Consider the following 72089-nt stretch of genomic DNA (forward strand, 5'->3'; position numbering starts at 1 on the left):
CACAACCCTTTGTTTTAAATAATTTTGCACATTTTTAAAATAAAAAAATACTGCATGAAATGAGATGGTCATGTCCTGAATATTGGTTATGTGCTAAATCAGCACATACCAAATTGCACCTGATCCTTTGACCCCGGCTCCAAGGAAGCTGGGAACAGGATTACCACCTAAATAGCAAAATAAACATAAATTCATAATTAAATGCAGGAAAATCTACATTTTGACTCAGTTTTTGAGTTGTAAAATAGAGGCAGCAATCCAAAAGACTTATATTAAGTCCATCTAGATTTACGCCCTTCACTGATGCTTACATCAAAATCTGGCCTTGTGCCTATACACTCCCATAGAGGTTTGAAGAAAAATGCAATATAATATTAAACAAAATAACAGACATAGTATGAGTTATGTCATAAACCACAGAGCAATTCACTGGTGGAAGCTGGTAATTCATGAATATTTCTTCTATGAATTAATTACCAGGCTTCACCAATGACAGCAAAAAGAATGAAGTCACTCCCATGAATCATCAGATTTTTATTCATACTCGTAATACACTGCTTCCTGCAATGATGGTCTGGCAGAAAACCTAGCATCCACTTGGGAAATGGGACTTCCTGCTGAAGTGCTTGGGTCCAATTTCTATTTCCATGTAAGGTAAGATCAAAGTGAAATGGTGTGGCAATTACAAAAGGTTAGCAGAAAATGAAGCAGAGAGAAATGACCCCAGTATTGCTCAATCTTTTCTAATTCCTGAGTAAGATTCACTAAGTGCTATTCCTGCATAATGCCTATTCATTTTAATAAGAAAGGTGAGTGGCCTGAAGTTGAAAGCCCAGAGGAACTCGGTCTGATGAATTGCACGCTGAGAGCTTTCAAACCTAGAACACGTCCACCCGAGTTATAAAATAGTCCACTTTCCTAAAGCTGTTGTTTGACAAATCAAAGCTGAAGATGTCAGTCAAGCACTTCATCAGTACTCTGAAATAACTATTGTGCAGGGCAACCTGATATGCAAAAAAGTGTTTTGAGCTATTCAGTTCCTACTAATACAAATTCCCTTTCAAAAATGGTTTCAAATTTGTGTTTTGAAATGACAACTCTACCATGTGAGTTTTTGATCTAACTCATTAAATTTTCATATTCATCTCAATATATGTGATGCAGAATAGATGACATCCTCTATCTGTTCTCATCACTTGCATGATCAAGCATCTCTGAGAAGTAGATTGAGGCTAGCCAATGTTCAGGTGCTGAATACTTCTGGGAGCTCTAGTTTAAGGGTTCTGTGAATTGTTAGAAGACCATAGTTCCCAGGTTGTTTAACAATCAATTCCAATTCATTGGGAACTCTGGGAACTGTACCTCTGTGAGGGGAATAGGGGCCTCCTAACAACTCTCAGTGCCCCTAAACTACAGTTCCCAGAATTCCTTGGGACGCGGGTGGCGCTGTGGGTAAAACCTCAGGGCCTAGGACTTGCTGATCGTAAGGTCGACGGTTCGAATCTCCGCGGCGGGGTGAGCTCCCATCGTTCGGTCCCAGCTCCTGCCCACCTAGCAGTTCGAAAGCACTCTTAAGTGCAAGTAGATAAATAGGTACCGCTTTATAGCGGGAAGGTAAACGGCGTTTCCGTGTGCGGCGCTGGTGCTGGCTCGCCAGATGCCGCTTAGTCACGCTGGCCATGTGACCCGGAAGTGTCTTCGGTTGGCGCCGGCTCCCGGCCTCTTGAGCGAGATGAGCGCACAACCCTAGAGTCGGACACGACTGGCCCGTACGGGCAGGGGTACCTTTAACAACTCTCAGTGCCCCTAAACTAGTTCCCAGAATTCCTTGGGGGAAGCCTTAACTGTTTAAAGTAGCATCAGACTAGGGTTAATGTTGGGGCTGATGAGAGTTGGAACCCAACACCATGAGGGCCACAGGTTCTCTAGCCCTGTTTTAAGGAAGGCCTTTTGTCTTTTAGGGAATCCTTAGTTCTGCTCATCAAACATATTAGCAACCTCTTTGTTTTGATCTGTCAATATTTCATTTCCAAAGTTATTCCACTGATTTTCTCTGTTCTGCTAGGTTTCTTGATATGCCTCTTGTGCTCTTATAAAAAGTATTAAATACTTAATTTCTCTCAACTAATGTAGCAGGAAATGTAGTAAGTTCTATGAACTTTTTCAGCAAGAGTCTTTTTTTTAGGGAAAGTTTTCTTACCTCTGCTAATAAAATCTATGTGTCATGCTGGGTTTATTTCATAAATCATTCTTTAGCATGTGATAGCTCCATTTTTTATTATTGAAACATATATATTAACTTATTTCTCTCATATCAAGGCTATGGTATTGCCACGGTGAAAAACCTGTTTTCTTTTTTAAAAAAATACTGAGAGCAGGTTGATCAAATATAATGAGAAATGGCAGCCAAGTTGCTGTAAGACCTCCATGGAATGTTTCCAAGGCTATGAAGTACTAAAGGAGCCACTATGATAATGCAAGACAGGAAAAATGCTAGGTGTGATCTCCGGTGTGTCAGTGTTTCTATAATCACTAAATCAAATGATAAAATGCCACCAGTAGAAAATAAGGATGATCTGTTTATTGAAACATGTTATCATAAACTGTGCTTCCTCTGAATCTCAGGAGTGACGTATAGGTTGGGTTTCTTTTATTAAAAAATCAGGATACAAAATATTGTTGGAACTCTTACTGCATTCATTCCACTAACAGTTTGAGATGTAGGTCATTTCACCTTAATGTTCATCTATCAGCATTCAAGAACTCCAGCTGCTATACTGACTCATGTATCATGACCCTCTGATCCGCTTGGCACACAGCATCAACATCCTCCCTGGAGAAAAACCTTAGTTCTAAAATCAATGCATAATAATAGCAGAGGGAAGGCAATTATTCCTCCTCTACCACTTATTCCCTTAACATACTTCTTTATACTGCTGTTGTGGTCAAAATCTTAAGTTCTGCATGGTTGCGTATATTCAACTCCCAAGCATATCTGAGGATTTATTGTGGTTTTAGGGGCTATGTTACAAACTCAGGCCACAATCAATGGAGGAAAGGATACCCATGCATCATGTGAGCACAGCTGTGTTTGTGGATACAGCCGTAAACGGGAGACTCAGAACTACCAAATGACATTGACTTGGCCTAAAACTTTTCTTTGAGAAGCTTATAGGGGCAGTCATATTGTTCATTAAAGTCTGTCTTTAAGGAACGAAAATTTTGTATCTTTCAAAAGTTGATCCAGAACTAAATAGATATTAGTAAATAATACCACCCACCCCTGACTGACCCTAGTTCATAGTACAATGCATACATTTTAGTTTGTGAATACTTCCTGTAATATTTGCCAAAGTAATAATTCCTGTTTTGTTTTTCTTCTGATGTTCAACATACATTTTCCAGCTTTTTCCCCTCTCTCCAATATTCCAGCAAATAAGCACATGTGCATACTTTGGAAACTTCCCTAGTTGCCCATGTGTGAGTTTCTTTTATTTTCCTGTAAAATAACTACAAATACTAATAAGAATTCATACTAAAAGCTTCTTCTGTGTTAATGGTGGATATATAATTTCACATACCTCATGCTTCCCACTTTCCAGGAATAGTTTGTGGTACACAATTAGCAGCTTTTGTTAAAATTTGCTGCAGCTAAGACTTCTTACGACCTTGTAAAGCTTATATGGTTATATCAATTAAAGGAAGGAGCTCCAATAATCTTTGGTATGTTTGCAGTAAATTGTTGGTGTGTGGTTAGTAGACACCATATTTAAATATGATAATAAATAGAAGTGCACCATTTATCTTAAAAGGATGGGCATAGAGCAGGTGTCAGCAAACTCTTTCAGCCGTGGGCCAGTCCACCTTCCCTCAGACCATGTCGTGGGCCGGACTATATTTTGGGGGGGGGGGAATGAACGAATTCCTATGCCCCACAAATAACCCAGAGATGCATTTTAAATAAAAGCACACATTCTACTGATGTAAAAAGAGGCTAATTCCCGGACTGTCCGCGGGTCGGATTGAGAAGGCAACTGAGCCGCATCTGGCCCCCGGGCCTTAGGTTGCCTACCCCTGGCATACAGCATTGGAAGCTATCTTGTATCACATCAGATTATGGTCCAGGTATTGCCTGCTCTGATTAGCAGTGGCTTTCACAAGCCTCAGGCAGACCTCAAGTTTCACATCACCTGCTGCCTGATACTTTTTCACTTGAAGATGCTGGAGTTTGAATCTGGCCTTCTGCAGAAAAACCCTGTGCTCTGTCACTGAACTGTGATTCTTCTTTCACAGCATGGGGTGGATTTATTCATTTTGGAGAAGTAGCACCTTTGTAAAATAATGAAAAGGTTAGTTCCTAATAGAATATAAATACAACTCCAGCAAAAGTTCTACTCAACTCACCCACTGAGAAAGAAAATGAAGTATGATAATGAGCCTATCATTATTTCCGCGTGCAGTGATTCTGGATGCTGTTTTATCACCCTCATGCATAGCATTTATGTAGCGTATTCCCTAAGTCAGCAGTGAAGAATCTCCAGTCCACAGGCTTAATTAGGCCTGCCAGGCCATTTTGGCCAAGCCACGCACATCACACACAGTGATCAGCAAAGGTTTGCACCTAATGCCCTGCCTGGCTTTTTGCAATCAACTGACCATCAGGGCTTCAAAGTATTAACTCTCTGCAAGCACTAGCAGATCAACTGGTGCTTACAGAGAGCAGCGCATATGCTTTGAAGCCCCAACAATCACTGATTGGGTGGACTAACAAATCACTGATTGTTGGGGCTTCAAAGTGTAGTGCACTGAGAAGGGTGAAAATCGGTCGCCTGGCTTCACTGTGATATCAGGTGAGTGGCCATTGGTTCATTGTGGGTGGGGGAAGATAAGGATCCAGCCCAACAACCAGATCCAGTTCCTCACACCTTTGCTAAATGATTAGATTGCTAGTCCCTAAAAGCTTATGCCACTATAAAACTTAAGTTTTCAAGACTTCACAGTTCTCTGCTGTTTTTGCTCCAACAAACTACCGGTAATCCTTACAGCAGCTCTTTCAAAAAGATGGAGGCTAATTATTATCTGTATATGAGAGCCTAGTTGCTTAATCTGAGAGACAGTGACTTGCCTAGAGATAGACAGTAGACATGGCTGACCTCAGATTTCAACCAGAGATTTCCATCTCATAACTCATGCTCTTAACCTCTCCTCTATATGATCAGTTAAGAAGGAAAGGCTGCAGTAAAGAGATTTAAAATATGTGGTGTATAAGATCAATCAGGTCCAATCAAGGCCATTTGATTACATGGAACAGCACTGCAGCTCAACGAAATAGTATTGATGTATGCATACATTTCTAAGAAACCAAGTTGCTAATATTTTAAAGTTACATTTTCCAGGCATATTCTTCAGTGGCACCAGAATGGGAGGCAGCAAATCAAGCCAGTCTGTGGTTGAAAATAGATCCTGTGCTTTCATATTTTCCAGGTTTTGTGGTGGTATTTGAAATACTGCAAACAATATTTTTGCAACGAAATAAACCTCTACAAAGAGATGCTAAAATGGCCTGTCAAGAGACATGGCACCAGCAATGTGTACTAAGTAAACTAAAGAAAAATAACACCATGTTTGTAAGGGCATGGCTATGGAAATAAAATAAAGTGTAACTCTCTGGCTTGGAACATGGGCATGGCCAACTAAATTAAGAATAACGGGGGGGGGGACCTTTTTTAAAATTGGAGACATATGTGGAGCACAATCCTATGCATGTTTCCCTTGGAAATAAGTATATATTTCATAAGTTCGGGTGGGGAAGAAATATAATGCAATTCTCATTTAAAGGTGAAGCTACCTAATTCATGCTTCCCCCAAAAAATAGATGAAGCAAAACACAGCCATCCTTCAAAATTTGCATTTGCCCAAGTTTTGCAATGCAGGTCCCCAGCCAAATAATTTGTACAAAAATGCATATACTAGGGTAAAGTGTGATAAAAATGCATATATTTGTGAAAATGATATACAAAAATGCATTAAATTAGGAACTATTGCTTTACAGAAATGTGTATATTAGGCAAAAATTTATACGAGACTCTGTATATTAGGAGAAAATCATGGATGAATTTTCATGAGGACTTAAAAAAAATCACAAGCTGATGTGGAAATGTGAAGAACTTGAGATTGTAAAAAGGAGAAATAAGAGAAACCAAAATTGACAGATTCGCCCATCCTACTCATAAATCAAGGAAGGGTGATTTCTGAAAACAATGGACAAGAGGTGTTAAAAGGCTTGTAAAATCATGTGAATATCTACATGTAGAAGGGGAAGGGACATCAGTGGTGATTCAGTTGTTTGGAATGTCAGCAGGATGCATTGGATGTAGAGCTATGCAACCATAGAGTCAAAAAATCATCTGAGAACAGCAGAAGCACAAGGAAAGAATGGTGATGAACAAACTGAATGACTCCCTTGGCTTGGGGAGGCAACATGAGATCACCTTAAATCTGATCTTAAACCAGTAGTGGCCAAACTTGGCCCTCCAGCTGTTTTGGGACTACAATTCCCATCTCCCCTGACCACTGGTCCTGTTAGCTAGTTTGGCCACCACTGCCTTAAACCAAAGGTTTTCTTGAGCACTGAATATCTATACTAGGGATGTCCAACAGGTCGGTCGCAATCTACTGGTAGATCCCCACAAGGTTTTAGTAGATCGCGGTCGATCTCTGGCTCCCTTTCCTTAGAGTCGCTAAAACTGACTCCTGCCGCACCCCCTCGCCCCGCCCTACATTATTTTATGGTCTCTGGAAGGGAAAACGGAGCTTTCTATGTGCTGCTGTTTTGATCCATTGCAACCTTTTTGTGAGTGACTTTACCCCTTTGTCCCTTGCCTTTAACGCCCCCCAAAACGGATCTCCCCCCAAGCTTTTTTTAAACCCCCAAAATGGGGCTTTCCTCCCCCTAAAAAAGTTCAGCAACTTTGAGCTGAACCCCCCCCCCAAAAAGGGGGTAGGTCACTGCCAGTTTTTAATTCTGAATCTTGAGAGTTGGCCACCCGTGATCTATACAAAGTGACCCAACCAATACATTGCCTGCACACTTTACAGCATAAGTAAAAAGGTAAAGGACCCTTGGACAGTTAAGTCCAGTCAAGTGTGACTAGGGGGTTGTGGCGGTCAGTTCACTTTCAGGCCGAGGGAGCCGGCGTTTGCCCACAGATAGCTTTCCGGGTCATGTGACCAGCATGATGATACCACTTCTGGCGCAATGGAACATCGTGACAGAAACCAGAGCGCATAGAAACCGCTGCAGCGGTACCTATTTATGTACTTGTACTGGTGTGCTTTCGAACTTCTAGGTTGGCAGGAGCTGGGACAGAGCAACGGGAGCTCACCCCATCATGGGGATTTGAACCACTGACCTTCTGATTGGCAAGCACAAGAGGCTCAGTGTCTTACAAAAATTGAGTTTTACGATCTCACAGCTGAAACAGACATACAGTAAAATGAAATGGGGAAAAAATTGCCGATTTGCGAGTTTGAGACTGTTGTGCAATTAACCTGTAGGATTTTCTTCTACATTTGCCATTTACGGGCGTGAGTGCCTGCAGAATTGTAGCAACTGAATAGCAATTTGCGATTGTACGGTAACTTTTGCGGACTTGCAAGATCAAAGGCTTAAATTGGCTCGGAGTTACAATTCTACCAACCGCAGCGATTTTCAACCTATAACCCAGTTTTAAGGGAGCAGCTTATATTTGGGTATTGACTTTTTTCTTTCCCCCCCTTGAATTTTAAAAGTGTGGCTTATTTGCGGGTGCGGCTTATATTCAGGCCAATACGGTAACTGATACTTTAAAAGCATGCACTGGCTGCCCACATGCTACCAGGTCAGGTTCTCTACAAGGCCCTTAACAACACCTATCCTGAATACCTTAAGGACCACTTGATTCCTTATATTTCTGCCCAATCACTGAAGTCTGGGAGGTGTGGGAATCACTGCTTGTGGTTTCTATGGCTTGGACAGCTGGTATCCACCAGGATGTGTTCAGTTGTGGTCCCAATTCTGTGAAACTCCCTCTTAGCTGAGAGTAGATGGTCTCCTTCCTTATTAAACTTCCAGCACTTAGCGATTTCCTTTATCTTTCAGCAGATGTTATGGTCAATTACAACGGTTTTACCTGACTGTACACTGCTTAGTGAATAGCCCAAGTTTTGGACTTCTGTAAATCTAATCTTTCTTTATTGTGTTTGTTGTTTATGATAGATGCATTCCCATGTGCTATCATTTTATTTTTTGGATTCCTCTAGCTCATCTTATTCTCTCCACCACTAGCACACCCCATAATAAATATGGCTTCCTTTTATTTTGCAGTTTTATATGCTCTCCTACACACAGTCTCCTGCTGTCTTGTGGTTCCATCCCCACTGGTTTAAATGATTGTTTTGCAGCTATTCTTCCAGCGTGCATATGGCATTCCGACATATATCTATTTTTCCCTTCAGGGTGGCCATATGCAAAAAACCCCAGGATTCTTTAAACTTTCAGGACTGAATAAAATAAAGATTTTATCGACTTCTGGAAGGACTCTGTGGAAGCCACACCCTTTATAACCGGATCACGACAGATTCCAGAACTTTATTTCTAGTTCCGGTACTGAATTTTTTCCAGGCCTGCTCAGAAGTGTCCACCTGTGACCTGAAAGTCCTCAGATCCGTCTTGGAAGGAAAGACAGAGACAAGAGGGCGGGGTGCATTCTGTACTTTCTCAGAGGCACCCTTTATTACTTGATACGCTCCAAGGCTGAAGCCTGGGGCTAAAGTCTCCCTTCTCCTAAGCAAGACAGCTGTGGGAACCCGGGAGAGCCCATTCAGCTCGCCCTCCCCTCGGGGCTGGCCCAGTGCCTTCCTCGCCGGTCAATTCCAGCGGGAGGCGCGCGCGCGTGCGCCTGGGCTGAGGCGGGCCGGCGTTTTGTTTGGCTTTGCTCGCCCGGGATGGGTGGGGGCGAGGGAGGCGGCAGGAGGGAAAGGGAGCGGAGCGAGAGTTGCTCGCCGGCGCTCCTGCAGCGAGGGAAGGACGGCGTCCTGTGGGCTCGCCCCTTCGCGCCCACCAGGAAAGCGGGCGCCTTTTTCGGGGAGACGCAGCAGATGGAGCGCCCCGCGCCTCCCTCCCGGCAGCAGCGTTGGCGCCGCCTGTGCCCGCTCGCCTAGACGGGGGCCGTGCCTCTTCTAGGGTTAGGATGGAGTAGCGGGCAGCGGTCGGCGTCGCTGGCTGGAGGCTGCCCGGCCACCTGGGGATGCTTGGAGACGCCTAAGGCTGCCCCGACGGCCGCTCTCTCCCCTCAGAGGGCGCTGCGCTCGACCTCGTCTGTCAGCATGGGCTCGCCCTGCCGCCGCCGCTGCCGCGGAGGGACCCCTTGACGGCTTGCCTCTTCGTGGCCCTTTGCCTCCCCCCGGGAGAGGCGGGGAGGGGGCGTGCAGCTCTTGGCCCGGCTCTGCCGAGGGAAAATGCTAGCCGGGGGTTTGCTGGCCGGTTTCTCCGTGCTCAGCCTGCTCACCTACGGCTATCTGGCTTGGGACGCGGCTGGCGACCCCGAGAGCGCGGGCGCGACGGCCAGGTTGGAAGAAGGACCCGAAGCGGAGCCCGCCCCTTCTCCGCCACACCTCATCTTCATCCTGGCGGACGACCAGGGGTTCAGGGACGTGGGCTACCATGGCTCGGAGATCAGGACGCCCACCTTGGATAAGTTGGCGGCGGAAGGGGTGAAGCTGGAGAACTACTACGTCCAGCCCATGTGCACCCCGTCCAGGAGTCAATTCATCACGGGAAGGTAAGACGTTGGTGCTAGGGGTTTTTTTAGGGGGTGGGTGTCAATTCCAATAACCCTTGAAAACTGAAATTGGTGAGTGTCTGCGCCTGTCTTACCTCGCAAGATGCCTCTTCTAAAATCTCTTGTACAAGTATGGTAAATACAAACGGAGTTATTGTGGCACAAGCTTTTGTGGACTAGGGTGTCTGATGAAATAGGTCTGTTTGCCTTTAAAAGTGCCTGTCTGTCTGCATGTGCTGCTGTAGACTTAGCACAGGTATCCTCCTCTTGGAACATCTGACATTTAACTTTGCTTGGAAGTTTTGTCCTTAGCTGAGGTTTAGGAAAGTAGTGGGTTAATGAGTGAACTAAAATCAGAACTTGTGCTTTGTTAACTAAGCATTTGGCAACTGAGAGCTACCCACTTCATAATATTATGATAACAGCTGATTTGCATGGATATACAGCGCATAAAAGCCTCTTGTCACTCCATTCATGTGGAAGCTACCAGCAACTAGTGAGCATCATTTGAGTTCTGTTTTTATTAACACAGCTTGGGGGAAGGGGGTAGAATCAGGAGCCTTGAGCCAGCAGGAGAGCCTCATGTGGAGAGTCAAACAAGTTCCAAGGGAATGAATGAAAGCTCAAGTTGTCCCAGTTTGTTGTCATATGCAAGTCCCCATTCTTACTGCCAGAGACAATCACTCAGACAGTCATTGGCCAATGCGAAAGATGTCCATTGAAACCTCAGTCCAATGAGAAAGCCAATTTGAGTTTAAAGCCATAGTAAGCACTTTGGCAAGAACATCTTAAAGAACTTAACCACTGCATTGTTACACTGCTCAATATTGCCTGCATCTTCAGCTGTTAATGTTGTCATAGCATGATGTGTCCGAGCGCAAATTTAAAAAGGCTGTTTCTCCCGTTTCATACCATATTAATCCAATTCACAAGCTTGTATTTTAAAAGGCCATATCCTAGGATCAAAAATATGCTAATTGAATCACTTGTTGACATATTGTATTCCCATAGTATAATTCCTCCTAGTAGAAAGTTAGAAATGTGTTTTCAGTATCACCAAAGCAGCTGAAAACAAACTTGTTATTTATGACACTTTAGATGTGCAGTCCATTTCACAATCTTTATCATTCATTCTGATAACTGTGTACACTAGTTTCGCTGTTACTGTAGTTTTATCATTGCCCACTCATCTTGGTTTTAAGCTTAGGGCTTCTAAGATCATGTCTGATATAGCTTCTGCTGAACAACAACGCTGGCCGTCAGCTTCTGCTGCTCATAATTATGTGCAGTGTTAGGATAACTCGCAACAGATAATGTAACATACTTGATCATGAGAAGAGCATGGAGTTCATTTTTGGCCCTAAACTTTTTTTCCTAAGCGCATAGGTCAGGAACCTGAAGTTATGACGATAGCACGTATTCACATCTAAGATGCAAGTTTTCCCCCCTTGTCTGTTACTTTTATTGTGGCTACCATCATTCTACGTATATTACAAAAATTATAAGACACGGGTGTACTCACAGATATGCAGTCTAATAAAACATGACATATGAAGGAACCTTTTCCTGTTGTGGACCATTTCCAAGTAAATTGTTCTCTTATCCATAAATGAAACCTCCCACCTGGTGGCTGCTTCAGTAATTACGTATATTTCAGGGCTGAATCCACACATTTGTGCACTGGGTGTGCAGGCATGTCTGAAGCAGGGTGGGTACCAAAATATTATTCCACTGAAAACGGAAATGATATCTTTGTGTGCCTGTATGTGTGGTGGCGTATGAAGAATCACAAAAGTTAGCATGGAGCATGAATGCGGGCAGTGGGGAAGCACTCTCCTTTCACTCATGTTAGTATCAGCAAGGTTGTTTTAATAAAATGGAAACTGTTTTACTTCTGTTGGAACAGCTGGAAACAAAGTGAGAGCCAGAGTTATGGAGCCACCAGTAAATGCTCTGCAGAAAAGACCTACAGTTCACAGTCTGTTAGGCAGTCTGTTCAGGCTGCACGACAGTCATTTGTTCATCTGGCTATGGAGTGTTTCTGTCCAGGTGATGACCTGTCCCTGTTAAGTATGGAACAACTGGAAGATGACTCAGAACAGAACAAACCAAATCCAAAGGAGCTTGGATTACCAATCTGGATTGCTAACTATAAAACACATACTGTTTAAATTAGGCAAGGAGTGAACTAAAACAAATAGATTGGGAGGAGGCTGAGGCTGCAGTTTTTTAAAGTGAATGTTGTAAAAAAATATTCTTTATTGCTGTATTTTTTGAAGTGGTTTTAGGAAAACTAAGATTTTTTCATGCACTTCCTTCTGATTTTCTTTACAGTCTGCCAGACTGGCATGATGCAAACTTATTTTCTTTGCCATTTTACTTTCAGAGCAAGGGATAGTCTACAACAAAAGTAACAAAAGTAAGAAATAGAGTAAGGGTGTGACTGCAGAAGGGTTTGACCAGAGTGGAATTAAGAGTACATAATAAAGTTATTTCTCCTTTGTATGAATGCCAGAGATGGATTGTTGGAATTCTCCATTTCCTACTTCCGTAATATAAATAAATTCATATTAAAATAGTGTGGGTTTTGCATTATGTGACTATCTGGTCTACAGTAAGTTAAATTCACACATAAAATATTCAGCAAAAACTTGGTAAACTTGTAATACAATTGATCTCAAGTTTAGAGGTTCCAGTTTTTGAGTTCCAGTTTTTGAGTTCCAGTTTTTGAGCTTTGGCCAACATGTCCTTGCTGTTTAAAGATGGCTCATGCATAGTAAACCCAGGATGGTTGTCTCAGTTACCAAGATTATTATGAAAGATGGGGAACAAGGGAACAAGCATGTGGTCTTAAAGGCGGTAAGTATTTTAGAAATTAGAATTGGTGCCTTTAGACTTTGAAGGGATCCAATATTTTTGTAATGTGCTAAGATCCATCTGAACCTCACCAACAGTTAGCTAAGGCCCTGAGGGATAGTTCAGTCAGCAGAGCATGAGACTCCTAATCTAAGAGTTGTGGGTTCAAGCCCCACATTGGGTGAAAGATTCCTGCATTGCAAGGGGTTGGACTAGATGGTCCCTGTGTTCCAGATCTACAGTTCTGTGCAATCATACACCAAACATATTAGTCATCTTGAGGCTACATGTATGGCAGAGGTAAAGTGCAAACCCTGAAAAAGTAGAGTTGCAGCCTTTTCATCAGATGGTGTTGGTGTGCTGTAAACCGTTCCCAGGCCTATATGCAACTTGAAATTCCTGGAACAGCTCTTGGACTCAGGAGCACTATTAAGCTGCAGAACTTTGTCACTGCAGAACTTTGCCATCAGTGACAAGAAACTGATAATAATAATCAGGGATCATAGAATCATAGAGTTGGAAGAGACCACAAGGGCCATCGAGTCCAACCCCCTGCCAAGCAGGAAACACCATCAGAGCACTCCTGACATATGGTTGTCAAGCCTCTGCTTAAAGACTTCCAAAGAAGGAGACTCCACCACACTCCTTGGCAGCAAATTCCACTGTCGAACAGCTCTTACTGTCAGGAAGTTCTTCCTAATGTTTAGGTGGAATCTTCTTTCTTGTAGTTTGGATCCATTGCTCCGTGTCCGCTTCTCTGGAGCAGCAGAAAACAACCTTTCTCCCTCCTCTATGTGACATCCTTTTATATATTTGAACATGGCTATCATATCACCTCTTAACCTCCTCTTCTCCAGGCTAAACATGCCCAGCTCCCTTAGCCGTTCCTCATAAGGCATCGTTTCCAGGCCTTTGACCATTTTGGTTGCCCTCTTCTGGACACGTTCCAGTTTGTCAGTGTCCTTCTTGAACTGTGGTGCCCAGAACTGGACACAGTACTCCAGGTGAGGTCTGACCAGAGCAGAATACAGTGGCACTATTACTTCCCTTGATCTAGATGCTATACTCCTATTGATGCAGCCCAGAATTGCATTGGCTTTTTTAGCTGCCGCGTCACACTGTTGGCTCATGTCAAGTTTGTGGTCAACCAAGACTCCTAGATCCTTTTCACATGTAGTGCTCTCAAGCCAGGTGTCACCCATCTTGTATTTGTGCCTCTCATTTTTTTTGCCCAAGTGCAATACTTTACATTTCTCCCTGTTAAAATTCATCTTGTTTGTTTTGGCCCAGTTCTCTAATCTGTCAAGGTCGTTTTGAAGTGTGATCCTGGGGTGTTAGCCACCCCTCCCAGTTTGGTGTCATCTGCAAATTTGATCAGGATGCCCTTGAGTCCATCATCCAAGTCGTTGATAAAGATGTTGAATAAGACCGGGCCCAAGACAGAACCCTGTGGCACCCTACTAGTCACTCTTCTCCAGGATGAAGAGGAACCATTGATGAGCACCCTTTGGGTTCGGTCAGTCAGCCAGTTACAAAGAGGAAGGTTCCTCTTCCCCAAGTTGTAATTACTTCAGGGATATCCGGATTCAACTTGAATTCACTTGCTCACACAATCATTTTCTGTTCAACACCAGAAGAAATGAATGCTGTGTGAGTCCTGGTTAATGAAAAGGGAAGATAAAATAGCTACTCCACTCCACGTGGTGAATTTCTGTCCTGGGCTGCTGAAGCTCAACTGAGAACATTTGTTTTTCTGAATATTCCAAAATTGCAAGCATGTCCCCCTTTATCTTTTCCACCCTCCAGCTCCAGACCAAACCGATCCAGCTTCTTTAGCCTTCTCTCAAATGATGTTATAGACTCTTTCCCATGGCATGTATGTAATTAAAGCAAATTAAAACAATGTAAAAAAAATGTTTCTGGAATAAAACAAAATGGTTTTGTGTGGCAAAGTTGTCAGAAGGCATTGTGTGCCATGGAAAACAAGCATTTATGAGAGCCATAAAAGATTTAATAAAAAAGCTAACTTCAGTATTTTATATGATCTGTCCCACATGTCTATGCACATGTTTGGAGAGTGATCGTATTTCATATTTTTATTTATTATTATTAATACTAAGTTTCATATAGAACATAAAACTGACTTCTCCTGATTAGTGGTTGGATGTATTTTCAGCTGAGTAAATGGGAACGTTCAGAGACCATAGAACTATGCTTCCTGGATTACATTATTATCATTAATAATGATCATGATAAATTTATTACCTTTCCCTCAACAGCAGGTCCCGGGGTGAATTTAAAATTCAGATTTAAAGACAGTTAAAACAAATTGCAGTCGCAAGTATAGAAATAAGAATACTGAAAATGTTATTATATTTAGAAGAAAAGCATTAATAAAACTAGCCCAGATATATCACTAGATTTCTTGTACGATGTAATGCAGGGGTCAGCAAACTTTTTCAGGAGGGGGCCGGTCCACTGTCCCTCATACCTTGTGGGGGACCGGACCCACCGTCTCCCGAAAGGACCCCCCTCTCCCCAAAGGACCCCCTGCCGCCACTCATGCCGCAGGCACCAACGCCGCCTTGTCCTCAGCAGCGTCATCGGCCTTGGCCAGATGTGCGCAGGGTGCAGAGCCCATGCTGCTGGCCTGGGCGGTGGAGGTAGCCTCCCCGCCACCGTCGCTTCCTCCCGCTCAGCTCTTGGCCATACGCAGCCACCTCAGCAGGAAGGAAGGGGTGTTGCCCAGAGGCATCGGATTGGCTCCAGGAGTTTCCTGCAGCCAATCCAAAGCCGTGCCAGCGTCGCTGCCTGCCCAGAGGTGTCCACAGCTTTGGATTGGCTGTTGGAACACTCTTGTAAAGCTTATAATAATCCTATTGCTAGTGACCCAAGACACTCATTTCAGAGTGGATAATGACTGTTGGTGATCTATTCCATTTGACTTGTGAGCTCTATTCAGATGTTTTAAGAAGATTCCGAACAGCATGGGTTTAGTAGGATGTCATAAACCTGTGCCTTGTTCAAAAGCCCCTCACAAAGCCAGCGTTCCATCAGGGGATAGAAAGGTATTATTGGGCTGAAATTAGGAGCATGCTTTTACCCAGCCACCCATGAGTGGCGTATCTTAAATATCCCTCTTGTTATGCATCTTGGCAGTTGCCTACACTGTAATCTGATATGTGGGACTTCCACCTCCAGCCCTAGTATGTGGAATATATTCCAGTTCCATACTTTGCTTCGAGCTGCACTTGAGTAATGCATTTTGTTATAATTGTTAAAAATTATAGCTGTACACTTCCTTGACATTCCCAAGGAGCTGACTGTTGATTTATTTGGAGGATAATTTTCTTTATTCGGGATGATTTAAATGAACCGCATATCTTTATTTGGCTGCACTGTACTTCTGTATTTACATGTTGACACAATTTGAACTGTATCTCTTCACAGCAAGTGGCTCAGGACTCTCTTCATTTCTTTCAAATGACAAATGTAACATACATGTAAATAGGGGAGACTTTGTAGTTATAATACAGTTGGATAGCTTTTGAGGAAGTCCCAGGCAAAGATACCAGAGGAAAATGGAGTAAGAGGACACATTCTCTGATAGGGAATGTTTTTTGTTTGTTTGTTTTTTAAAGGAAGCAAAATATAGGGATAAATGAACAGGTCTCATAATGGAGATCTGTGCTGGAACTGGTGCTAGTATTTACTGTGTTCATAAATACTTTGAGGTCAAGGTCAGCACTGATGTAGACAAATGGGCAGGTGCCACCTAAGTATTCAGGATGGTGAAATTCAAAGCATAGTGTGAAAAGCTGCAGTACGGTGAGTCAAAACTCTTGGCAAGTGCAGCAAAATGGCAGACAAGGTCCATTGTTAGAAAATGCAAAATGACACACGGACAAAATCAACAAACAGTACCGCCTATAAGCTTATGGGATTCAAATGGTGCCCATGAGGGATATTAGCATCATGATAGGTGGCTTACTACAAACTTTTATGGCAGTAACTAGAACATAGGATGGTGGTAATAGGGGGTAAATCACACTCTTCTCTTGCCCCGGCCTGGTGGGATTTTACAGCATGGCAGGGCCACTGCTACAGCCATAGCTCTGCTACAATGGCAGCTGGGGCCACAGGCAGTGACCAGTAGTTGGCCAACAAAGTCCAGTAGGGCTGGCAGAGGAATACCACTGCCCCATCTAGCGCCTCCCCCCCAATCCCTATGCAAAGGATTGCTCTGCTAGTGTTTTGCAACAGTAAAAGAGGGAAAGAGGCAGATTTAAACATTTTAAAGTAAGAAAGGAAAGTTCACATCCTGTTTAAAAGGACAATTTTGAATTAAGCAAAACAAGAAAAGTTAGTGCTTTGAATAATTAATTTAATAATGTATCCTAAACTTGTGGGGGTTTTGTATCGTATTTGCTGCTAAAAATAAAGTTGTGAATATTGTGTAGGAATACATTAGCCCAAACTCCTTAACAATTATGAAGTAATTAAGTAGGTGTTAGACAAATATGTCATTTTTATGCTGCATAATATTACAATTTAAGGAGATGATAAATATTCCAGATTATATTACTTGGCAGTGTTGCCTTTCTTCTTCCGGATAAAATTTCATTTTATGTCATTTGGCAGAACTCATTTGGTCCCACCAGGACTCCATAAAAGTGCATCAAGAGCTTCGGGTGCTTATTTATTCCAAGTCTGCACCCATAGGACACTGTTCTAAAAAAGCAAATGAATATATTTCCCATTTATTAGCAGAGCTTTTGGCGGTTTGTGACAGTACTCCTCCTGTGTCAAATCAGAGGTCCGTCTAGCTCAGTTATCCTGTCCTAAATCATAGTCTGATTCAGCTTTTCAAGGGCGCCTATAATAACACTTAACACCGTTAGAATTTTTTCCAGATTCTTCTATTTGTCTCTGACAAAGTTTGTAGACTCAATGATACACAAAATATTTAGGAATCTGAAGAATTCTACGTTAGTGTTCTGGCTTGCATGCATTTCTCATAAGCAGGAGTGGAATCCCGTGAGGTCTGGTGGTTAGCATCTTAGCAGCTTTCTTCATTGCCCCTACAACAACACAGAAAGTTCTCCTGGATAACATCAGAAATATCCGCTCATCTGGAGACTCGGGGGCGGTGGCATCTGCTGCATGGTGTGGCCATGGCTGGTCCAGGCGGGGGGACCACCATCTTCCCACATGGCTGGAGAAGAGGAGGGTCATTTGGTACCACCCTCCTCCGGTTGCTCTGGATCACTGGAGTGGGCGGCCACTGGCCTGCAAACAAATTAGGCACAGGGCCGTAGGGTTGGACTGGACCCACCCCTACTGTACTGTATTTAGATGGCTTACCCCTGATTTTTGCTGCTGTTGTTCCACTTGTATTCTGAACTGGCAGGCTTTGGGTTTGAAGTCTGGTTTCCCACACACCCCACTCAACCTTTTCAGTGCCAGGCTGTACAAAAGTAATTCTCCTGTGAAAAGTTACCAAGTTAAAAACAATATTTTCTTATTCCACTAATCTGCTTCCAGTGTTTGATGAGTCATCTCTACTCATCATAGTAACAAAGAAAAGCCCAAAACAAACTAGCTGACTTCTTCCATGGGAATAACATAGCAAAGCAAGAAAAATGATTTGTTTTTCTATATCTGATGGAAACCACTGAATGTAAAGAAGGGGTCAGTCAAATCAGTATTTTATGGTGCTGAAGGTTATAAACTAAAATTGAGCTGAAGGATAATTCACACATTTCCCCACCCCCCTCTAAGATTATGCAGATACAAGAGTCCACTGAAATTTCCAACAACCTTAAAAATCATTCAAAAAGTGAAGCAGCTACACCACAAGACAGAATAATTCAGACATGACACATAACTAGTACTGTAAGGGTGGAAATGCATACTCCCATCACCATGGCAGTACGGATGGAAGTGCACATGTCTTCATTCAAACTCTGGCAGCACAGATGAGGGTTCCATTGGATCCTTTGCATCTGGATGCATGGCTGATTCACATCCAGACATGAATCTGCATCCAATCTGCACAGCTCCCAGTCCACCAAAGGAATCTGCTGATGGAAGTTTGATTGAGTGCAACAGCTGATACAGTATCCATGTGTTATCACTTCATGCAGTACATACTTTTTCCAGGTTAGCAGAAGCACAAAGACCATGCAGATCAGGAAAATAAAGAACCAAATTAGGTAGATGTTTTAGGTAGGATTGGTTTTAGCTGAACATAAAAGCAAAAAGAATAGCTGGTTTGTAAGCAGGTATCAGAAGACAAAGGCCCCATCTGCACTATACATTTAAAGCAGTATCATAGAATCATAGAATTTTGGATTTGGAAGGGACCCCGAATGTCATCCAGTCCAACTCCCTGCAATGCAGGAATCTCAACTAAAGCATCCATGACAGATGGCCACTCAACCTATGCTGAAAACCTTCAAGGAAAGAGAGTTCACCACACTCTGAGGGAGTTTCTTCCATTGTTGAACAGCTCTTACCACCAGGAAGTTCTTCCTGATGTTTAGTCAGAATCTCCTTTCATGTAACTTTAATCCATTGGTTTGAATCCTACTCCCCGGAGCAGGAAGGAACAAGCTTGCTGCATGTGACAGTCCTTTAGCTATTTGAAGATGGCTATTATCTCTCTTCTCAGTCTCCTCTTTTTCAGGCTAAACATAACCAGCTCCCTCAGCTGTTCCTCATAAGGCTTGATTCCAGACCCTTGATCATCTTGGTTGCCTTTCTCTGCGCGTTCTCCAGCTTGTCAATATCCTTCTTAAATTGTGGTGCCCAGAACTGGACATAGTATTCCAGGTGTGGTCTGAGCAAGGTAGAATAGAGTGGTGCTGTTTTTTGATGCTACACCACACTGTTGATATTCTTGCAACACCTAACACAGCCCAACACATCTATATTTATATTCAGGAGTGGCCTGAGATGTTTCGGTAGCTGACACGAAATGCCCTGCTGTTGCCCCTGTGATAGGAGTGCAAACTCCATAGGAAGTCTTACCTGCTGGGAAGTGGATGGGAAGATCCTTTCTGGGTCCTCACACTTGCCAGTGGGGCTTTGCATTAGCTACTCCCTTCAGCAGAATCCAGTGCAAAGTCCCAACACACCATGGGGTGGGAGGAGCAGGGGAGAGCTCTCTCTCGCACCCCACCCCCAGCAGCAAAGCTGGGTGACAGAATACCTCCCCTCTCGATGACTCGGCAGGAGGGGAGGCATTCCCCAGAGCTTTGCCACCAGTCTCTGTCCCTAGAGGTTGGAGAGACTGGCAGCAGAGCTGGGCGGTAGAATGGGCATTCCACCCCTGGGAGGATGCCGCCTGAGGCAGCCACGTCACCCAGCCTCATGAGTGGGCTGGCTCTGTTTATATGGGAATGGAACAAATTGTTCAGAACATGTTGACTTTGTACAATGATGCTCTTCTATAAGTTTCCATTGTTTCTTTCCTCGAAGTTCAGTTAAAAAGGTGGCAGAAAGAAAGGGGCACCTTCTGCTATCTTTAATAAACCTTGAAATATGCAATTACCCCAAAACACCTGGAAAATGTTCAGCGGTATCTAATCAAATAAATATTGAGAGTGGGGATATAAAAATTAATCTGTCTTATGGGGCTGCACTGCCAGATGAGGTTACCCAGTTGGGTTCACCTTTTCTTCAAATCAATCCATGCTTGGCTGATTTACTACAAGTCCTGGAATTCACTTCTTTGGTTACTGCAAGCTTGTCTCCGCCATAAAAGTGTAATCCAGTACCCGTTGCTCTGCAACTTGATATGAGATGAGAATGAGGTGTTTCTAGGGAAGCAGATGTTTGATTCACATGTATAGAATCCTAGATCCAAATCTTTCTAAACAATGGGTAGATTTGTTGAACTTGGCTTGTTCGACATGGCCAGGGTTCCATTAAGCAGGGTGGAACATGTCAATTTGACGGCAAGGTAGCCGTTTGATCATACCATGGAACTCCTTTGTGTAACAATCCCTGCACTTGTGTGTTTGCTGCTGTTAAAAAAACAACAAAAAAACCCCAACACCCTGCAGTATGGAAGAGAAAAAAGTGTGTGTGTTAGGATATGAGCCAACAATACTGAGCCTTTAGCATAAAGTCTTTCTGGAATGTATTACTTTATTTCCATTAGTATTTCACACTTTCCCAAAGGCCCAAGGCAAGCCATAAGATGTGTTAAACACAATTACAGCATACTAATAGAAAACATAAAAACCAATGACTTACAATAACCTGATCCTTGCTTAGCCTGTATAAGTGGTGGCACTGTAGGAAATGGGGGAGGGAAAATATAGGACAAAATAGGTTGTGGGGGTAAGCTCTGTTTTACATGTATTAATAAAGCTCTTGGAGGGGAATACAGTAAACTCATCTGCTTGTTCAGCACCTGCACTTTGAATGCTGTCCAGCTTTTGGTGGATTGTGTGAGTAATTAGGAGGTATGCATTCTCCACGCTTCTTCTGCTACTGTCTTAAGGTACAGGTGAAACACTGTGCTCTAACATAAGAACAGCCATGCTAGATCGCCAAAGGCCTATCTTGTCCCACAGTGGCCAGCCAGATACCTGTGGGAAGCCTATAGGATAGGAGTGCATTAGACCTTTCATTCTGCTCTTCCTCTGCAGCTGGTATTCAGAGACATACTGCCTCTGATCCATTAATTTGTCTAATCAGCTTTGGAATTTACCAGGGTTTGTGGACATTACTACTGTATCTTGTGGTAGTGAATTGTGTGATTTAGCTATGTACTGTGTGAAGAAGCACATCCTTCCCTCCTGAATCTTCCGCTGTTCAGCTTCATTGGATGACCTCCAGTCCTATTATTCTTGAGAGAGGGAGGAAAAGTTCTCACTATCCACTTTTTCCATGTCTTGCATCATTTTATAAATTTCTGTCATGTTTCCCCTTACTTTTCTTTTCCCCCTTAAAATTAAAAATCTCCAAGCATTGTAACCTTCCTTTATGGAGGAGTTGCCCTCTGAAAAAAATTGGAGTTCTAGTTCTCTGACAGTCTTGGTTTGCCTTTTTTTGAGATGTCTAGACCAAAATTGTACACAGTAATGCATGGCGAGTTAATCTTCAAGAATGGGAAAATTCTCAGGACATGAAGGAAGGTGGGACTATGGGCTTGCCATTAAAGATTAGGTGGTTGAGGATTTCTTCTCCAACTCCTTTTAAAATAGAATATCTCTATCATCTCTATTTCTATCTATCTCTAGCTCTATCTGAACTGCCCTCAGCAACCTAGTGACATTCCCTTTTCATTTAGGATAAAATGCCCTATGGAAGCAACACTCCATCGCGATGTAGCATTGCTTCAAGGGCAGTGTTGTTGGGTTTTTTGCAGGGTGGGGTGGGATAGGAAAATAGCTTCCTCCATTTCCCAATGGGTATGTGGATTTCATTACAGACATCCTGGTTTAATATTGTGCATTGAGAAGGGAGAAGGAAAGGTGCAATGGATGAATGTCGTGTACAAGCCATTGGCTGGGACTGGTGGGAACTGGAGTCTGAAGAACATTATGGAGGGCACCATGTTGATTAGTCTCTTAATGATGGTGGATGATTTTGTAGTGGGAGCTCCAGCTCCTTCCCCTTTTATTGCTGCCACTTTTAGACTTGCCCCCTGAATCCACCCTGTTGCTACTGTTTATCTGTCACTTTAGCAAAGAGTCCTAATTTCTTTTGTTGTTTTTGAATGTTGGTATTGCTCCACCTTGGGCAATTTGGTGGAGAGGCAGCATCTAAGATAGACAGGGAGTTTAAAGGCTCCATGTAGCCTAGCACTGCAGATGTAGACATGTTGAATTTAACAAGCTAATTTGATCCTGTTTTCCTTAGGAGCTGTTTAATTTGTGGTCTGCATATTTCTTAATCTGTGGCTATTCCAGAGGAAAAATTGCAACTATTACTGCACTGCAAAGCTATCTGTGACAGTTGGCGCTGATATAATACCAGCCAGGGAACAGTGGAATTAAAGTATTTCAAATATGCCTAGTGCTGTTTGCTTATCAGCTGCTAATACCAGGCATAAAATTATGTAGGTTATGTTGAGCCAAACTAAAATGATTTCCTTATATAAACTGTTTTTTATTACCAAATTAATCTTTTGGGCACTTTCAACTTATAAAATCCAACTTTTAAGTCTCCTCACATTACTGGAAAGCCATAGAGGCAGACATTTTGTTGCCCAGGGCAAGGTGCATGATACCCTTTACCAGCCACATTTTGGGGGCATCTGAGAAAGAAAACCCCACAAGCTCTTCTTTCCCCTCTCCTCCCTGGTAGTAAAAATACTACAACAATAAATTAAACAGCTAACCATTTTTTGCCCTTTCATGACACCCAAATTATCTGCTTGAGGTGGCCTTCCACTCTACCTAATAGTAGTGCTGGCACTGCTGGGGGGCAAATATGCTCACAGTTACACCAAGTGTGATCACAAATCACTTTCTGCCAAATAGTTACAGAGCGATCCTGTAGATCGTGGGAGGCATTCCGTTGTACAAGTAGAATTATGTGGTTTATGGAATAAACTACATATTTCCTTCTTCAACAAACAGCCAATAATTGGAAGCATGATTTTGCCCTGCGATAAGCAGTACTGGGTGCAAAATAGTCATATATGGGGTAATGTTGAAAATCACTTGTTTGGGGGGATTTAAGCAACCCACTTTCTCCCAGCTTCAGTCCCTCATTCCCAATATGCAATAAGGGGAATAATACTGATGATTTACCTTTCACCATTGGTCTGATCCAGTAGGCTATTCTCCTGTTCTTAATGGTGGGGAACCTGTAGCCTTCCATATATTGACAGACTCCAGCTCCCATCAACCCCAGCCAGCCTGCCTGGCCAATGGCTGGGGTTGATGGGAATTGAACTCCAGCAACATAAGAGGGACATATAGGTTCCTTGTCCCACCCTTACAGGGTTGTTGTAGGAATTGCAACCACATAATGCATTTGAAGTGCTTTTAATACACAGGAATGATATACAGTACAAATACCACTGCAAGGTCAAGTACCTGGTAATAAAATTAATACTCATGCATTGCAGATGTACCAAATAATACTGTGGCCCAAGATTTTCTAAGTTAGAAGAAAACAACAACATTGTGTATAGTTTATGGATTGTAAATTTATGGATCACGTTATAGACTTTTAAAATATTATGATAGATATAAAATGACATGCTTCAGAACTTAATGCAGCAAGTAGTTTATGGACTGTAGGAGAAGGAAATTTCATAAGAATCTCTGCAAATTTTGCTGGCCCTGCTAATCTAAATCTCCTGGGAAAGGGAAGGCAGTCCTATTTGGAGCTGGAACTATATTTTTTAGGGGGGTTCACTGCATAAAAACACAAAATAAAAACACAAAATACATAATAAAAACAAGACAAATCAACAATGCCCCCCTGAAAAAGACACATTTATAATGACGTAGAATGTTAATCAGCCAAAGGCCTGGTTGAAGAAGAACATTTTTGCCTGGTGCCTAAAGGTGAATAATGATGAACCTCCCTGGGGAGAGCATTCCACAAATGGGGAGCCACTGCAGAAAAGACCTGTTCTTGTGTTGTTGCCCTCCGGACCTCTCATGCAGAAGTCGCATGAAAAAGACCCATCCTAATAGATCCCCCACCTCTACAGAGGGGAAAAGATGCCGAAAGCATAAATCTCAACAGGAAATGATCTGACTATGACAAGGGGTAGACTACAAACAGTGGAATTCCCAGCAAGAAATGGATGCTACACATGCTCTGCACAGCATCAGGGACTTAGAGTCTCTGTCTACAATGGGCTCGGATTCCCTACCAGAGCCTGTGTAGAAGAAAAAATTGTTGGTCTTCAGGAAGGAAGAGTATGCAAAGACAGGCACTTCTCAAGCACTCTTGAAGCTTGCAAGTGCTTGTTGGAATGTGTGCAAAGCTTCAAGCCCTTTCAGGATGAAAGGGATGGCAGTGACCCATCCCCATTACAACCTGGCAGAGAGAACTCTTGGAAAACAAATAAGGTTTCCCCTCCTTATGCAGTCAGCATGAAAGCTCATAATAATCAAGTCTACTTAACATCTGAGCCAAGGTTAGTTTGACCTTCACTAGCTTTTGGAGCAATTGACTCCTGCCTCTCTGTAAAGATGCTTAGCTAATTTCAAAGAATCTCAGTAAAAGGAATTATAGGGCACAGATATTGCACCCATGTGGACAGCAAGATCTGGGATGTGCAACGGCAAAAAAGGGCAGGGGTAGAACATTGTATTGCAAAATAACCACTCTTTGTGGATGGTGCAAAACAGTGTTTTACACACCTTTTCTTCTACAAAGTGTGTTGATTTAGTTAGGTGAATCACCCAAATTCTCTTGTGTTAGGTAAAGGTAAAGGGACCCCTGACTGTTAAGTCCAGTTGCGGACGACTCTGGGGTTGCGACGCTCATCTCGCTTTATTGGCCGAGGGAGCCAGCGTACAGTTTCTGGGTCATGCGGCCAGCATGACTAAGCCGCTTCTGGCAAGCCAGAGCAGCGCACGGAAATGCCATTTACCTTCCCGCCGGAGCAGTACCTATTTATCTACTTGTACTTTAACGTGCTTTCGAACTGCTAGGTTGCCAGGAGCAGGGACCAGGCATGGGAGTTCACCCCGTCACGGGAATTTTAACTGCCAACCTTCTGATTGGCAAGCCCTAAGTTTTCACTGACCAGTCTTATGTGAAAGTGGTGCTTCTACATGGTAGTTTGTTGCAGAATTTATGTTGGCAATGCAACAGCAAGGATCACTCTGTCTCTTAATTAAAGGCTAAATCTGTTATCAATAAGTCAGCTAACAAAGAGGGAGGTGGTGGCCTTGTTTAGCAACCAGGCAGAATGGTGTGATCTCTATTGAGGTAGCATGTTTTCTAATTGGCTGTGTAGTTCTGAGATATTTTTTCCTCTATATGTTTCATTGAACATCTCCCTACAAGGCCTGAACTAAGAAAGACAAAGCCTCTTTGTTGCTTTCCCCTCAAATTATACACTGTTTTAATTCAGCTTGCTCAGTAAAGTGTTATCAGGTCTTTTCTTTCTCTCTCTGGACTCCATTTGTGTTAATTAGGTGACTCTGCTAGCACTTGGTATTGCTTATGTATGCAATTTTTCCACAGGATCCACACAATTTTTTAATCAAAATGGAATCCCTTTCCCTCCTTCGCTGCCTGGATATAATACAGATTTACCATTTCTATGGGGTCTTTTTTCCTTACCAAATTTTCCATGGAAGCAATATATCCTAACTGAATGGAAAAATTATATGAGACAGCATTTTGATTATGGTGGCATCATGTGGACAAGTTCGCAATAAACCCAAGGAGCCTCATTCCCAAGTTGTACTGACTTGTTGATATTTCTATCATAGAGTCATGGGCAGAGCCATGGAGAAGCAGCTCCCACTCAGAAATAACAACTGAAAGCAAGAAATAATCTATTACATTTTGGAAGAGGGTGCACTGTTTTATAAGAAATTTGTCATTAAATATGGGGCAGGAACACAGTTGTTTCCCCCCCCCTTTTTTGCATTTTGCACAAAGTTATATAGATATTTTGTTTTATCTCTATAATTCGTAGCCTACCATCATAACGCTATTCAGTGATGGCTTCAGGTGATGATTCCTTTTAGATCACACCAGGCCTTTAAACACTGTTTATAAAGCAACTGGAAGAGACTGCCATAATTGGAAAGAGTTTGACCTTGCATTTCTGAGAAGTCATATAAGCACATTCCTCAGGAGCTATGTAGGAGGAAGCATTTTGTCTGGGAACAGCGAAAGAGTTTACGCAAACAAGATACTGCTCTTTGAAAAACTGAGTTCTTTTGTGTGGCATCCCTTGCTCACCACGATAAATGAACCATTTTTAGAGGTGCTCTTCATTTCAGCAAGCAACATGCTCTGTGGTTCCTACCTGTTCACATATGTTCTTTTGTTTCCAGAGGCATTTTCGTGTTGTAGATTTCCTTCACCATCTCATGAACACATGCTAAAAGTCATGCATACATGTTAAAATGTTCTTAGGGAACATTTTGTACTTTACACCAGTATTATCATGCCAAAAATACATATAAGCACAATTCATTTTGCAGCAATAAATCTCCATAATTTGTACTTCAAGTCTGGAAAAGATATGCTGTCAGGATAGGAGGGATGTCCTGATAAGAAAAGTTATGAACAAACATACACATAGGTAAAGGTAAAGGTACCCCTGCCCGTACGGGCCAGTCTTGACAGACTCTAGGGTTGTGCGCTCATCTCACTCTAGAGGCCGGGAGCCAGCGCTGTCCGCAGACACTTCCAGATCACGTGGCCAGCGTGACGAAGCTGCTCTGGCGAACCAGCACCAGAGCAGCACACGGAAACGCCATTTACCTTCCCGCTAGAAAGCGGTACCTATTTATCTACTTGCACTTAGGGGTGCTTTCGAACTGCTAGGTGGGCAGGAGCTGGGACCGAACGACGGGAGCTCACCCCGCCGCGGGGATTCGAACCGCCGACCATGCGATCGGCAAGTCCTAGGCGCTGAGGTTTTACCCACAGCGCCACCCGCGTCCCAGGTGTGACACATACACACATATAAATCATTAAAATTGTGTATGTTTTACACGTAAGTTCTGGTTTGATGTTACTTTTCAAATGCACTATGAAGGTGAATGTGTCACAGATATCCCCCCTCCCCCAATAGAAAGCAAAACAGTATTCATCTTTATCAGAGATCTTGAATTTGAGAATTCAAAAAGACGTCTGGTCAAGTCAAATGTTCATTATCAACAGAGGTGAGTTGGGGAAGGCAGATGGGCAGAGGAGATACATAAAAGTCAAAGTCACATTCCATATCCAGTTTAGAAAGTAACATCAGATCTGGCACTGTGTTTAGGAGAAGAGTTCTTATAGGTGTATTTCTGTCATATTTAAAAAAAGGCATTCCGGTTCCTCTAATTTAGCTGTTGGATTAGGAATGGAGATGGAACTTTCCTGCCTTGTGAAGATGCAAAGTCCTCTGCTGTTGCCACATGAAATTTACCACATGAATGGAAGAATGGGATTCAGGAGCTTAATTATGCACCTTCTGCTAGCCAGACAAGATATGAAATGCAGAGATAAAGGTCTTGAAACCTTATGGAGGGCACCTATCAGGAAAGGCCTTTGAATCTATGTCTACTTATCAAAAAATACTTTATTTAGAATAGAGTACTTACATCTCAATTCATAGCCTTCAAAGGCTCCAAGTGGCTTACTAAATAATTGCACAGTACAAGTTATTGTATTACGATCATATTTAAATACAATCCAGGTGCATTTTTCCTAGAAGAACAATCTAGAAGACAACCTTTTCAATTTATGAACTTGATTACGATGGGGAGGGGATACCTGTGGATTAGTTTGGACAAACTTGTTTCAGTCAGCAGAAAAAGAAAGAAAACCACTTAAAACACCAGTAAAGGGACATACAGTGGTACCTTGGGTTAAGTACTTAATTCGTTCCGGAGGTCTGTTCTTAACCTGAAACTGTTCTTAACCTGAAGCACCACTTTAGCTAATGGGGCCTCCTGCTGCCTCCGCGCCGCCGGAACACGATTTCTGTTCTCATCCTGAAGCAAAGTTCTTAACCTGAAGCACTATTTCTAGGTAAGCAGAGTGTGTAACCTGAAGCGTATGTAACCCGAGGTACCACAGTATAGCATGCATGTTATATACTGTATGTAAGGAAGGGTCTGTTGTGAAGTTGGCGGTAAAAACCACAAATCTATGATTACCCAGGCTAGGAATCAAAGGAAAGCACTCAAGAAGTTTAGCAACATTCTAAAATTGCTCATGTTTTTAAGTGACATTTGTTCCTTTTTCCACTGTAAAGTTGTTCAGGCTGGAACAAGCTCATCCAATGGAGCCCATAGTAACCTCTTCCAGCCATAATAAATCCCCTAAACTGAAAATCTCTGGCTTTAGCTTGCTTTAGCTCAGCCCTTCCTATTTGCTTGTTGAATGACTGTTCTGGTTATTCTGCAAGCACCATGAGAAATGCGGACTCACGTTGCACCAGATCTTTATAGTCCACAGCAGTAGTGCTGTTGGCTGTCTCTAGATTGCTTGCCATGCTCCATCTCTGACTTCTCCCTGGGGGCCTGATTTAACTGGCCTTCTTTCTTATGTGCTTCCCTGACCTGGAGGGCTAGAACTGTGTCCAGTAGACTGCCTGTAGTTCCAGTCTTGGCTTGTTTCAGCATATGTTCTTTGGTGCATCGTTCTACAGAAACCATTGGATGGGCCTAGGGACTCTAGTTTGATTAGCTTTAGGCTTTCTTCCTGGCTTTAGCTCCAGAGCTGTCTTGCCAGCATGGTCCTGACAGCCCTCAAGTGGCAGAGCTCAACTGTAAGCCTTTGTCAGCAGACACAGTGCAATATCTGCATGGTAGATCCGTCTTAATGCTGCTTTATCTTGACAATGCCAAGTATGGCATTTGCTGTTCTGTTCTTCAGTGTGAGCCATGCAGTTGGATTTCTTTTTGCTGCTTCTTGGGGTTTTTTTGGTGGGGGATTACTCTTTGTTGACTCTAGAAGATATAATGAGTCTGTAATAACACAAGAGACACAACCCTGGAAGGAGAAAGCCTAGATTCATCCTGTGGATCAGGGAAGTATAATTCACAAAATATTTATGTACTGCTGTATAAATAAAGGGGGAAGTGGAAGCTTATGAGTCTTAGCAGAAAACTGACATGTCAGCATCAAATGTTCCCATAACCAAATTCAGTATACATTTTTCAAGAACAAGGATATCTGATTCTTTCCCCCTCCTTATACCCTTAAACTTATTTCGAAATACACTATATTTATCAATATACTAATGACAACACATCCCTTTGGAACTGCTTTCTTGTCCCTACACCATAGCAACTGATGTAAATGAAACCAATGTGGTACCTGATATTCTCTGCATCTGATGCAGTCGATAAATGGTAACATAGGCAAGGCAGCTATTGGCAGTCCACCTTCTAGCATTCTTAAATATCTCTGGACCCCAACTAGGCAATTACTGAAATAATAAAATGTTCAAAGGTCATGAAAAGAAGAGAAGGCCTTTTATTTCACATCAGGTATACAGTGACCCCTAATCAGTGTGCTGTGTCATCACTTCTAAATTAATTTGATGAGAATTTACATTCCACCTTGCATAAATCTGTTTGAATGCCTAAGAGGTATACTAAAAATAATAAAAATTGTCAGGCAGAGCCAAATGCCAATGTGCTCTCTTAAAAGCCCCAGCTACAACAGAGAAGTAGGCTTTTTTAATAAAGGACACCTGGAAAAATCTGGGAAGGGAAGGTTAATTGATGGCCAAAGTTAATGTCAGTTGACTTCATTGCAACTAGGTTGTCTTGTATTCCTTTGATGTTTCTGGAATCCCCAACTGTTGCTTGCTGAAGGTGCTTGCTTTTTGCTCACCTTGTGACAAAGAGCTTTTCAGCCAGAAAGACTTGCATTGACTTTAGTTAAAAGCTGTCAAGTGATATATTGGTGAGGGTTTTGGGTTGCAGTTTATGTTCTCAGTGAGCCTGAGTTGGATAGCTGGAACTAAAATTTGTACAAATTGTGACTGACCCTAAGATTGGTTAATCTGCCTGGATGTTTTCATCTTTTAAAGCAGCAGTTGCTCCCATTTTTCTATCTATCTCTCCCAGCTGCTAAAATATAAAACTTAGTTTCCAGAATGTTTGCAGCTCAAGGCAAGGAATCTGAAAGGACTTTCCAAATCACTTGTTCTGTCAGTCTAGCCCCTGAAAAATTTGGACTGTTCATTCCTTGACTTTGTTTGAAATGAGCAGCACTGTGGGCCATCCTGTAGGTAAATTAATTGATAATGGATGGAGTAGCGCGTTTTCTGAGAATTGGTTCCTAAGACTACCCAATGAAACTTATAATATTGTACCTCCTGACTAGCAGGCTACCTTTTGTTACAAAGCACTCTGCCCTTCCCCTAGCCCTAGCCTTAATCTTACCACCCTTTTCCTTGGGTATCTCGTTCGCTCAGGTAACCAAGTCTCCCCACAATAGACCATGATGTGTTTTGTTTCAAAGCTGTTCCATGGTGCAGTTTTCTCACTCAGGCTTCTAGCCTGCTCAACTTCATGGAGCCTTCACATAACCTAATAACACATTTGCCTTCTCTTCTCAGTTCCCTTGCCTCTATCCATGTTTGTTATTTTTCCTTGGGCTGGTTAGGAACCTTAAGGAAACCCATAAAGAAACTTCTACTTTTCAACCATATTGGAAGGGTTTTAGGAGCCCAAACTAATGCTAGATATAAAGGCATAATGCAGTCTCCCCCGTGGTGTGGAATGCTTCTGGATAAAAGACTTCAAAATATCATGCCTCCACAGTTACACATGCAGACATGTGTGTTAAAGTGTGATTAGGCACATGTCCTGGCTTACTGTCGGGGAAGAGCTGTAGCTCATTGGGAAATCCACGTTCAGTCCCTTGCATCTCCTGGTAGGGCTGTGAAAGGCCTCTGAGAGCCATTGTTAGTCAATGTAGACAACACCAAGCAGTCAGTTCTGAGCCAGCTGGATAACTCATCTAACCCAGTACAAGGCAGCCTGTCAGGCATGCTTTGACTTTAATTTCATAACACACGTGAAAAGCATGAATGTTGGTTAAAACCCAGCATACACATTTGTCACACTGAGTATTAAAGACACACACCCTTCTATTCACATTGAAGCTGTTCATTCTTGGAAGCAAAACTTAGTTTCTCTTAGAAGATTATGAGCTAATTTCTGGCATGAATTCAACCTTGGGTACCTGTTGTTGCAATAGCATCTTCTTTTATTAGGCTGCCAAGAGTATACTCAACACTTAATACTGAAAGTACAAAGGCTTTATGTGGACACCATAATCTGGTGCATAAACCTTTATTATTTTGTGACAATCGCATATATTTTTAGACCTTCGAAGGAAAGCTTACTTTGACTTCCTTATTTGCAGAACAACTCAATATGGCAAGGGCAAGTCAGGATTAAAAAACACAGTGGGGCCCTGTTTCTGATCTACTCTTAGGCAGCAAAACTTTCTGTTCATTTAGATCAGAGGGGGACAATCCATGGGCCATTCCAGCCCCCAGCCCCTGCTTTCCATGTGTCCTCTCAAGACCCCTCCCAATTTAGGAATTTAAAGATCTGCATTTTAAGAAATTAAAATGCACAATACTGCCTCAAAGCACAGCTAGGTCACGCCCCCCCCTGCAAAAAATGGATCCAAGCTGGTTTAAGGGAAAATTCATCAGAATACAATAGTTCTCAATAAACAACAGGATAGATATTGCTATGTCCGCCACTACTCAAACCAGCAGTGGAGAATGTTCTGGATGCAAAGTAAATGGGAGTGTGTACACAGCCACAGAATATACACTACTACTGTGGCTTCTAAAATGTAATTATATATTTTTTTTAAAAAAAAATTAATTAAGCTACACATTTCACCCCTGGGATATTTCATCAAAACATTCACATGCATGCTTGGTAATTACTTCTATCCTGTCTATAAATTATGAAGTTGTCGCTATTGGCTCATTCATTATTTCAGTCAGAATGCCTCCAGAGGCATTTGCGTATTAATTTGAATTTCTAACCAGCCCCGTTTGTAGGCTTAGAGTAAAAAAAAACAAAAACAAACCCTCCAACATCCAATAGCTAACAATATCAAATATGCTAAAAATGGAGATTAAAAATATACAACCTAAAATTTTCCCATGCCAATCCCCAGTAACGGAAAGCATGCTTAGTGAAGTCTTAAATAGTTTGTGGGAAATTCATGTGTTCATACTTTAGCAAATCAGAGAGAGTGAATTCCCAAGATCAGAGATCGTCTGCTGAGCAAGCCCTTGTCAGACTTGTGTGATGGAAACCAAGGAGCTGCTTAAAGGGCTGCTTTCAGCAGTAGTGGGAAAGGAATGAATTATGGGTAAGGACTGTTAGAAGACTGGTAATACCCAGCGCCTTGGGTTAGGATCACAGGGAGCTGCCTGATGCCAAGTCAGACCATTGGTCTCTTTAGTCCACATTGACCGAGAGTGGATCATGAAGTTTTCTCTCCTTGCCCTACATTGAGATGCTGAGGATTGAACCCAAGACCTTTTGCAGTAAAAACATGCACTCTGTGACTGAACCTCAGCCCGTCCCAAAGTATGAGATTATGTTTGAGAGGCACACAAAGCCTCTGATGCTTCTGGTAATTCCCTTGACACGATTAGGCAGTTTTCTTTATACCAGATGTAAACTTCAAGCAGCACAGAACTCATTGGAACAGACTCTCTTTAGGGAGGGTGGTGGATGGTTGCTAGATCCCAGATCAGTAGGGAGGGTTACTGCTGTCTTTCAAGACTAGGCAAAAGGCATACTTGGCCATTGTCAGTAATGGCTACATTATTAAAGCAGGAGCAGTTTAAGTAAAACCACAATGATCATGCATATAAAGTATATCGTGTCTGTTTTGCCACTTAGCAGTCAGCCAAAAAGGTCCTCTGACATGTCCCAAAATGCTCCTTTCTTCATTGGGCAGTTGCTCCAGCCCTTTGACCATTTTGGTTGCCCCTTTTCTGACCCTTTTCCATATCTGCAGCGATCTTTTTAAATGTGACCAAAAAATGTACACAGTATTCCAAGTGTGGCTGCACCATAAATCTGCATGAATACATGGGAATAATACACTAATAAAAATGAAACAAACCAGAACAAAGGTGGCATTGGAAGGTCTCTTTTCAAATCACAGGAAGCCTAAAGTCTGTTATCTTAGAATCATAGAGTTGGAAGGTACCCCAAGGGTCATCTAGTCGAACCCTCTGCAATGCTCCAATGAAGCAGTTGGCAAGTCTATTAGGAGGATACTCCCTCTCTAAAGAAAGCTAGTAGACTTTGGTGTTTATAACAGCATTGAAGTAGTCTTGGATATAAAACAGCTTTTCCTAACCGCCCACAAATTTTAGACTACAGCTCCCATCAACCCTGACTATTGGGCATACTTTGGCGGGGGCTGATGGGAGTTGTAGCCCAAAACATTGGAAGGCACTAGGTTGGGGAAGGCTAATACAAAGAATGGTTCTGGTGCTCATAGCACTTGTGTGGCTTCCATGCCAGTTTCCCTTGAGCATTGGTGTCAGTCATGTTGTGGAATGATGACAGGCCTGCATTTTGCTAAAAAGATGCATATCTGCCCAAATGGCCTACCTGCAGGCACACATGTTGATAATTAAGGAAACGGAGGTTCTTTTACATTACTTTAGACATGCCAGCCTTCATTTTATGAGGCTTTCTATTCATGAGTTCACAGTACAAGGACTTCATAACCCAAGCTTTTGTTTCTCAAGTTGCATATGCTCACGTTGGACAGAGAGGAATCTGCTTTTATTCAGAGTTCAGTTTTCAGGGGAAGTGGGTCTGCGTGGCAAGCAAAGGTTAGGTTCTGTCCAACTTTCTCTTTTCTGTGCATGTGTGTGTGTGTGCGTGCGTGCGTGCGTGTGTTCCATCTGTATAGATTTAATATAAGTTAAGAAGCTGATTATGCAATCAGGGTTTTTCCTTTCAGAAAGTGAACAATATTAATGGTAAGGCTGAGAACATTAGCTTCAGTTTTACAACTGTGCCAGAACTTAGAGCAAATAAAACAATAGCCACATACACATGCTTTCCATCTGTTACGCTGTCATTGCCATTTATGTAGTCACAGTGATAGCAGATGAAATAGGCTGTCATCCAGAGCTCCATTGGGCTCTGATGCTCCCAGAAAGCTTTGTATTTAGCAGGGAATGCGCAGCATCCTCAGAGATAGGAAGCAGGGCTCATTTCATCCCGTTCTGCTGAAAGACCAGCTCCATCAGGCCTCCCTCTCCCTCAAGAGTCCCCTGACAGCAGCTATTCCATCAGGCTGCCTCAGTAGGAAAGATGCAGTTTGCAAGAGATATTAAAAAGTATCTGTAAAGTTAAAAGCAAATAATTACAGCATTTATTTAAAAACCCCAATAAAAATCAATGATAAACTAATAATGATGATGATGATTGATGTTTGAGATTGTAAGCATCCAGGCAGGGTCTTATTTTTATTGATTGTATGTAAGATTGTATGTAAGGGACGCGGGTGGCGCTGTGGGTAAAAGCCTCAGCGCCTAGGGCTTGCCGATCGAAAGGTCGGCGGTTCGAATCCCCGCGGCGGGGTGCGCTCCCGTTGCTCGGTCCCAGCGCCTGCCAACCTAGCAGTTCGAAAGCACCCCCGGGTGCAAGTAGATAAATAGGGACCGCTTACTGGCGGGAAGGTAAACGGCGTTTCCGTATGCTGCGCTGGCTCGCCAGATGCAGCTTTGTCACGCTGGCCATGTGACCCGGAAGTGTCTCTGGACAGCGCTGGCCCCTGGCCTCTTAAGTGAGATGGGCGCACAACCCCAGAGTCTGTCAAGACTGGCCCGTACGGGCAGGGGTACCTTTACCTTTACCTTTAAGATTGCATGGGAGCCTTTTTGGCTGAAGAGCTCTAAATAAATAAACATATTCCTGCCAGTATTGGGCTATGCCTCCTTATACCGTGGCATAGAACAGGCATGTCCAACTCCCAAGAGACTGCGATCTACTCCCAGTATAAAAAAACTGGCAGTGATCTACCCATTGTCATTGGAGGGAGGAGGAGCGTTTTTGACCTTTTGGGGGGGGATTGCACAGAGTTTGTAAGCTTTCCCCCCGTAACTTTTTGTACACAATAAGGATTCCGCAATCTATCAGGATCAGCTGGGGATCTACTGGTAGATCGCAATCTACTGGTTGGACATCCCTGGCATAGAAGATTCCCCAGCAAAGCATTAAAGTGACTGATCCAACTCCTGCTTGAGCAAAGCTTCATGATTATTACATTGGAAGTTTTCGTGTTCTCCTGGAGTTGCTGGGTTGATAAAACAGTGGGAGTTTAGTAAACATTTGTTTAAAATACACAGCCTGGAAGAATCCGGTTTAGCATCTTGATTAAGTATCAAGGTATGATAGGAATAAATATTGTCACTTTTCAAAGTATTTTAATTCCACTCTTCTACCAACTTTCAAAGCAGTTTACAGATCAATAACAATAATAATAACAACAAAAAGCAATCCCTCAGGCATGCAATATGAAGGACATCACAAGAAAGAAAAGCAGAGAGAAGGGAAAAAAGCAATCTCCAGTGCCTATCAGAGTTACAGTTCTTTGAATAACCAGCTGGGATGGAAACAATTCAGCTAGCCTGATTGAATGGCTTCTGCTCTGTGGGCAGTAGAAAGCATTATACAGTTTCGAAGCACATTTTGACTTTCACAGGTACAAACCAAGTAAATGGTGCTGTTTCCTGCCCACCTGTTTCAGTGTGTACCATCCTCCTCTACCCCCTCCCCCCTCCCCCCGCATTCAGATTATATGCCTATGTGAAGGACTGTGCACACACAAAGGATTATGGGCAAAGTTTCTCTGCATTCAAGGTAAACGCTCCTGTCAACTTGCATCCTTCAATGGCAAGTAGCTCTCTTCTTTCTCTGGCCATGTTTAAAAAGGCAGCTTCCCATTGGAGATCCTGAGAGATACAAAGGAAGGGGCTGATGGCATTGGGTTGGCATCTGTCTGTGGCAGGAGTGTGGAACTTGTGGCTTTCCAGATGGGTGTTGGACTTCAACACCCATCAGCTTGACTATTGGCCATGCTGGTTGGAGCTGATGGGAGATGCACTTCAGCAACATTTGGAGGGCCAAAGGTTCCCTACCCCTGGCGTAAGGCATTCCTGAAAATGAGCCTATTGTTATTTCATAGAATTGTAGTGTTGGAAGGAACATGAGGGTCATCTGGTCCAACAGCCTAGAATGCAGGAATCTTTCACCCAACATGGGGCTCAAATTCCACAATCCTGAGTTTTAGTCTCATACAGGGCTTAATGTGGGGGGCAGGGGAGCCAGAGCCCAGGGCACATAATTTTGAGTGGCACGAATGAGGCACCCCCATGTAGGAATCCTCCTACTGCCCTGCACGCCGCTACTCTAGCCCAAGTTAAGCAGACTTAAGCCCCATTGTAATAAATGTGTTGCAACTCTTTATCTTAGCTTGGTTTGGGATGTAATTTTACATCCAGTTGTACATGATTGATTTGCGTGCAGGCCTAAAGCCATTTGTTAAAAAGCTTGTGCAGTCTGGTTGGCAGAAACAAACATCACTTTGTTACTGTTTGCATCACTTCTTTAACTAAAGTTCCATGTGCACAGAAACCAACAAAGTCTAGCTTAACATCTGCATCCATCTGGGAGCAATATTATGGTACTGTTTCTACAAACAGTTGTGCCATTGAAATTAATGTAAAACAAGCTTCCACCATTGTTGAATAAATATTGTAAACCTCTCCTTATGTTAAATAAGCGTAAGCCTCTACTTATGATAGATTAATCTAAGTTTATATTGGATTGTTGGAACCGGCATAACTAGCACAATCATCGAAAAGTCCTGGCTAAGAGATGGGTCTGAGGCAATGAATAATCTAATTAAATACAATTGCCCAAAATTTATACAGTATTACAGATACAGCACAAATCACCCACCTCTTAACAGCCTCTTAAAGCCTGCAAAACTGTAGGATTTGTTACTAGATCATTGGTTAGCGTGTGCTTGTTCTTTATAAATAGTGTCTAATTAGCTGTGATAATGAATTCAGTCCATTCAGCAAAATACTTCTGTTTTGGCTTGCAGATTTAAATTTAAACTCCCCCCACCTAACATATATCCAGTGCTTTAGGGAGCCGCTATAAATTGTCCATTAAGATTTTAGCAAACAGGCAACATGTTTCTTGTCTTCTGTTGAATACCAAAAGTAACCTTTGTCAGTAAGACGCGTAATTCAGTTTCATAATCAACTTGTGTACAACTGCAGAGCATTTGCTTTAAGGATACTGATGCTGGCAAAACTTTCAACTTCTGCCCATGTGGTAAGGCTAGAATTTGTGGGAGTGCATAATATTAGAATGAACACACACCCTGATGGGGCAGGCATTGTAAGCCGGCACATAACCATTTCATCAACATCAAAGCATTTGTGGAAGTCACTGACATTGCAGGGAGCAACCACTGCACAATTGCAATCACACTGCTCCAGAGAGCATCAGAATTGGGTGATAGTCACTTTCTATACAAGTTTTCATTCAGGCACCCTTTGAGTAAGTGCATGCATTGGGGGGAAATAATAAACCATGCTTTGGAATAATTAGGGTGTCAATTTGGAAATAACAAAAAATATGCTAATGTCCTTGTATTTCTAGATCCACAAGTAGTTGTTTAATTTCTTCTGGAGCATGAGCATTTGTTTAAAAAAAGAAGAGAGAGGAAACATGAAATGGTTAATGCATAAGTAGTGTCAAAATGTGAGAGAGACATAAGCCTTCATGGCATTATGTAGTTCTTAATATTTTGTATGTTTTCTCACTAATAGAAAGACTTCTGCAGCTTAAAAATACCTTATTTTCTGAGCCAAACGGGTGTTTACTGATTTGGCTTTGCAGTACCACTTAGTAATTGTCATGTTGAATCTATTTTGTATTCATGTGGGTGACATATGTTGTTGTTGCTGTTTAATAGAAATTCCACAATTACCCTAAACTCTGATTGTATTTCAGAACATTTCATATATTATAGATACCATTTCTAGACTGCGATAGTGATAACAAGTGTGTAGATTTATCTAAAAGGTATTACCATCCTCATAATGCAATCCTATACATACTGGAAGTTAGTTCCAGCCTCAGAACCCAGTACAGTGGTACCTCGGGTTAAGAACTTAATTTGTTCTGGAGGTACCTTTAGCTAATGGGGCCTCCCGCTGCTGCTGCGCCACCGCTGCACGATTTCTGTTCTCATCCTGAAGCAAAGTTCTTAACCCAAGGTACTACTTCTGGGTTAGCGGAGTCTGTAACCTGAAGCGTCTGTAACCTGAAGCATCTGTTACCCGAGGTACCACTGTACTGTATTTTCACTGATACATGTGAACAGCTCTGAGACTGCCCCTCTCTCTCTCTCTCTCTCTCTCTCTCTCTCTCTCTCTCTCTCTCATTGAATAGTGAGATAAAATGCCAGTAAGAATGAATGAATGAATGAATGAATACTGGTTTGCAACGTCAATTAGTAAACACAGACGCCAGTAGGGATGGATAATTTTTTGGCCAGACCTGGATTGTGGTGCGCAACACAGAATCTCTACCTGACGTCTCTCAGATCACCAATTTAAAGCTTTACTCCTGTGCATTGAACCAAGTGGAGCTTACTTCCAAGTAAACAAACATAGGCCTGTGCTTCATGGTACTCTGTGCAGTCCAGGTCCTGACTTTGTAGCATATATGCATTTTACATTTTTCTCCTTTGTCTAAAATGTGTCTTTCTCTCCCCCCCCCCAATTCTCTCATTCAGGTATCAAATCCATACTGGTCTTCAGCATTCAGTCATAAGGCCCACTCAGCCGAACTGTTTACCGCTGGATAATGTGACACTACCTCAGAAGCTGAAGGAAGCTGGCTACTCCACCCACATGGTTGGCAAATGGCACTTGGGCTTCTACCGCAAGGAATGCATGCCAACACAGCGAGGGTTTGATACCTTTTTTGGTTCTCTCTTGGGCAGCGGCGATTATTACACTCATTACAAATGCGACAGTCCTCGGATGTGCGGCTACGACTTGTATGAGAATGACAATGCTGCGTGGGATCATGACAATGGCATGTACTCAACGCAGATGTACACACAAAGAGTGCAACAAATCTTAGCCTCCCATAACCCCAGGAAACCCATATTTTTGTACATTGCATACCAAGCTGTCCATTCTCCACTTCAGGCACCAGGCAAGTATTACGAGCGTTACCGATCGATAAATAATATAAACCGACGTAGGTATGCTGCTATGTTGGCATGCTTGGATGAAGCTATCAACAATGTGACTCTTGCATTAAAGAGGTATGGTTATTATAACAATAGCATTATCATTTACTCATCTGACAATGGAGGGCAGCCCACAGCCGGTGGAAATAACTGGCCTCTCAGAGGAAGCAAGGGGACATACTGGGAAGGAGGGATCCGAGCAGTTGGCTTTGTTCATAGCCCTCTGCTTAAAAACAAGGGGTGTGTATGCAAGGAGCTCATCCACATAACAGACTGGTTCCCTACTCTGATCATGTTAGCTGAAGGGCAGATTGATGAGGACACCGAACTGGATGGCTATGATGTGTGGGAGACCATAAGTGAAGGCCGACGGTCTCCAAGGATGGATATTTTGCACAACATTGATCCTATCTACACCAAAGCCAAAAACGGTTCCTGGGCAGCTGGCTTTGGACTATGGAACACGGCGATTCAGTCAGCGATCCGTGTGAACCACTGGAAACTATTGACGGGGAACCCAGGATACAGCGACTGGGTCCCTCCGCAGTCGTTCAGTAATGCTGGCCCCAGTCGCTGGCACAACGAACGAGTTTCATGGACCGCTGGGAAAACCGTGTGGCTGTTCAACATCACGGCTGACCCATATGAGCGAGTGGACCTTTCCAGTAAGTACCCAGAGGTGGTAAAGCAGCTGTTGCGTAGGCTTTCGCAGTTCAACAAGACTGCTGTTCCTGTCCGATACCCACCTAAGGACCCCAGGAGTAACCCCAATTTTAATGGAGGCGTTTGGGGCCCATGGTTCAAGGAGAATGAGAAGAAGAAGAAACCCAGCAAAAACAAAGCAGACACTAAGCAAAATAAAAATAAAAACAAGAAGAAACCTGATAGAAGAAAAGGACATTCCCTAAGGTGCTTTGCAGGTGGATAGTTTCAGTGGTTCCCTAAGGTGCTTTGCAGGTGGATAGTTTCAGTGGTTCCCTAAGGTGCTTTGCAATGGTTTCTTATGCTGCAATCCTAAGCATACATACTGAGAAAGACTACCAAATGTAGTGGTAGCTAAACTTCCAGGTAACTGTTTAGGCTCAAGAGTACATTGCTAAACCAGAGCAAAATAGTCCCCAAAATTCATAATTTGCAGACATACCAACACAGTAGAAGTGCCATTTTTCTTTGGTCTTACATTGTAGCAACAGAGACATATGTCAGATGCAGTTGCCCTCACTACCTTATCTTCCATACAGTGGAGGGTTACTCACACATTATTGCTCAAACCATAGGGGAAAAGGCTACAGCTCAGTGGTAGAGCAAAAGTGTTGCATGCAGAAGATCCTCTGTTCAACCCCCAGCCACTCCAGGTAGGGCTGGGAGACACTCCTATCTAAAAAGCCATGGAGATCTGCTGCCACTCAGTGCTGAAAATTCTGAGCTAGGTGGACCAAAGGTCTGACTTGGTATAATGCAACTTCCTGTGGTCTTATGCTGTCTCTGTACCCTACTTTTGTAGAACACATGGTGATATGTGTTCGAATGCACCTGTTTATTTTAATAACCATGTAAAAAGCCAAACTGGTAAAATATTCTCCATTGCTGGGAGAAAATGAAGACCAAAAAAGGGATAAAACATTAAAACATTAAAATGAGTTGCCCCCTTATGTTATCTTGATGAAGCACAGCCAGCCATTAAGCTACCAGAAATAGCCTGAATAACTTGTGAAAAAGCTGCTTCTAATTAAATTTTGCCTAGCTTTCAACTGGAAAGGATTTTTTCCTTCCCAGAATGTGCCAGGCTACAATTCCTTCCAATAAAAACAAGCTATGCACACACATACAAAACTGCTAATACATGGTTATAATTACAGAAAGATGTAGAGTTATAGATTGAAACTCTTTGCTGGATTATGTGCGCACAATCCCATACAATATATACACAGAATTGTGCACAGAATTGCAGCCTTATAAAGGTATTCACCAGCAGTGCTTGGTAGATTGCATACCAACTGACTGAATCCAAAAGGCTGTGTGCACTCCAGCACATATGAAGCTTCAGATAAGTAGGCTTTCTCTATTCACTTTAATAAGTGATTTGTGTGCATTAAGGTGGCCAGACTTCAACCATGAAACATATATCAAAAGAAGGTCTTACTGACTTAGCAAGAGGTTGCTTATATGTATGGATTGTAGCCAGTGGCTGAAAGAGCCAGGCATGCAGCCCAGTCCCATTGTTGATTGGAGAAGGCAAAGATCCATGAACACAAGCCGTTCTGCAGCTGATAATGAGAAGAAGCTCATTCAGGATGTCCAACTGATAAATGGATGGGCATAGTCTAAATATGGTTCACAGCTTCCTCTGTTGAAGAGAGAAAGGTCAGAAAATAGTTTTTGGCAAATGCCTTACCCCAGAGGTTTTCAACCTTTTTGAGTCCACGATTCCCTTGGTCAACTTTCTGCGGCACCCCTGTGGGGCTCAGGAGCCCAGTTATGTCACCCTTTTTTTGAACACCCTCCCTTGTGGAGTATTCCCTGAGACTCCTCTGTTCTCCCCTCTCTTTGGGAGTCCTCTGGGCAGCCGCAGCTACCTACCCCAAATAGAGTTGCCTACTCACACTGCCTCACAGGGGCCTAGCCAGCCAGAGGCACCATTTACCTGGGTAACCAAGGCTTCTGCAATAAACAGCTGTGCAAGCCTTTGGGAAGCAGAGATGCAAGAGGGCATCAGAGCCCAGCGTGCCATGGCACACTGCTTGAAAACCACTGCCTTAGCCACACTATGCAAACCCTAACACCTGTGGTGGAAAACAAGATAAGGATTTTCACTTTCCGTTTCCAGACTTCAGAACTTCCCATTCTGGGTGCTGATGTAAGGCCAGCTCCCACTGTTCCAAACAGAGGAAACCTGTGACCCTCTTGATGATGTTGGACTGCAGTTCCCATCATCCCTGAACTTCATTGGCCATGCTGGCTGGGCCCAATGGAAGTGGGTCTGCCACAATATCTGGAGGGCTGTAGGTTCCCCACCCCTTCACTATTCACTCATCCATGGGTAGTCTCACCCTGAAAGAACAGTCTGTAGTAGGTCCTGTTTGTGAAGGAAGCTAAGGAAGGGAAGAAGAGGCCAGAGACAAGGGGAGAACAGTAACAACTGTGACAGGTTGGTAACTTGGCAGCATTGGCGAGGTGAACAAGTGGAATACTTCAGCTTGTAATACATACATAATTTATTTTGAGGTACAGCACACCAATGACTTTTTGCTCCCATAGTTTTCCTGCGGGTCATTTGTTGGTCCACTGTTATTCCTAGGAGAATGTTGTTTCATGTAGCAATATCTGCAAGTACTGTAAAATCAGAAATAACTGTAAGAGGGGGGAGTTATCTGGATGCATTCTTCCATTCTGTGTTTTGTCTGCAAGCATGTTAAAGTGGTTATCTGGCTGTGTAGTCACACACTTTTCTTTATGGAAGCAAAACTCTTGGATGTTTAAAGAAGAGGGAGGAAGGGGGAATGGAAAAAGGGTAAACTCTAAACATTTTATTTATGTATCTATTAAAAATAGTTTATTTTTATGGTGATAATCAGAATAGCCTCTGTTGTCTTTTTTTGTAACAGTTTTTTTTAAAAAACGACAGCAACCCAGTTTTCAGATTTTGCAATTTTTATATGAAAATGGAAGTTGGACTTTTTGTTTTGGGCAGACACTTGTCTCCACCTCACCCTGGTCAGTAGAAACCTTCACCATTATCCTCACAAAGCAGGTGAAATAGCAGAAGATGGGTAGAAAGCCAGTTGCCTCTGTTCCTTAATTGTGGTTGGTCCTAAATCACTGGTAAATGAATATTTTACTGTTTTCACAAAAATGAATCTATAAACAACATTTGATAAAGCAATTTCTAACTCATTAACCACTCTTGCTATATTGTGTCCAGTACTTTCAGTACTTTCAGTAGGGACTGTGTTTGCAAGGGCACATGAGAAAGATATTCTTGGGGGTTGGATCTCAAATTAACCCCCATTCCTTTCTTTTGGACACCTTCTGAGAGGGTAGGATCAGGTCTGTAAAAGATGAACTAGCCACACTAGTCTGGTAACACCAACACATATGCATACCTTGCACAGGTAAGAAATAGTATCTCTGCAAAGTTTCCATTCAAGGTACAAAAGTCGTATTCTTGCACTCGTATTCTTCTAGATCCAAGGGTTCTGGAACTCTCTCCATTATCAACACTGCACAGCAGTGTAAAAAGAATGAGAGAACAATGAGATGAAAGACCACAACATGATGAGTTCGTACTCTACAAGCTGAAGCCTGGAACCGATAAATCCTGTTTATCCAATTAGTGTGTTCTGCAACAGTCACCAGCAAAATAAACTATACAGCCTACTGCATTTATTTGAAACCTAAAGCTAAAATAAATTTCTGCAGATCACCATTCTTTAATATAAAATTAAGAACAGACCCAGTCTGGTGTAATTTACACAGTTTTTGCTGTGGAAGACTTAGGTTCATATCTTTGCTCAGAAACAAAGCACACTAGGCAAACTTTGGCTAGGCTAAGCTCTTTCGGCCTAATCAATATCACCATGTTGCCATGAGAATAAAATGAGCAAATCCAATATACACCACCTTGGAGGAAAGCCAAGAGATAAATTAGATGTATAGTCTCCTGTGTCTTAACAGCTAGAGGAGTGTAACAAGTTCATGGTGCCTGAAGACACATTAGTTCATGTTAAGTGCATACATAAATTTTGCCTTGAACAATTAAAAAGGATTAAAGCATTCTGTTGCCCTAGCACAACATATACATTTTTAAAAGGAAACAGACTTTTTGTGGTCAGGGACAGCAGGGAAATTCCTTGAAAAGAGTGGCATGAGCAAAGGATTAACGGGGAAAGTGTATAAACACCCTTCAAGCAATTCAGGATGAATGCTCAATAAACAGGTCATCTGGCGAAACCTTAGGTAAAGGTTTTCAGATCACTGCATCTCCATGGGAGGAATTGTTTGTCTTCTGCATTTCTGCTTGTCTAATAGGTTCTTTGACAACACAAGTCCTGCCAGGAAAAAATAGGCAGCCCTTGATGAGTTAAATTGACTCAACTTCGGCTCTAAAAGGATTAGAAAAGACCTGGTTGAAGAGCATTACCTCGAAAAGAATATTGTAGAGCTGGAAAAGGTTCAGAAAAGGGCAACCAAGATTATCAAGGAGATGAGAAGGAAAAGGTTGCAGCACGTGAGCCGTTTTCGTCTGGATGAAAGGTGAGTAAGTTGACATGATAGAAACTTATAATTATGCATGGCTTGGAGAAAGTGAAGAGTTTTTTTCTCAATAGTGCTAGAACGCATGAGCATTCAGTGAAGCTGCATGTTAGAAGATGCAGGGCAGATGAAAGAAAGTACATGGTGCATTGCTAAACTGTGGAACTCGCTCCCACTGGAGGCAGTGATGACAACCAATTTGCATGGCAATTTGCAAGAGAATTAGATTCATGCAGGATAGGGGGCTATCAGTGGCAACTAGCCATGATGGCTCTGCTCTGCCTCGGTGGTCAGAGATAGTAATGTTTCTGAATGCCAGTGTATGGGAATCACAGAGGGTGGTGAGTGCTCTTGTGCTTTGGTCCTGCTTACGGGTTTCCCACAGGCATCCAATAGGCCACTGTGAGAACAGGATGCTGAATGAGATGAGCAGCTCAAATTCAACCACAACGCGTGGCTAACAAGTATTATTAATGTATTATTAATGATTAGATCATAATCCAAAATTTACAAATCATAAACATCCACATATAATGTATGTATAAGTCCATAAACAAGAAATGGCAAACGTAATAAATATCAGGGAACACCACAATGAAGGCAGGATGAATTTCAATAGATAATGTCCAACAATATTGTAGTGGTGGGTGCGCCAACATGTAGACAGAGGCGTAGGAAGGTCAGGTGGTACCCAGTGCGGAAAATTTCTTGTCACACACACCCACACACCCACATTGATTTTTATTTATTTTTTTGCCTGCAAAAATGGTTTTAAGTTATTTCATATTTTCTCACAAAGGAATGTGGATTCTGGGCTTCTGATAACAAGTAGGCGACTATGGACAGTTACTTAAATCTACAGGATGGATTGTGTTTTGGCTTGTGTTATTTTATTTATATTTATTGTTTATTTATTTAATAAAATTTATTTAAAAAAACCTGCAAGTGGTTTACCAAAACAAAAAACAAAAAAACACCACAGCAGTAAAATCAAGAAAAAATAACAATCCTACCTTAAAACATACAAAAGCTAAAATATTAAGATTGAAATTACTTCAACTTCCTAAGCATCTAGGTATGCTTGCCTAAAGAAGAATGCTTTTAGCAGGTGCCCGAAAAGAGTCTAGCAAAGGAGTTCCAAAGTGCAGGTGCTGTCACAGTAAACAATGGAGTACAGATATTATGTGGAACCTGTAGTAGTGCTTGAAACTACTGAAGGGGAGGTTTTATTTATTGTGATTTCACCCTGCTCTGTATTATCTAATCTACTTGGCCTAGTCTCATTTTCTTCACATAGCCCGACTTTCCAGGACCTGGGAAGCCCAGCAGAGGGTAGGGCAGTAGGGCAGTTCATAAAAAACTTTAAAAAAAAAAGCCTGCTCCAAAGGTCTTACCTTACTAAACTAGAGATTATATAGCTATATCTGAAATTTCATGCATATCAGTTAATATCTTGACCTTGCTCCACTGAATTGAAATTTCAGCGTTCACGACATAGGAAAACAGCTATTTTCATGGAGGAAGGTCAAGATATTAACTGATATGCATGAAATTTCAGATATAGCTATATAATCCCTAGTGTAGTAAGGTAAGACCTTTGGAGCAGGCATTAAAAAAAAAAAATGAACCGCCCTAGTAGGGCAGTAATTGTTCCTTGATAATTTGTCACCCCCCTCCATGATGGTACATGGGGCGACCCTCCCCCCCCCTTTCCCATGCCCCTGCGTGTAGAATGCAGTAATGAACAGCAAACAGAACTGGAATAGAACATTGTTTCTGGGATAAGTCAACTGTTTCAAGGATGAAACTTCATCGGCAAATAAATTCCAAATGAATTGTCCGTTCAGGTACATATAATAACTATAGACCAGTGCTCACTAACAAGTGTAGCCAAATGAATGAGAAAAGCAGGCTTTTCTTATATTCATATTGCATCACCTTTTCTCTGGCTGAAGCTGCAAAAGACCAGTGAACTCAAGAGCAAAAAGCTCTTTAGACAAACAGATTAATAAGGATAAGCCTAGAGAGACAGACTTACTCTCCGGAAAAGGAATTGCTGGCCTATGAACTTGAGACGACTTCTCCAGATTGTTACTGGTATTAGAGGGCTGTGTAGGCAACCAAACAGAACTATGGTTGAACGTAGATAGCTGTATAGGTAGATGGACAGGCGTAGTTAATTTTTTTAAAACAGAATTCAAAGGCTGCTATCCATGGCTGTCAACATGGGAGGGAGACCATCTCTCACAAGATAATTAGATATCTAAAAACAGTCTATCGGATGAGCAAAAGCTCAAGTTGTTTTCAAACATGATATCAGGGAAACTTGGTGCTTGAGTTCAAGGCTTAAATTAAACCCAACCCTTAGCCCTCAAGCCTAATTTTAACATGAAAAATCAACCCCAAAGTGTGTAATGAGATTAATGCATACATATAGGAATATCCTACAGATGAGAAACTAGAGTAACTTTTCCAGACATTGCTGATCAAGGATATACATAATCATAGAATGCCATTCTGACCAGTGGAAACAATATGTTCAATTAGGCTGCAAAAACAATAGAAGGCTGGGTTTCTGCATCTCACTGCGGAGAAGTCCCTGTGCAATTGTGCACACTCAACTAAAATGTGTGGTCAGGTGTGGCTTCCATGCTGGTTTCCGCTCTGGCATTTTCCTCTAATTGTTTCTTTTTTGTATTTAGGAATGCTTTGTGTAGGTTTTCAAACCTACATTTTGTTACAAACTGCAATCTGGAACATTTTAAAATCTGCCCAGAGTTTTTACATTTTTATCCATGCAAATCTGCGTCCGATACGGACATAGGAAAACAAAAGGATTACATTTGTTTGCACTGAATTGCATGTATATAAATGTGTCTCAAATGAATCTGGATTTGATTAAGTCACCAAACTGATGAAATAAGCCTGCGAAACTGAATATAGCCTTCATAGTGCCAGACTCTTTTCTCAATGCTGCAAATCACTCTGATTTTAATGTGCAAATATTGCAGCATGAAGCCTTTAAAACGTTCATGTTTATCCAGGCATTTGATAACTGAAATATACTGCTTCTGGCAACCTTGACATTATTAGGCGTGTGGTTCTTTTGAAATGTTTTTAGATGTTAACTGTTTTAGGTATTTTTAAAAATTCAGTTTTTGATTGGGTCGTTTTAACATTTTGGTGTTTGCCACCCTGGAGTCATTTGCAAGGAAGAGCTGGATAGATGTTGTCATTGTCATGGTAGTTTCATTTCCCCACTAACTACTTATAACCAGGCCTTTGGCTGATTGAACATTCTATGGCCTCTTAAAAGTGTTTGTGGGTAGGGGAGCTATTGAGGATGATGATGATGATTGTGTTCTCACTTTGTATTTTGATGTTTTGAATTGTCCTATGATCTTCAGAGGAAAGGCAGTATGCAAATTAAACAAACAAACAAACAAAAAACAAATAATCAGCTTAAAAAACAAATAAACCCCACTCTGTCCCAAGTACCGTATTTTTCGCTCTATAAGACGCACCAAACCACAAGACGCACCCAGTTTTTGGAGGAGGAAAAGAAGAAAAAAAATATTCTGAATCTCAGAAGCCAGAACAGCAAGAGGGATCGCTGTGCAGTGAAAGCAGCAATCCCTCTTGCTGTTCTGGCTTCTGGGATAGCTGCGCAACTTGCATTCGCTTCATTAGACGCGCACACATTTCCCCTTTTTAGGAGGGAAAAAGTGAGTCTTATAGAGCAAAAAATACGGTACCTTTTTTTATCCAGGCTTCTGGATATTTGAGTGAAGCCAGTGAAGAAAGGATTAAACATGTTTCCTCCCCATCCTACCCTCCATCACTTGAAGTCTAACATCCTTTTGGGTGGGTGGGGGACATTTGGGGCTTTGCAATACGTAACATGCAGATTCTTCTGCAGTGGATAGGGACTGTGGGATAAACATTTTGTAGGAGTGGACAAACTAAAATGTGCTCCATTTTAATTGTACAGGGACATTTAGAGATAATGGTCATCAAGAAGGCAAAGCAGGAATGCTGTCAAATGATTATCATGCGATTTCCATCGTTTACAAGGATTATAATGGTCATTACCTTGCACATTCTGCAAAGAGGACAAGTTCTCAAATATTATGTTGCATGTCAGCTTAATGTAGCAAATGTTCATTGCTTGGGCTTCTCATTTCCATAATTGTGTAGTTACACCTGATATGTCACTGTAGTAAAATCTGGAAGCATATACCTTTAAATTGTGGCTAGGAAATGCTCGTTTCAGTAAATGTCATATGTGCAATCAACTTAAAATTATGCCAAACAGAAGGCATGCACAGACTTTTGATGGTGGTTTCTAAACTTTGCTTAAAAGGTCATTCATTTGCATTCATTATAGATGTGCACGTAAGTATTTGTGTAGGGTTGTTGTTAAGTAGCCCCGATACCTTGTTAGAAATAAAGTCTTAAAGACGTGTGCTTTAGGAGCAAGCAAAGACTTTCCTCTTTTTTAAAAGAAACCATGCAGTCACCCATGTTTGCCAAAATCTTGTTCAGAGTAATTGATCTGTTCATCTAATCACAGCGAGTCTGAATGGTCTTGCTGCATTTGAAAATGCAGTTGAATTAAACCCCCTTACAAACCAATTTATTGGGAGCAGTAACAAAGGTGTTTATCTTATGGGTGCTTAGTTTGATTCTTGATAGGATACAAGGGGATTATCCCCACAGAATTGGAATTTGTTTTTCCTTTGGATTGGTTTTTCATTGCTAAGAAAGGGGGGGCATGAAAGAGAAGGATGAAACAGTTGCCAACCAATCATACTTTATGCTGCAGCACTGCAAAAACCTAACGCCTGATTCCCACACTACTGAATTCGCCTGTGTTTGGCTATCAAGTTTTCCTTCAAGGAAACGATGCTCAGTTGCTAGCTTTGGTGAATTACATGCGATCAAAACACATTGTTGTGACTTCAACATTTATCCATAAAAGCCTGGACAGCTCTCTGTGTTATACCTTTTCTCATTTAAGAGTAAATATTCATACATCAGCTGGTGGATTGTTAATAAGTCTTGAAGATCTAAGTTAGTCCTGACTTATGTGTTTGTCCTTCCTTAGAAAAAGGTGACAGAAATCAATTGTCATGTCTGGACCTTTATTGAGAGGGATCTTGTACATGGGTGTAGCCGGGGAGGGGGGCAGCTGCCCCTACCAAATCAAGCAAATAATAATAAAAATACTTAACGAAAAATAGAAATAATCAGATTATTTGAAACTGAAATGCTCTCTGAGGTCATTTGGATGATGTAGTGGCGCATTCTAGCGATGCAACTGGACGATAAGTGTGGCTTCCATGAACTGACCAACTGTGTTGCAGGTAGCTCTGTCCTGTCCCCCCCCCCAAATCCTGGCTACGCCCATGATATTGTGCCAATAAAAGTCCCGAGGTAGGTAGACCGGTGGCAAATGTGGGTTTTCCTATCGTGCTACTAGAAGGAGGGGAGAAGCTTCACTTGACAGATGTTTTCCCTTCTGGGCACCTCATAAAGACAGAGGAGTCCTCTTAAGGACTACATCCAGCTGCCTTAGATAAAGTGCTTTATGTAATCCTATTACGAATTCATGTTGAGCAGACATAAATAAATTAGGGTTTCCTGGCTGTTTTCATGTTTCTTTCTGTTTACAAGAATTTCGTTCTTACTAGAGACGAGAAGGAAGCCTTCTGAGCACCAATGTTCTTTCTTTGATTCCTTTCAAATTATAGGTGTCTGTAGGCCCCCTGCAGATACACTTGCATCTCCCTTTCCCCCAGAAGGTGAACTATAAAGAACAGAATACAATTGTCTGTAAATTAACAGCTCTCTCTGCATGTTAACTAATGAAAAAGGAGAAAAGAACATTTATTATAATAAATAATAAATAAGAAGCTGACAGGTCATGGAAATGGAAAATGTTGACAGCACTCTGTTCCAGTTAAGGCATCAGTCCCGACTTCTAAATAGTCTTACTCTGTAAGGGAATAATCCTAACTGAACACAGAACAGTAGGGGGAAGTGTTAGGTCACAGCCAGGAAGTCTTGCAGAGATAGAAAACAACAAACCCAGAAGTGGAGAAATGGGGAAATTGTTATTGGGTCTTTCCTTGCCATAGGTGATTAGAGATGAAGCAATGATTGACAGGTGATTGCAGGATTGCTAATTTTTATACCCCTGCTTATATAATGTGAAATTGCTAGTATAATATTGCCGATATAAGTTCTAGGCATCTGTGCATTGGGTTTCTTATCTTTCCTCTGCCCAATGTTCTGTAACTTTTCAACAATGCATGACAAGTGCAAATGTAAGAACATAAGAAAATCAATGACAAACCTAGACAGCATCTTAAAAAGCCGAGACATCACCTTGCCAACAAAGGTCCGTACAGTTAAAGCTATGGTTTTCCCAGTAGTGATGTATGGAAGTGAGAGCTGGACCATAAAGAAGGCTGATCGTCGAAGAATTGATACTTTTGAATTATGATGCTGGAGGAGACTCTTGAGAATCCCATGGACTGCATGAAGATCAAACCTATCCGTTCTTAAGGAAATCAACCCTGAGTGCTCACTGGAAGAACAGATCCTGAAGCTGAGGCTCCAATCCTTTGGCCACCTCATGAGAAGAGAAGACTCCCTGGAAAAGACCCTGATGCTGGGAAATATTGAGGGCACAAGGAGAAGGGGACGACAGAGGACGAGATGGTTGGACAGTGTTCTCGAAGCTACAAACATGAGTTTGACCAAACTGCAGGAGGCAGTGGAAGACAGGAGTACCTGGCATGCTCTGGTCCATGGGGTCACGAAGAGTTGGACATGACTAAACGACTAAACAACAACAACAACAAGAAAAGTCTGCTGGATCAGACCAGTGGCCTATCTAGTCCAGCATTCTGCTCTGACATGGACCAACCAGAAGACTGTGGGAAATGCACAAACAGGAGCTGAGCACAAATGCACTCTCCACTCCTGTGTGTTTCCAGCAACTGGTATTCAGAAACATTGCTGCCTCCAATTTTGAATGGCAGAGCATAGTCATCATGGCTCGTAGCCATTGGTAGTCCTCCACAAATGTAACATTGCACACCAGAAAGAGTAACATTCATTCATTCGGTTAGATAATTGCTGTACTACTTAATATTTCTGGGGGCGGGATCTCGTAAGTGGTTTGCAACCTACCTTAAAATATCACAAATGCAACATTGTAAAACATCTTAACAGAACATTACAAATGAAAATCAAATACAAAAATAAAATCACATCTAAAGCAGCATAATTAGCAGAAAAACAGAATGGCCTCTTAGAAAGCACTACAAGTTAATAAAAACAAATGTAATATAAATTCCACATGTTAAAGTAACATTAGTCGCCAGACCAAATTGCGAAAATGGAAGATACGGCCACAGTAATGCTTGCCAAACACATGGCTAGCTCTTTCTGGCATGCAGACCTCACTCTGAGCCATTCCTACCAGCCATACCCACAGCATAATTAAATCTCCACATATATTAGCACATATTTATATATCTGTTCTTCTCCCATAGCTCCCTCGAGATGTTTCCAAAGCAAGTCACAACCATCCTCACTGCCAAAACCAGAAATAAACCATTTTTATTTTTTTAAAAAAATCCTTGGCTTCTATGCTTGGACAATCCTGAAAGTGCCAATGTGGGTATTGTTCAGGACCTTAACATAAGCTGCAGACCTGCGCTATCTGCGTGCCTTTGGCTGAGGCTGAAGTTACTGTGTTTGTCAAAACTGCTGGCCTGGGGCTAATGTGAAGTGAGAGAGGAAGCACTTGCTTTCCAGGAATGACACCACTAAACCTAGAGCACCCCCTGCTGCTCGAGTATAGGAATTTCATCCTTTTTTAAAATAATCGTACGTGCTTTTTATAGGAAGATATGTGGATATATTTTCCCAAGCAAAATATCTTATTTCTTAATTGCTATGCAATAATAAGTTTACCTTTGTTAATGTCTGTGTTATATTCTGTGCATCCCTCTGCTGGGGATATAAATTGGTATATATATAATCTATAATTATATAATAAAGCATATAAATTGGTATCTATATAATACAGCACAGATAAATTATGCTTCATGCTGGACCGCACTGAATGAGGGCAGGCAACATAATGCTTTTACCTGGCCAAGACTCTCCTTTCTTTCACTCAAACAATGACAACTCAGCTTTGGTGAGATGAATAAATCCCATTGGATTTACATTGCCAACCAGATTATGAGTTCCCTTATGGCCAAATCCTTAAATCATTGATGGTGAGGAAGTATGTCTGGTTCTTATCGTCTTAGAATATTTGGTGGAGATCTCAAGAAGGTCTTCTTCTATGGAGGAGCAGCAGTCTACCAGGGGATAATGGGAAATTTAGTTTTCTTTAGTACCCAAAGTCACTAGTACGTTGTCACAACATTCAAGGTGCCAGGAATGAAGGAGGCATTCAGTTTAAACCTTGAGCTGTAGAATAACTCCTGAGGGAAATGCTGCTTAATTTGCAATAGAGCCGGGCATTATAAACTGCACAAGTTCCTATTCCAAGCTTGGCTGTTACGAACCTAGGCGGAATTAAAACTTCATGCCAATGAAGGTTACACTGCACATCAAGATTGCCTCCCATGAATGACTTGTGGATGAGAAATCCCACTACCACTTGTGTTTGTTTTGAGTTTTCTGCAACTGTAGGACAGCATTAAGGATAAAATGTGGGAACTTGGGGTCTGGACCTTTAAACAAATGGCTATAGGTTTGCTCACTCGCCTAATGCTTTTTCCCCAACTTGGCTTTCCTAGCTTTGGCTAAAGTTCCCAAAACGAGTCTCATTGTATAATAAAAGTTTTGAAAGCTAAGAGAGCTCAAGTTCTTTATTATTCTAGGCAGCCATAAAGGAAAGTAGTTTAGATTTTGTTAAGGGAAATGGCTTGAGCGTATACTTGGAAGTGAACAGGGAAAATATAGTAGCTACTTGTAAGTTTAAATGAATGTACAAATGACTGTATTTGAAGAGCACATTTTACTTTATTTTTTTAAGAAAAGGAGAACCGACTGGTGCAAAAAACTGGTGTCCAGCTATTTAAAATGTTGTTGTTGTTGTTGTTAACAACAATCATTTCACATTTGTTGGCCATAGTTATGATTAGCATGCACGTTAAAGTGTAGTTTCACATCAGAGTACAGTGGTACCTTGGGTTACATACGCTTCAGGTTACAGCCTCCACTAACCCAGAAATAGTGCTTCAGGCTAAGGACTTTGCTTCAGGATGAGAACAGAAATCATGCTCTGGCGGCGCGGCAGCAGCAGGAGTCCCCATTAGCTAACGTAGTGCTTCAGGTTAAGAACAGTTTCAGGTTAAGAACGGACCTCCGGAACGAATTAAGTACTTAACCCGAGGTACCACTGTACCTGTTTTGCATGCATAGGATCTCAGGCTCAGTTCCCAGAATCTCCAGGAAAGGCTAGGAGAGGTCTCAGTCCAAAAACCTGTCAGCGTAGATAGTCATGAGTTAAATGGACCCGTGGTATGAAGCATTGTAAGGCAAGCCTAACACCTGAGTGTTGCAGGGGCTGTAATCATTAGCAAGTTTTAGTGGAACGGCCGTAAACTTCCCTGGGCAGTCAGTGAACAGTTCATCTTGCCATTTAGATATGTGGCTTGGATAGTGTTCTCGAAGCTACCAGCATGAGTTTGACTAAACTGCGGGAGGCAGTGGAAGACAGGAGTGCCTGGCGTGCTCTGGTCCATGGGGTCACGAAGAGTCGGACACCACTAAACGACTAAACAACAACAACAAAGTGTGGCTATTCTGGTTTGGTGTGATGGGGTTGTAATGCAAGACATCTGGGGGGCACCAAGTTGGGGAAGGCAAGCATAAACCTTGTTGAATTGTATTAAGTTTCGTAGTAGCATAGTACTTTTGAGGACTGGCTCCCATGAGATAATGTAAAACCCATGAAAGTAAGAGTATAAGTAAAGTTCCAAACAAAACTCAATAAGGAAATAGTGTTGATATGTAATAGGAAAGTATACAAGAAGTATTCTTGCCACTTCTTCTCTTTCTGGACTGTTTACTTATTTACTTAATTTCTTATTGCATTTCCATCCTACTTCATCTCTAAGGAGCTCAGGGTGACCTACATGGTTCTCCCACTCCTCATTTAATCCCAACAACCCAGTATGTCAGACTGAGAAGCAATGACTTGCCCAAGGACACCCAATGACTTTCATGGCTGAGGATTTGAACCCCAACCTCCCAGATCCCAGTCTAACATTCAAACCACTCTAACCTGGGGAGACGCTTTCTCCCTCCGTAGAGCACTCAGAGAACTCTGCACGCACGCACTCTTCTCTGGACCATCCTGGCCAGCAAAAAGAACAGTCTTTGTGTATAAGAACATTCCATACATAAGAGAGGTAAAATATGAGTTTCTTATCATTTGTTTTCTTTGGGACAATAGTCCCATAATAGAAAAAAAGTATGTGCTGAAAATTAATTATATGGATGAATGAGGCTGTATTTATAACCTAGCATGCTACATGTGGAATTTAATCTATTTCGGTACAATGCAGATTATATTCAAGCCGCATTTCCATTCTGTTCATAAATTGGATATATTTGTCACAAGCTGCTGGTGGAACTACACTAGAGGTGATAGGCCATGAATCTGCAAGGTGAATCTGTGTGGTGAACAAAAATCCACTACGTGGCCCCACTTGCCCATGCCTGGCAAAATTATAAATGCTTCTGAACTTGACTGGTATTTGTCGTGGCAACAACTACGTATATTCTTCCTAGCTACCTTGAAATAACTGGTTGTGAGAGCATGGGATAATTTTGCATGTTTTCAGATGCGACTAATGTTTTTACTTATTTTTTTATTGCTTTAAATTTATTCTTGATTGTATTGTTTTATCACTTTTGTGTTTGCTGGATGAAGGCTGGGATAGAGATTCAATTGATTGATTGATATTGATACCTGTACATTTTGTGCTGCCAGCAAAAATGCAATGCAATAAGATCGTACTTGTATGTCACACCAGGAGAAGCAGTGATGTTCATGGATTAGCTTGCTTGCAGACATGCATAATTAATTGTTGTTTATATGGAAACAGGAGCGGCTGGTTTTATGGACAATCGCCCAAGGTATACAACTCTTAGCATAAACACTACAGCTCTGACAAATATTCTATCATTCCTTTCATATCACTTTACATCAGTAGATGTGTACCTAGCCTATAAAAGAAAAGAGTTATATGAGCAAAGGAAAACATAAACTTGTGCAAAATAAATGCTATTATACAGAGTTTAACTTGCTATTAGCAAACCATAATATAGGCTTAGAATATTGCAGCTGAAGATGACACGTTAGTTAAACATTTTTATTAAAAAATTGCTTACATTTTTAAAAAAATTAAGAAAGGGATTCTATCAGGCCTTTTCAAATATCAGAACTACAGGCTAACAAAAGAACTTCTCTGAATTTTCTTAACTTTGTTATTGTTTCCTGCATTGGCAGAGAGTTGGAAAAGATTATTATTGAAGTCCCTTCTGTACTTTCTGTAATACTATTAGTAACACTTTCTATAATGCTAATAGCAATATTTAATAATGACCCACTATTTGAATGCATTTAATTTTCAGATGCATTTTTGTTTGGATTATTATTATTTTCATGTTGGCTAATACAAATGCAAATGTTTCAGCTTTAGCGGACCCTTCCCTCCTTTTTAACTTTACGATTCCTTTGCGGTGCTGATTATATTTTGGGCTGAGCACAATAATGTTACATACACTTTCAAGGAAGATGTTTGTGGTTCCTTCTCTTGGGGGCCGACACTTGGCTTAAGCATTTGCTGGCTTCAGCTTAATATGCAAGGAACATGCTAACATGTCTGGGGAGGCATTAAGGGAGGTGGTGTCCGAAGCAGCTATGAAAGCAAAAATGTTTTTGTTCTGACTGATGAAAGCGATTTCATCCAGCACCCTCCTTTGGGGGGCCTTTTCACACGACAGACAAAGAAAACTCCAGCCACATTTTATCTTTTATGAGTTATTTCCACAAGCCCACAATAATGCAATCTCACATCTCAGCAAAATGGATGCAGCGGGAATAGTTTTGCCATTAGGGAACAGTCATGTTGCTCTTCGCCACTCCTTTTAAAAATGGTTCTCATGTCCTCCAGCGCAGCCTCCACTTTTCTTTAAGTTCACCAACTGCAGAAATGAATTTGCCTGCTGCTCTTAAAAAAAAAGAAGTTGATAGATTGAAAGCTACAGCACTACATCTTGTACATTAGGGGAGCACACAGCCACTGAAGAAATTAAAAGGACTTGCATTTTAAAACGGAGTTCGCTAAACAGGGCAGGCGTGGGGAGTGGGAACTGCGCTTTGTGGTGGCACACCGCCCCAGGCTTCATCTGGAAGTGGCTCATCTAAAAAGAGCTGATTTTGATCATGCCCAGACTAGAGTCCTCTGGCGACTGCAGCTCCAAAGAAGAAATGGATTCACGGGTAGGTCAATTCCTTGGTTTGTCCTGTGTGGGTCCACAGGGCTCCAGAACTTTATCTGGAAAGGAAGCAGCATTTATAGAGTGAGACCTCTAGTCCATGGCTAGAATGCCCAGCCATGCTATGAAAATCAGTCAGTTGCTCCAGGACATTGCTGAGTCAACTTGGATGTTTGGTCCCAGCTGAAGAAGCCTGTCGGGATTCAAGCCAAAAGTCAGAGCCTCCAGCTCTTAGGAATTTGGCCACCCTCCAGGTGCCCGGCTTGAATCCTTAAGACCTCCTGCCAGCGTCTGCCGGCAAGATCAAAGGAGGTCTCTTCGGCGATCCCTTTCAAACGTGAAAAGAACACACCACTCCTCCCCCAGGGAGGGGGAAAGAGACAGACAGAAATATATCTACATGTCTTTATTCCTGTCTTTCACCAGTACAGAGAAAACATGTCTGCACACTCTGATTCCCAGCTGCAGAGAGAGAAAAAAACTCCACCCATGTACTTCCAGTACAGGGTCATGTGCTGCTCTGAGGTAACATCCGGCTCTCAGAGCACTTTACAGACAGTCCCAGTTTCCCACGGGACAATCCAATAACATTCACATCCTGTTTACCATTCCAGCCACCTGGTGCTTGCTTCTGCATTGCTCCTTTTTCGTAACATCCTCCCCCAAAAGAATCAATGCGTGATGCAGCAAGCAAAGCATGATCCAGAGAAGAAAACAAACAGTTGTTATACACATAACACTCCCCTGTTGTTTCAGTTCCACCCTTGGAACTCCCCGCCACTGGTTTCCCCAGTGTACCTCTCTGGTTGTCTGGTTTCCAAGGAATGAGTGCATCTGCATTACCTTGGCTAGCAACTCTCTGTTGTGTCTTTGTCTCTGACTTAGACACAGCTCCAACCTGTCCTCGGTTGTTTACAACAGCAACACATGCAACAGCTAAGTTAGCAAACTCTTTTGAGTACCTCTTGGGTGGTTGACCCTTTGTAACTCTCTCAGACCTACGTATGAGGTGCTGATCCTCTCTGCTCACTGGTCCAGTCTCAGGACTCTTTGGAGAACTAGTTCCAATGGTAAACAGTGGTTCATCCTTCAGTTGTGAAGGCCTATCCATTGTGTGAGACTTCCTCTCAATGACTGTGACAACTGAGCTCTCCGAGCTATCAGTGTCATCACTTTCGGTACAGCTGAAATCAGTGAAATCATCATCATCTGAATCGTCCTCAGTGGGAAATGTGTGTTCTATCACTCTCTCCTGTTCAGGAGCACTCTCTAGAAATTTTGTGAGAATCACCTGACCAGATTCAGACAAAATTACTCTGTAGAGACCCTTTTCATACCCCACAAAAATGCCTCTGGCATTCTTTACTCCACCTGGAGCTTCTGTTCTCACATGAGACCCAAAAACCTTGAAATGGGCAACAGAAGGTTTTCTGTGGAACAGTTTCTCAAAAGGAGAACTTCCCAACTCTTTTGAAACCTTTCTCACTTTCGTATAACAATACGACATCAGAGACTCGGCCCAGTACTCATGTGGCAGATGTGAACTAAGCAATTGCGCTTCCATCCCCTTTTGCAATTCTCTGTTCACCCGTACACAGACACCCCTGTTCCACGCTTCCGCTGAAACAGAAATCTTGTGTCTGATCCCCTTCTTCTGCAGGAACCTCTGGAAATCCTGTAAAAGAAAAATCTGCTTCTTGTCTGTGAATAGACAATCAATGTTAGCATCATGCATACTCTTAACTTTGTCACAAAACTCCTGAAACCTCTCCAAGGCTTCCTGTGGCTTTCTCAACACATAAACCCAGACATAGTTAGAGAAATGATCCACACACACAAGATAATATCTTGCATTGCCTCTAGATGGTTCTAGAGGACCAATCACATCAGCATACACCCGCTGAAATGCTCTGTTGACTCCAGTCACCTTCTTGCTCACACCTGCAAGAGAAACTAGGTTAGACACAGATGAATTACATTCCATGTAATCACTTTGTGCAAAAGTCAACAAATAAAGTCCATCCTTCTGTTTGGCAGAAAGATATAACTCTCCATCTTTGTAGATCTCGCAGCTCTCAGCATCGTAGGACAGTTTCAGTCCTCTCTTTGCAATCTGCGAAACACTCAGCAGATTGAACTTCAATTCAGGAACCAAGTAAACATTGTTTATTGTCAAGTCCAGACTCTTTAGATAGACAGTCCCCACGCCGGCCGCTTCTAGCTCCTGACCATTGGCCTGTTTCACAGCGAAGCTTTGCTTCTTAAACGATGAAAAGAGTTCTTTGTGTGGAGACATATGAACTGTCGCGCCCGTGTCAATAACAAACGAGTTCCCAACATCTGGCGTGGTTCCTTTCGCCATCAAAGCCTTTGCAGGTTCCACCATAGGCTTGGTGTGACCTTTGCCTGACGCCTCAGGCTTTGCTGAGCGGCCCTTCGCTCCTTTAGGCTGACGTGGCTTCTTACAGTTCCGCTGAAGATGCCCAGCCTGTCCGCAATTGTAACACTGGACAGCGTTCAAAGCTAGAGCTTTTTCTCCAGTAGCTTCATCTGCAGGGGAATTAGAACTCCGTTCCTCCCTCCCCCTGTCCTTTTCTTCCAGTGCAGCATGCCGGCTGTGTTCTTCTAGAACCACGGCACTCAGGGGCACTCCCCCCTTCTTGGCATCCATGCTGAATCCAAGGGTCAGTTTTACACTCAATCTCAAGCCAGCTTTCACTTTTCAAGCCAGTAAACTCCAAAAGCCTCCAAAAGTCTCTGTTTACTGCTTCACTGGCAGGCAAAACTTTTGGGCTGTTTTGTTTTCAAAACCCTTGCACAGCTGCGCAGATACACTTTCGATTTCCCAGGCTCTTTTTAGCCATTCTTTAACTGGCAGACGTTGCCTAGCAACTTGCTCAGGACGGAACTCCTTATCTAAACCACAGGAATTCCTGGTATGCAAGCTTGCTCTTTCAGAGCTGTTTTTCTCAAACGCAGCTTGTGAACCAGAAAATAAATCTTTCTGCGTTCGTTCTCTCTTGCCCAAAATGCAGCATACCTTTTCCGTTGCCTTGAAACACACTCCTCTCGGTGTCCAGCTGTCTGTTTCAGCTTCTGGCTGCAGGCAGACGCTTTCTTTATCTCCTTAGGTGCAGAGGATGGCAACGATTCATCGACCTCTCACCTCTCATGCAGATTCTCATAGATCAGATATCCACCGGTATGCTACCAGTTGTCGGGATTCAAGCCAAAAGTCAGAGCCTCCAGCTCTTAGGAATTTGGCCACCCTCCAGGTGCCCGGCTTGAATCCTTAAGACCTCCTGCCAGCGTCTGCCGGCAAGATCAAAGGAGGTCTCTTCGGCGATCCCTTTCAAACGTGAAAAGAACACACCACTCCTCCCCCAGGGAGGGGGAAAGAGACAGACAGAAATATATCTACATGTCTTTATTCCTGTCTTTCACCAGTACAGAGAAAACATGTCTGCACACTCTGATTCCCAGCTGCAGAGAGAGAAAAAAACTCCACCCATGTACTTCCAGTACAGGGTCATGTGCTGCTCTGAGGTAACATCCGGCTCTCAGAGCACTTTACAGACAGTCCCAGTTTCCCACGGGACAATCCAATAACATTCACATCCTGTTTACCATTCCAGCCACCTGGTGCTTGCTTCTGCATTGCTCCTTTTTCGTAACAAAGCCATCCGTGGGCCTGAACCCACACTTTTGATCTTTCTCCAAGGTGCTGAATTTAGTACAGCCTACTGTACTAGGACGCGGGTGGCGCTGTGGTCTAAACCACTGAGCCTTTTGGGCTTGCCGATCAAAAGGTCGGCTGTTCGAATCCCCACAACGGGGTGAGTTTCCCTTGCTCGGTCCCAGCTCCTGCCCACCTAGCAGTTTGAAAGCACGTCAAAGTGCAACTAGATAAATAGGTACCACTCTGGTGGGAAGGTAAACTGCGTTTCCGCGTGCTGCTCTGGTTCGCCAGAGGTGGCTTAGTCATGCTGGCCACATGACTCGGAAGCTGTCTGCGGACAAACGCAGGCTCCCTCGGCCTATAGAGCGAGATGAGCGCGCAACCCCAGAGTCGTCCACAACTGGACCTAACGGTCAGGGGTACCTTTTTACTGTAAACATATCATCCTGCTTGCTTGTGGAAACAGGTCATACTGGCCTCCCATTGCTTGGGCCATCAGCCCTCCATGGTGGTGGGCATCTCTTCTGGTCATGACAAAAGTAAGGCGACAGCTTAGAAGATGATAGGCACTGACAAGCTGAATTGTCCTTAAAGTTTGGGTGGCTTCCACAAGTATTGAGTGCAATGCAGACTTCCATAGTTTATCTCTCGATTTTTGTTCTGGTTAAAAAAAAGTCACTGCATTCCTATCTTGCTTCACCTGTCAACTAATAATGGTGTACGTAGTCTACTTTTCATATTTCCTTTAAAGAGTTCAAAGGTCTGTATATATGTTTGTCTCCACCCTATTGTAGCCTTTGATGTAGGTTAGAACAAGAGATGTTTATTGGGTCTTTCCCTGCCATAGGTTATTAGAGTGAACTTAGTGGCTGATTAAGGACTTCAACTCATGTCTTCAGAGGCCTATTCCAGCACTGTAGCCCTTCACAGCACTGTATCTCCACATAGCTGCTTCACCCTTTTTGCAAGATCTGGTTCTACAGGAGAGCACTATAAGGTAGACAGTGTTTGTGTTCTCTATTTACAGGTAGGTAGCCATGTTGGTCTGCTGTAGTCGAAACAGAATAAAAAAAATTCCTTCCAGTAGCACCTTAGAGACCAACTAAGTTTGTTACTGGTATGAGCTTTCGTGTGCATGCACACTTCTTCAGATACACTGAAACAGAAGTCACCCTTATATATAGTGAGAGGGTGGGGCGGGGTATTACTCAGAAGGGTGGTGGGAATGGGTGATTGGCTGATAGGTGTGGTAAACCTGTTGACGACTGTTAACGACGGCAGTTGGTCTTACAGGAAAAAGCAAGGGGTGAGATGGCTAAAAATAGCTTTATCATGTATAATGAGATAAGAATCCAGTGTCTCTATTCAGACCAGGTCTCTCCGTGGTTTAAAGTTTGGTAATAAGTTGCAATTCAGCAACTACTCTTTCCAGTCTATTTCTGAAATTCTTTTGTAATAAGACAGCTACTTTGAGATCTTGTATAGAATGTCCTGGGAGATTGAAGTGTTCTCCTACTGGTTTCTCTGTCTTGTGATTCCTGATGTCAGATGTTTCAGTGTATCTGAAGAAGTGTGCATGCACACAAAAGCTCATACCAATAACAAACTTAGTTGGTCTCTAAGGTGCTACTGGAAGGAATTTTTTTATTGCGTTCTCTAAGTTTGTGTTCTCTATTGAAAATAAAGGGATGGGGGAGCTTCTGTTGTTGTTTCCCCCCCAAAGAATAATGCAGCCAAGGCGTGTGCATGCTTCGGTGAATGTGCTTGTTTGGCCCTTTCCAAAGGAAGCATCTCTCATGTAGTTTATAGGTTTCGTGGCTTGTTTTCACAAAACGCCTGGGATATCTTGAACTCAAAGCTCATTCTGTTTGTGAGTATGGAGGGTGCATTTTGGGGGTATTTTTTCTATGAAGAAAAATGTGTCTGTTTGGCTGACCTTAAGTTGGATCTATCTTAAGGAAAATGTTAAAACTAGCCTTTGAGCCAATGTGAGATGCCGAGACCCAAAGAAGCTGTATCCAACAGCAATAAAATACTAAATTCAGCAGATAAGGGCCCCCTGTGATTTTGCTTTGTCTGCGGACTACTTCAAGAAGTCAGCCTGAAGTAAAATGATCTCCTGTCATACTAACACTTAGAGAGAGGAATGTACAAATGCGGGGAATAAACTACAAAAAATACAGTGTTTTTTCCAATAAAAAAAGCAAAAGACAAGAAAGGAGAAGAACAAACTTAAGTGGAAAGAAAGAAAGAATTCTTATCACTTGGTCTAACAGATAAGATGGTATAGATGTGGGTGGGTGGGGAGAAATAAACAATAGTTGTGTTGTATAAATGTGAAGATTCTCTTAGCTTGCTCTGAAAGAGTTCATCTGCTATGGGGAATTTATAGCACTAATTTTATTCTGCATGAAATACCGTAATTTATTTTGTATATGTTTATGCTGGTCTATCTCTAAAGGAATCCTGAAAGACCATTGTTGTTGTTGTTTAGTCATTTAGTCATGTCCGACTTTTTGTGACCCCATGGACCAGAGCATGCCAGGCACTCCTGTCTTCCACTTCCTCCCGCAGTTTGGTCAAACTCATGCTGGTAGCTTCAAGAATACTGTCCAACCATCTCGTCCTCTGTCGTCCCCTTCTCCTTGTGCCCTCAATCTTTCCCAACATCAGGGTCTTTTCCAGGGAGTCTTCTCTTCTCATGAGGTGGCCAAAGTATTGGAGCCTCAGCTTCAGGATCTGTCCTTCCAGTGAGCACTCAGGGCTGCTTTCCTTAAGAATGGATAGGTTTGATCTTCTTGCAGTTCATGGGACTCTCAAGAGTCTCCTCCAGCACCATAATTCAAAAGCATCAATTTTTCGGTGATCAGCCTTCTTTATGGTCCAGCTCTCACTTCCATACATCACTAGAAATACCATTACAAAGTTCAAATTGGTCAGTGAGGATCAACCCAGCCCTTTGTTGAATCCACAAAGAATAAAAGATTGAAATTCAGCAGCAATTGTGAGAATTACTATAGCTTATAGGCACCCAGCAGAAATTCCTTTGACCATATTAAATTTGTCTGGGGTCAGGTTGGTACATTCAACTAAGCACTAATAGAGGAAACTCAAGTGGATTACTTTATCACATTCCAGACTTCCAATAAACCATACACATCTGTCTTGCTGTGAAATACACGAGTTCTTGAAATTTCGCATCTCTCTTCAAGATAAATGCATAGGTTCTTACATTGTTCATTTCAGAAAAAGCATGAAAACAGCAACACACAACTCTCCCTTGTTCCTGTGTCAACACTTTTTCTTTTTAAACACCCACCTATACGTCCCCACATGAAAAATATTTATTTTCCTCAAAAGGGTTTGTGGCTTCATTCACCTCTCATTGCTGTGACTCTTTGACACCCACTTCCTTAAAACCCTACATCCCCAGATCCAGCACAAAGCCCTTATGCTCAAGTTCCCCATGGCCTAGCCCCACTGCCATCTCTTTATTGTATCCAAATACATCCCTATCTGTGCCACTTTTCCAGCTCCATCACCCTCAGCCATCCATAGGTTTCCTGCTCCTTCAAGCAAACAAACTGTACCCTTGCTACCCATTTTGCTTGGAACTGCCTCTTCCTAAATACCTGCACGATGCCTCCCCTCTCATGATGTGGAGGTCCTGTTTTTGCTAATAAAGAGTTAACTCCAACTTGCACTGCTGGCTCACTCCTGACAGCCAATGGCTGCCTTTATGTTATGTTGTTTTTTATTTTTGCATTTGTATATCACTTTTGATAGTCTGCACAGGAAAACCAAGCCTGCAAATGGACATGGAGGAGTTGATTGGCACTGCCAGGGAATCCCTTTGAATTAGTCCCCTGATGTCCTAATGATGTCAAGTGATTGAAAGATGATTCATACATGATTCACAGAGGATGGACCGGTTCTCCACCTGGCCACCTGGGCTGAAAAATGCTTGCATTTGAGGTATGAAAAGGTGAGGCGCATACATCAAAAGTTTCAAAAGTAGAGTTAGTCATTTGTAGAGATTGCCATTTGTTCTTCTAGATTTTAAAGCAAGTTATTTATAGACGTTAGCAATTTATAGATTATAACAATCATGGCACTGTCTATAAATGACTCACTCTAATTTTGAAATGATTACTTATTGTAATAGGTAATGTACTTAATGTAACATGTATTGTAATTATGATTGCTGGAAAGTCACATTTTCACCATGTATTACAAAGAGGAGAGGCACACATGCCCTGTCTGGCTTTCCTGTCTGACAATACTCCCTCTCCTCCATCTTTATCCTGCAGGCCAGGCTGCAGTCCTGCAGTTCCGTTGAATTCAGTGGGCCTTATTTCTAAGGAGACGTGGAGGACTGTGCTGTTACAGAGCAATCCTAACGAGGGACCAGATATGGGTGACCTACCAGCACCCCACCATGAAGTACCCTGTTTTGTGGCATACTGCCAGCTTGGGTCCTGTGGGCAGCAGTTTGCATCCCAGCTAAGCACAATCCTACCCACCCCCTCAACGTGAGGGTAGAATTGTGTTCATAATCTCCCATCTGTTTTCCATTCTTTATATTTGCTTTCCTCACCGAATTCTCAGATGTGTTGTATTTGCTTCTGTTATTATAAAACTCAAAATGACAAAAGTATTGTATCACTTCCTAAAAAGAAAACATTTTAAGAAAGTGTGTGAATCACACATATTTGAATTTTGCATCAGAAAGAAAAGATCTTCACCCCTTTTACATACAGTGGTACCTTAGTTTAAGAACAGCCCTGTTTACGAACAATTCGGTTTATGAACTCCGCAAAACCGGAATTAGTGTTCCGGTTTGCGAACTTTACCTCAGTCTAAGAATGGAATCCGAACAGTGGAAGGGCACTGGCGGTGGGAGGCCTCATTAGGGAACATGCACCTCAGTTTAAGAATGGTTTCAGTTTAATAACGGGCTTCCAGAACGGATTAAGTTCGTAAACCGAGGTACCGCTATATAGTTATTATTTTAATGGTAATGTTTGGGGAATTGGGGAATGTGTTTCATCCTAGGGTTGAGCCTACCTGACTTTGTGCTGAGTGCTATATTCTGCTGCTGCCCTCAACATATCGTTACCAGGGCAGGCCCAAGGCATTTTGCTATCTGAGGCAAAGGACAAGATGGCACTCCTCACCTCTCTCTTGCATTCCATGTAAAGGAGCCTAATAGACTAGCAGTTGAATCTTACTTCAACGCTGACTACGGGACAGCATTGTCCAATGCACCTGAAGGAAGCAGTCTAGTTTAGGGAGTGTATGAGAGGCCCATGGCCCACACAACTCTGATACAACGGAGAGGAATGGCCTGGGGGCTCCCGAGGAACAGAGGGAAGGAGGGGGAAGATGCTGCCCCGTCTCCCAGTATCTGCCACCTGAGGCAGTTGCCTCACTCCTGCTTAATGGTAGGGCCGTCTGAGGGCTAGTGCTGAATCTTAGTGAAGTACTTTTAAAAATAGGTGTTTGTTGCAGTGTATCTCAGTTTTGATATGTTCACAAGGCAGCAAGAATATTTGCCTTGAAGATATTAACTCGCAGACTTAGTGGGCAAATGTAGTAAGAACATTTGGAAATGAGAAATTTGAAGTGCCACATTGATGCTTTGAAGCAAAGTAAACACACCTATTTTTTAATTTTAAAAGTAACAATAACCTCCTGAGAAGCTAGGAAGGGCAAAGAGAGATGCTTTAGCACGCACAAAAAATCTGGCTTGAAGCCAGCGAATGGTTACATTGCTCAGTGTCTCATAAATCTTCATGAAGTTTATGAATTCCCTTCTGAGGCTGAATAACCAATATGCTGCTTTTTATTGCCATTACTGCTTGCACTTTTTATGCAGTGAAGATTTAGACTCAGAAGCTTCAGGCCAGTATCTGCTATTACTGGTACAGAATGGGCTGGTAATCAGGTAGCTGTGCAGATGAACGGCCTCCATTTAGAAGTAAATAAATGTGCCATTTGCAAGTGCAACGCTAAAAAGTACACTGTGTAGCATTGATAAAATCCTAACTGCACGCAATACACTTATTCTGAATATTGTGATTCGTACCCAGAAATGGATGTTATAAACCAGGGGGAGCCATTTGGATTTTGATGTACTACCATTTTTCATCATGCCTGCCTACTGTATTGGTCACAACTGCTGGGGCTAATGGAGCCCCACTGCAGCTGGAGGGCATCCCATTGCCTCCCCGTTTCAGACAATCATTTCCGTGTACAATCCCCACAGGGTGTGCGCTAAAGTCCATTCTGGAGGTTAACTTCAGCAAAGGCTAAATGTTTTGCCACATTTGCGGAGCCCATCTCCTGCAAAGCCTACTGTACACCAGGATGGCAACCCTGCTTTTAAACATGCAAAGAATCGCCAATGGCTTTGCCCCCACCCCATCTTTAAGTCAAAGTCAAAGAGAGCCAGTGTGGTGTAGTGGTTAAGAGTGGTAGTCTCGTAATCTGGGGAACCAGGTTCGCGTCTCCGCTCCTCCACATGCAGCTGCTGGGTGACCTTGGGCCAGTCACACTTCTTTGAAGTCTCTCAGCCCCACTCACCTCATAGAGGGTTTGTTGTGAGGGAGGAAGGGAAAGGAGAATGTTAGCCGCTTTGAGACTCCTGAAGGGGAGTGAAAGGCGGGATATCAAATCCAAACTCTTCTTCTTCTTCTTCAAAGCAGAAGGGGCAGTGACAAGGGCTGTGAGAATCTGGGTCAACAATAAAGTTCATGAGCTGAAACCAGCACTTCAGTCAAGGTCAAATCCCCTGTCCCGTCCTTAAGACCACCTGCTCTCTATCAAGCTACTCCTTTCTTTCCACTTCCTCAACGTCTGCCTCCTTGCCACAACCTCCCCTCTGCTCCGTCTCTCTGTTCCATCACTGAGCCACAGTGGCAAAGCTTTTTTTCAAGGCTGGATCACAATCAGATCTAATGACTTTTAAAGACTGAAAGAGGCAGCCACGTTCACGCCACACCACACACTCCACCCAGGTCTTCTTATTTCTGGCATCTCCCAGAAGCATCTGGCATCTCCCAGAAACTGGAAGCAGCGATCCCATGGAGAAAAAGAGCCCAGGGATTGTGCTGCCTTTAATATATTTGCATTCTAAAGAAAGAACATTGCAGCAGCTGAGTGGAAAGAAGAGGTAGTGCTAGTTGTTTTGATGGAACATTCATTCTTTGCTTATCTCCTATTGACATCCTTAAGGGCTGTCACTTGGGGCAGAGCACTTCTCAGTGCAGGAGGTCTGAGATTCAATCCCCAGCATCTCTTGGAGAGCTGCTGCCACTTACTACTGAGCAAGTTGAACCAATGTTTGTCTTGGTATGAGTAGGGTTTTACTAGAGGAGTAGCCATGTTAATTACAGTGGTACCTTGGTTCTCAAACACCTTGGTACTCAAACAACTTGGAACCCAAACACTGCAAACTCAGAAGTAAATGTTCCAGCTTGCGAACTTTTTTCAGAAGCCAAACGTGCTCCGTTTTGAGTGCCACACTTCCGTTTTGAGTGTTACACTGAGGTTTGTCTGTTTTTGCTATTTATTTTGCATTTTTGTGGCTTTTTTGTTTTGTTTTGTTTTTGTGACTGTGTGGAACCCAGTTCAGCTACTGATTGATTGTGTGACTGCAGTACATTGTTTATTGCTTTCATTTTATGGATCAATGGTCTCCTAAGATAGTAAAATTCATGTTAAATTCATGTTAAACACTGTTGTCCCATAAAACAGACATCAATGTAAAACTGAAATCTTAAAACAGGTGGAAACATGAGCAAGTCCAGCAGCAATATAAAGAAACATGGCAAGTTTCTTTTTCCATTTATGCCAACATTATAATCATCACACACAAATACACACACACACACACACACACATACAGAGAGAGAGAGAGAGAGAAGTCCATGATAAAAATATAATCTCTGCAGAAAGTCTGTCATCATAACAACAGGTATTAATACTCTTTGCGATTAATTTGTGCTTCCTTATGACTGGAACATTCCATTGTAGACATTACAGTGGTACCTCAGGTTACATGCGCTTCAGGTTACATGCGCTTCAGGTTACATACTCCACTAACCCAGAAATATTACCTCAGGTTAAGAACTTTGCTTCAGGATAAGAACAGAAATCGTGCTCCGGCGGCACGGCAGCAGCAGGAAGCCCCATTAGCTAAAGTGGTGCTTCAGGTTAAGAACAGTTTTAGGTTAAGAACGGACCTCCGGAACGAATTAAGTTCTTAACCCGAGGTACCACTGTATAGCACAAAAGAAGAGTAGAGATTATGTGCTGTGTCTAAAGGGAATGAGTGAGCTGGTGAGTCCATGCTGTCCTATAACTCACAATCTTCCTCCAGCCTCTATTATGCCTTAGCCACTGCCTGTGGATGCTAATGAACGGGCAGTCAGTGCTGCAGATCATGCTGACCATTTGGATAGTCAGCTCACACCACTTGCGGGGTGAGAGGAAGCTGTTAAATGAGGCTTCCCCACCAGAATGCGGAATCAAGGACAGCTAAATGGAACAGTTTTAAGGGAAGAGTGGGCTGCTACAGTTGCTAAGAAATTTCTGCAGTAGGGTCCTTTTGGATTTACAGAGGTCAGGGTGCTGCTGATGTTTTGGGAGTGGTGGTGTGAATCTAGCGTCGCCTGTCTTATTTCTGGCCCCGCTCAGCCTGTTAAATGTTTAAATACAGATGATTAAAGAACACAGTAAATCTCCAGTGTTAACAGCTACAAAAGGAAAGTGAGTGAGTGGGATGGGGACCAATATATGTACCGTGTTTCACTTGTGATGGTGAAGCTGATGACATTGTTTTTCTCAGCTGGTACAATGGCTTGGAATGGTTGCTCTGGGAACAAAGCAGTTTGCAGTCCAGCTTCTGTGCTGGAAGCAAGCACTGGCAGTTTATCTGGGATTATCTGGGAAATTACTGAGGATAGGAAGCTAAGGTAGAGAAAGGCAAAGGCAAGGGGTTGAAACATGCTGCTTCCATTCAGGTTATACTATACTGTACAGGGTTATATACAGGTCTTTGGCAGGTTTCTTAATACAGGCCTGCAGCAGGGTTTCTCTTTGCCCCAGGGAAAAGAGGAGGGGTGGGGCAGAAGGTTAGTAGTTACAAAATAACCACTTAACTCCATTAAATTCAGTTTGGTCTGCTCTTTCTATATTGTAGTCATCCAGAGTTGTTGTTTTTAAATTGTGACTCACATTTTATTCTTTATGTAAACCACCCAGATAACTTGGTTGGATGGGTGATATACAAATGCAGTAAAATGAAACCAATAATGGAATTATTTCCAAATATTTACAATCATTCACTATGCTGTATGAAAATCATCCATTTTAATATCTATCTCATTGCATGACTGGTTACAGTTAACAATAAAAGCAAGGCCCATCAAAATAGTTCTTGCTGGGTTTTAATGATGGAAAGCACTGGTAAAGTGTTCCTTACACAGCATTTATGAATAGTGTTTTCTCTTCAGTACCAGTTTATGCCAATGATTAGCTATGCAAAGTAGGCAAGTGAAGTTGCAAAATAACATTACAGGCAACCAAGGCAGTATGCTTTTTATTTTAACAGGCTTTCCCTCCCCAATTAACTCACATTAATAGAAAGACATGGGCATTTAACTGCTGCACAAATAACAGTCATCAACCTAATGGTATGCTATACTAATCCCTGCCTTGGATTATAAATCACTTTATATATACTTTTGTAAGAGTATGAGAGAGTGTCTCACTTGAGCCAAAAAACATTAAGATGATGATAATGACTGCATAATATGATAACATTTCCTGTCATTATTAAAGGAATTTAAATAAAACAATTTCTGCATAAAAGAGAATCTACCCGTTCCCCATGTTTTGGAACATGAAATAATGTCCAGCACTAAAAAATGTTTCCTTTGCCTAAAATACAGTTGACTCTCAATTTACATTGTGGTTACATTCCAGGGATAGTGCATAAAGCCAAAATTGTGTGTAGTCAAAACACACTCTCCCTGCACCTCTGAATGCTCTCCCAAGGCCACACTCTCCCCCATTGCCTCCCCCAAGGTCACTAGGCCCCCTCCAAACACTCCAAACACTAGGCCCCCTCCAAACACTCTCCCAAGGTAAGTGCAATGGCAGGTGGAATTACCAACTCCCTGTTGGAAAATTCCATTCCGTTGCAGACGTGTGAGATTGTTGTATGTCACATGTCTGTTTACATTTCAGCACAGTTTGCTGAGAATGCTTGTTGTGTATAGCTTTTGCTTTTGACTCTCTCTCTGAAGAGATGGCAGTGAGAGACATGCTTCTTTTGTCCTGATTTATGCTTAATACATCTGTAGCTTGTTAGTATGTTTCCACAAGCCTCACGCCTGTTCTGTATGCGCAGTATGCTCTGCTGATATAGTGTGCTCAGGCTTTGAAGTCTGAGTCACTGATTTACGTTGCACCAGAGGTTGGGGGTTCGTCACGGCTGGAAGGGCACGATCCAGCTGTTGGCTAGCCAGCTGGCATATCGACCCCCGAAGGATGCCGACACTCCCACCCACTTTGAATTTTTAAAAATTTTCTCAGCCAAATGTGTAAAGCTTTTTATATTATTATTGAAAGAGTAAAGAAGAAAGAAGAAAAAGAGGAAGAAAAAGCACAAAAGCATACAGAGGATAATAACAATTACCACTAAAATATAATCAGAATTACAAAAATATATAATGTATACATACATGGATAGACTTACTATATCCCTTGTGTATATGTCGGTTCATGATTCACTATGGTTTCAATAAATACTTTCCAAATATCATTAAATTTGTCCATAGATCATATTTATCTGAAAGAGATCTGTTCATAAGTTGCAAGAGTTGTCATATCGTCTTGTCCATTGATCAAAGGAAGGCATAAAGCTGAATTGCACAAGATGAATGCACATAAGTAGTGAG

General features: G+C 42.3%; 1 protein-coding gene across 2 annotated transcripts; it reads left to right on the plus strand.

The window, feature by feature from the left end:
- The first annotated feature begins 8943 nt into the window (after positions 1 to 8943).
- On the plus strand, positions 8944 to 41276 carry ARSJ (arylsulfatase family member J). Of its 2 annotated transcripts, XM_053403665.1 has the most exons (3): positions 8944 to 9821; positions 39183 to 40556; positions 40594 to 41276. In XM_053403665.1, the coding sequence occupies exons 1-3, from the start codon at positions 9499 to 9501 to the stop codon at positions 40610 to 40612; spliced, it is 1716 nt and encodes a 571-aa protein (XP_053259640.1). In that variant the 5' UTR covers positions 8944 to 9498; the 3' UTR covers positions 40613 to 41276. The 2 variants fall into 2 exon arrangements, with proteins under 2 accessions (XP_053259640.1, XP_053259639.1); XM_053403664.1 differs by having other exon boundaries at positions 8945 to 9821; positions 39183 to 41276.
- Positions 41277 to 72089: the final 30813 nt, after the last annotated feature.

Source organism: Podarcis raffonei, chromosome 9, assembly GCF_027172205.1.
Source record: "Podarcis raffonei isolate rPodRaf1 chromosome 9, rPodRaf1.pri, whole genome shotgun sequence".
Lineage (NCBI taxonomy): Eukaryota > Metazoa > Chordata > Lepidosauria > Squamata > Lacertidae > Podarcis > Podarcis raffonei.

Coding starts and splice junctions, on each gene's coding strand:
- ARSJ (XM_053403665.1), top strand. CDS start 9,499: ATGCTAGCCGGGGGTTTGCTGGCCGGTTTCTCCGTGCTCAGCCTGCTC. Junction 9,822..39,182: donor AGTCAATTCATCACGGGAAG/GTAAGACGTTGG, acceptor TCTCTCATTCAG/GTATCAAATCCATACTGGTC.